At 37.3% G+C, this 71,343-nt stretch overlaps 8 protein-coding genes and 1 pseudogene across 10 annotated transcripts; 5 read left to right on the forward strand and 4 right to left on the reverse strand.

The window, feature by feature from the left end:
• The first annotated feature begins 3,014 nt into the window (after window positions 1-3,014).
• LOC104220212 (B3 domain-containing protein At5g60140-like) lies at window positions 3,015-6,415 on the forward strand. The gene is made up of 4 exons (XM_009771038.2): window positions 3,015-3,411; window positions 4,390-5,026; window positions 5,688-5,830; window positions 5,923-6,415. The coding sequence occupies exons 1-4, from the start codon at window positions 3,340-3,342 to the stop codon at window positions 6,196-6,198; spliced, it is 1,128 nt and encodes a 375-aa protein (XP_009769340.1). The 5' UTR covers window positions 3,015-3,339; the 3' UTR covers window positions 6,199-6,415.
• An 868-nt stretch (window positions 6,416-7,283) lies between these two features.
• Window positions 7,284-8,037, forward strand: LOC104220206 (uncharacterized). Its single transcript, XM_009771031.2, has 2 exons — window positions 7,284-7,427; window positions 7,507-8,037. The coding sequence occupies exon 2, from the start codon at window positions 7,525-7,527 to the stop codon at window positions 7,888-7,890; it is 366 nt and encodes a 121-aa protein (XP_009769333.1). The 5' UTR covers window positions 7,284-7,427; window positions 7,507-7,524; the 3' UTR covers window positions 7,891-8,037.
• A 285-nt stretch (window positions 8,038-8,322) lies between these two features.
• LOC104220211 (uncharacterized) lies at window positions 8,323-9,725 on the reverse strand (annotated as a pseudogene).
• Window positions 9,726-11,738: 2,013 nt separating this feature from the next.
• Window positions 11,739-14,498, reverse strand: LOC104220207 (pentatricopeptide repeat-containing protein At2g15630, mitochondrial-like). The gene has a single exon (XM_009771032.2). The coding sequence runs from the start codon at window positions 14,415-14,417 to the stop codon at window positions 12,942-12,944; it is 1,476 nt and encodes a 491-aa protein (XP_009769334.2). The 5' UTR covers window positions 14,418-14,498; the 3' UTR covers window positions 11,739-12,941.
• A 1,169-nt stretch (window positions 14,499-15,667) lies between these two features.
• On the forward strand, window positions 15,668-17,537 carry LOC104220209 (diphthamide biosynthesis protein 3). 2 transcript variants are annotated; one of them, XM_009771035.2, is made up of 3 exons: window positions 15,668-15,830; window positions 16,132-16,348; window positions 17,055-17,537. In XM_009771035.2, exon 3 carries the CDS (start codon window positions 17,101-17,103, stop codon window positions 17,344-17,346), a length of 246 nt encoding a protein of 81 aa, XP_009769337.1. In that variant the 5' UTR covers window positions 15,668-15,830; window positions 16,132-16,348; window positions 17,055-17,100; the 3' UTR covers window positions 17,347-17,537. The 2 variants fall into 2 exon arrangements, with proteins under 2 accessions (XP_009769337.1, XP_009769335.1); XM_009771033.2 differs by lacking the exon at window positions 16,132-16,348 and having other exon boundaries at window positions 15,670-15,830.
• A 660-nt stretch (window positions 17,538-18,197) lies between these two features.
• On the reverse strand, window positions 18,198-19,752 carry LOC104220210 (uncharacterized). Its single transcript, XM_070171648.1, has one exon. It carries the CDS (start codon window positions 19,665-19,667, stop codon window positions 18,360-18,362), a length of 1,308 nt encoding a protein of 435 aa, XP_070027749.1. The 5' UTR covers window positions 19,668-19,752; the 3' UTR covers window positions 18,198-18,359.
• Window positions 19,753-22,436: 2,684 nt separating this feature from the next.
• Window positions 22,437-25,162, reverse strand: LOC104220205 (pentatricopeptide repeat-containing protein At2g15630, mitochondrial-like). The gene has a single exon (XM_009771030.2). The coding sequence runs from the start codon at window positions 25,079-25,081 to the stop codon at window positions 23,192-23,194; it is 1,890 nt and encodes a 629-aa protein (XP_009769332.1). The 5' UTR covers window positions 25,082-25,162; the 3' UTR covers window positions 22,437-23,191.
• Window positions 25,163-26,331: 1,169 nt separating this feature from the next.
• On the forward strand, window positions 26,332-28,201 carry LOC138889092 (diphthamide biosynthesis protein 3-like). 2 transcript variants are annotated; one of them, XM_070171655.1, is made up of 3 exons: window positions 26,332-26,494; window positions 26,796-27,012; window positions 27,719-28,201. In XM_070171655.1, exon 3 carries the CDS (start codon window positions 27,765-27,767, stop codon window positions 28,008-28,010), a length of 246 nt encoding a protein of 81 aa, XP_070027756.1. In that variant the 5' UTR covers window positions 26,332-26,494; window positions 26,796-27,012; window positions 27,719-27,764; the 3' UTR covers window positions 28,011-28,201. The 2 variants fall into 2 exon arrangements, with proteins under 2 accessions (XP_070027756.1, XP_070027753.1); XM_070171652.1 differs by lacking the exon at window positions 26,796-27,012 and having other exon boundaries at window positions 26,334-26,494.
• A 27,711-nt stretch (window positions 28,202-55,912) lies between these two features.
• Window positions 55,913-56,140, forward strand: LOC104240466 (diphthamide biosynthesis protein 3-like). Its single transcript, XM_009795315.2, has one exon. It carries the CDS (start codon window positions 55,913-55,915, stop codon window positions 56,138-56,140), a length of 228 nt encoding a protein of 75 aa, XP_009793617.1.
• Window positions 56,141-71,343: the final 15,203 nt, after the last annotated feature.

Genomic DNA, 71,343 nt, shown 5'->3' on the forward strand with positions numbered 1-71,343 from the left:
GTCCTCTCTCTCGTCTTAGCAAGTCGGAATAACTTCTTCTCCCCACCTTTGTTCCTTAGTTCCTCATTCAGACGAGCAAAAGCTATCGTCTTAGCCTCCGTCACTGCCATCTTCGCCTCCTTCCTAGCTACCTTATACCTTTGATTGTTCTCTCTCTTCTCCTCCTCGTCAGTGCTCCCTACTAACCGCAGGTAAGCCGCCTTCTTTGCTTCCACTTTACCTTGGACAACTGCATTCCACCACCAATCTCCTTTGTGGCCACCATTGTGGCCCGTAGATATCCCTAACACCTCTCTCGCCGTCTTTCTTATACAGTCCGTCGTCTTCGACCACATTGTGTTTGCGTCCCCACTACTTCTCCAAGCTCTCATTGCCGATAACCTTCCTTCCAACTCCTTAGCTTTATCCTTAGTTAAGGCGCCCCACCTAATCCTGGGGCGTCCTTATACTGACCTCTTCTTCTTCCTTATCCTAATACAAATGTCCATCACCAAAAGCCTATGATGCGTTGAGAAGATCTCACCTGGGATAACCTTGCAGTCCTCGCACAACCTTCTGTCGCATCTCCTGAGGAGGAGATAGTCAATCTGAGTCTTCGCCACCAAACTTTGGTAAGTAACCAAATGTTCATCCCGGTTCGTAAAACTCGAGTTCGCAATGACTAGATCGAAAGCCTTGGAAAAGTCCAATAGCGAAATGCCCCCTCCGTTCCGCTCCCCGAAACCAAAGCCGCCATGCACCTCAGTGTACCCAGCTGCAGATGACCCAATATGACCATTGAAATCTCCTCCTATGAATAACCTCTCAGAAGGTGGTATACTACGAACAATCTCATCCAACCCCTCCCAAAAGCGCCTCTTAATATCCTCATCCAAGCCTGTTTGCGGTGCGTACGCGCTAACGACATTTAAAGTACCCTCACCCACCACCAACTTAATAGTGGTTAGTCTATCATTCACCCGTCTGACCTCTACCACGGACACTCTAAGATGGATATCTACCAGGATACCCACTCCATTCTTACCCCTCAGGACACCAGAGTACCACAACTTATACCCATCCACGTTTTTCGCTCTCGATCCGACCCACCTAGTCTCCTGGACACACGCTATATTAATCTTCCTCTTCTGCAAAATTTTCGCCAACTCTATGGATTTACTCGTTAGTGAACCTATGTTCCATGACCCGATTCTCAACCTATAGACTCCCTTGCCCCATCTACCTCCCCTGCTACTCGACCCACCCCCTGGCCCCAACCCCACACTCTGCCCCACCCGAGGACATGCCCTTATTCTATCATCCCAGACTGCAGCCACTACACCTACAACAATCTAGAGAAGACTCGTTAGTGCACAACGAACAACAAATCAAACTAGAAGGAAACAAGTGGTAACTAGTATCCTAGTTGAAAGGTTTAACTATTGCGAAGTAAAGTAACAGTAATTTAGCTAACACCAAAAGGGAAACAGTAAAACAGGAGGTACCAGCTCCTGATAACAAAACCTATGGCTGATTTGCTGTACTCGATGTAGTTGTACACTCACGCACCACTTCCCACTGCCCTTTGCTAACACTCGCCCAGGTTGCTCTCCTTTGCTTGTATCCAATACTCCGAGAATTCCTGAAAACACAGAAAATACCACGACCCAAAACCAGAAGGAGCTATCACCACTACCACTGGTATAGCCCCAACAATATAAAATGTACCAAGAAAGGAGAAGAAGAAAACGATAATATAAGGGGGTGGGGGCAGATTTGGGACGCAAAAGGACAAAACCAATAAACCTACAAGGAATGTTAAAAATAAAAGAACAAAACAAAAGGAGAAACAACAATGTACGACTAGACTGTGGAGTAGAGAAAAAAAGGTAAAATCTAACAAGAAAAGAGAAACAGTAAAATCAAACTATCAGTGCAAGGCAAAACCCCAAGATCGAAAAAAACACAGTAAAAAAATAGCTAGATCTAACAAAACCGTAAAAGCTAAACTAACACATAAACAGTAAAATCATACACCTCAAAACCGCCGCCGGGATACCAACCACCACGGTGCCCCCTAAAGCAATTTTCTCAAACTGAAGAAAGTGAGGGAAAATAAACGGTAGAAAAGCACCGTAAATAAACATATGAATAACGATAAAGCACACACAAAAAAATTAATATCATGAACCGTAAATAAGCAGATCAAAAACAAAAAATAGACCAAAAAATGATCAGATATTAGAGAAAAGCACCGGCTAACATGAACCACGACTATCCACCTGAAAAATTACAACAGAATCACGAAAACCAAATGGGGGAAGGGGGGTTGTCACCACCGAACCTCGTAACCCACTAACCTGATTTCGAAGTAATTTATAAAAATGAATAATTTCCAAAGGTATAAAAGGGCAGCCCGATGCACTAAGTTTCCGCTATGCGCGGGGTCCAGGGAAGGGATGGACCACAAGAGTCCACAGTACGCAACCTTACCCTGCATTCCTGCAAGAGACTGTTTCCACGGCTCGAACCCGTGACTTCCCGATTACATGATACCAATTTTACTAATTACGCCAAGGCTCCCTTCCAATTTCCGAAGGTATGTTAGTCAAAAATGAGTCAGATGCAAATATGCTCTCTTTTTTTCTTCTTTTAATGGGCGAGTCTTTTTGACGATAATGGCCAAAAAAGAATCTTGCTACAAATGTAATCCACCTACCATGATATTCAGAAAACGTTTTCCTATAAACTGATAAAAGCTAAACAGAGTTTTTACTAATTACAAAAGCAATAACTCTACCCTTCTGCATCAAACACTGGAGTTGTGATCAAGATAGTCTTGAGCTTCTGAAAGCTCTTATCACACTCATCCGATCACATGAAGGAACACCCTTTTAAGTCAACTTGGTCAAAGGCGATGCCATAAATGAGAGTCACTAACGACTTTTGAAAAGACGATAGTTACTTGTTACACTTCTTGAATTACTAACGTGAAAAGGATTGGCATTGTCGCATTGACTGAATTATTGCAATACAGTGAAAAAAATAATGGAGTTCCATTTTTTGCAATGCTGCAGGAAAAAAACTAGCTGAATTTTTCAATCCAAAATGGGAAAATCCCAGCTCATACACAATAATTCCTCACATTTCTCCATTGATATCATTTTCTACATTTATTACTTGAGAAAATGCTCTCTGACAATCTAAAAATTTATGTAATCACTATTCAGATTACAAAAATCTTTACTTGTCCACAAGGTTTTAATTTTCTAGCCTAGTTACAAGGTTAAGGTAAACTTTGAAAAAAAAGAAGAAAAAAAAAAAGCAATTTTGTTCTATAGAGAAAAAAAAGAGGGTAAGATGGATGATGCTAAGAAGATGGAGAAGGGCTTCTTCAAGTTATTCTACCCAGAGAACAGCTCCCAGAAGCTGGTAACTATAATTCCCTCTCATCGTTTTTTTTCTCCTGCTATTTTCAAGTATTTGGTCAAGGGTTTTTGCCACTCTTTTTCAGAAATCTTTTTGTTTTCTAATTTTTTTTATTGGAGATGTAGGCCGTGAATAGGGGAACGTGAAGTAAAAAGAGTAAAAAGACGTATTCAGGATTTGAACCGTATGATTTCAGCTTATCGCCGATTTGAGTTATTGGGTTAGAGATCTATTATTTATTATACTTATTTAGTAAGTTTTGTAATAAATATACATGATTGGAGCGTAAACTATTGAGTTCGGACAAACCCATAGCTTACACGATAGATCCGCCTTTATGAATAAGATATAAATCAGCATTAAATACGGATAAAGTTATAAAGCTGTAACTTTAGTATCACTTATTATATTTTTCTTAACGCTGAGTTAATTTTAGAGTATTTTTTATAGTTAAACCAGTTCAGTGCATAACCCCTTTCCTAAATCAACATTTTGGAGTTTAACCATAGTATATGATTGGACTACGTAATAGATGTCACAGATTTGCAATGTTACATTAAACTCGGTCCTTAAATGTCATAAGTTGCTGATTGCAATAGCAAATGACAAGGGAAGTTACTTTGGGAAAATGACAATGTATAGTCGCTCTCAAAATAATAATATATATATTATGTATGTTATTATACTTTTCGGTCATCGAATATAAATAATTTCTGGTTCGAGCTAAAAGTGAAAAACAAAAACAAGTTACTTTGCAGTAAAACTACAGAGTGCCCCTGATTTAATTTGTTATTTAGTAAAACCAAGTTACTTTGCAGTTACTTGATTTATAACCTCAAAATTTTCAAACTTGAGTTTACTTGAAATATTTTTCCGCCTGATATTGGCTGCTTTTATGTATGATAAATATGGACAATCTGATTTTAAGAATTTGATAATCTGTACTTTTCGTAAAAATGAACCTTTTTTGTTTTCATACAGAAAATCCCCACGGCTTTTACAGAGTATAAGAATGGTAAGCTACCTAAAAGGGTTTCACTTAGGGATAGATTTGGGAATGTATGGCCAATTGGAATGGCGAAAAAAGGCAGATACCTTTATTTCCAAGATGGATGGGTGAAATTCATTGAGGACAACAGTTTGGAGTTTGGAGATTTTTTGATTTTTGACTATGATGGGAATGGTGTATTTGATTTCAAATTACTTGGAAAAACTGCATGTGAAAAGAAAGGAGCTGGAGTCGCTGTGAAAGTGGAGGAGGAAGAAATGATCAATATTGCACATCAAAAGAGTGAAGGGCAAAAAGGGAAGAAACATTTGGCCAGTGATAGCAGTAGTTCTAGTTCTTCTTTTGATGGCGATGAGGATGAGGAGTACATGGAAGAAGAAGAAGAAGACGAGGACGAGGAATATGAAGAAGAAGAAGAAGAAACAAAAGAAAAGGCAATAGTAATATGCAAGAAAAAGGCGCCATGTTCAAAAGGTAGTTACGTGGAAGAGGAAAAAGATGACGATGAGGAGGCAGAGGAATCTGTCGAGAAGGAGGAGGAGGAGGAAGAAGAAGAAGAAAAGAATGAAAAGGCAAAAATGTTCAAGAAAAAGGCCCCATGTTCAAAAGGTAGACACAATTAAAGACCCTCTACAATTCCTCTTTTTCATTTTAATGCATTTCAATTCTTTACTTATTAGTACATTATTAGAGTTTAAGTTATTTGCATTGACATTATAAAACGAACAGTAAAATAACATCGAATTTTATACTAGTGGATTATTTTCATAATCTCGGTAATTGAACAGGCCTAATGATACTTTGGCATGTATTAAAAGTTTTCTTTCTTTCTTAAACTCTATTTTCAAACAAATGTAGCCGTATAAAAATAAAATGCAGGGATTATCTCTAAGTATTCATGAATAACCTGTTGTCCTTGACTGTAGCACCACACTCTTTAAACAGAGTCTCACATCGACAAAACACAAGAGAGATGCTGAGTATATAAGTTAACAAGCCTTAGACCCTAATGATGCGTTTTAATCCCGTGAAAGCCTAGGCCCAGAGCGGACAATATCACTAACGGGCTGATCTGTTACAGATGGTATTAGAGTCACTCTCCATGTGGTGGGATGTAACACCCCCACTCTTTAGACAGAGTCTCACATCAACAAAACACAAGAGAGATGCTGGATATATAAGTTAACAAGCCTTAGACCGTCCTAAATATTCTAGCGGTTACATTGACATTTCTGTTTGTGAACCTGACCAATTAGCTTTCTTGATTTAGGTGTATTCAAAAGAGCCACTACTATCAAGAAGAGGGATGTCCCTGATCAATATGGTGCAGAGATTTTCAGAAGTGGACGTGCGACTCAGCCTAAAAATCCTTACTTTGTTGCGAAAATACGAGCAAAAAGAAGAGATCAACTGGTAATTAAAAGCCTTACAACTGTACCAGTGAACAATTCTATAGTTCAACCTTATAGCATTCTCATTAAACAAGTCTTTGTTCCAAATTGCAGTACGTCCCAGTTGATGTGGTGAGAGACTACAATCTTGAACTCCCTCCAAAAATGTTCTTTCGCGATTCTGAGGGCAGAAAATTTGAAACAGAGGTTAATATTTGGAAGGATGGTAGGATATGGCTCAAAAAAGGATGGCGCAAAATATGTAGATGGAATCTTGTTGAAAAAGAAGACAGGTGCATTTGTGAGTTTATGAGAGGAAAATCCAATGAAATCCTTTATTTACAGGTTACTGTTGTCAAAGCAGGAGGAGTTTCCCATCCCAGCAAATAGCAATTCTAGTTTGCATGGCCTTACTTGAGTACTGTTATTTATTGACTAGTTTTGAAGACCTCTTTACTAGTTTGTTAAGTACTGCATTCTGTTGACAAAATTTGAAGACTGTGCTTGTCTGTATTAATAGCTTTGGCTTTTAAGCCAGTTGACTGGTATTAAGACTAAATTCTTGTTGATTTAAATTGGGATATTCAATTATTATCTGGTTTACTTATGTTGGAAATGCTCATGTGGCCAAAGTTTGGCCAAAATGCTTATATTGTTTGTGAGTTGTTTTGTTCATCACATCATTCTTCAGCTTTTGAGAAATATTCCATGAAGATTTTGCTTTGGAATGTTAGAGTAATTTCACTTAACCCCCTTAACTTTTTAGGTTTAGGAAATAATACCATTTTACGCTTTAAATGGGATAATGAACCTCCTTAAGAATGAGCTGATCATTACAAGTATTTTCGAAATTTTCAAGAATGACCTTATGATAGACTATATTACGTTTTCCTCAATAACGAAAAAATTACCCAACAAATAAAAATGAGTAAATTTTCATCTAACTACCAAAATATTTTTGGGGGAAGTACCTGAATAGTCATTCTTAGGGCTGCTATTTAGAGATTAGTCGGTACTTATTTTGTCCTGAAAATTTGAACAAAAATCTACTTTCCGTCCTGAAAAGCTGAAATTTAGAACACGTTGGTTAATTCCTAAATAGCAGCCCTCTAGAATGACTATCTGCTATCATTTTTACAATATTTTGAGGTCAGAAAGCTTTACGTTATTCATCTTTTACATGAAACAAAAGACTCCTGTGAATTAACATTTTCAGGTAATTGTCGAAATTTTGAAATTGGTACAAACTAAGGAGAAATGTATTCATAAGCTAGGAAAAGAACATTAACCAATCAAATACTATCCAATTTTTCTGTAATCTGAACTATACTTTATGTAATTTCTTTAAAAGGAAAAGAAAGGACAAATAAGTCAATTATGCTGCTTCTTTATCTAAATTAGGACAAAAGGTCCATACCCCACCAAATTTCCTGGCCAGTATTACAAGTTCATGAGCTATAAGATACCTCATCCATTTTTCCTTGTCAGCCAACCATCTCAACACCCCCCTTATCCATTGCTCTCATATTCACCTCACAAAAAACAATATCCAATGTTCACCCTTTTATTATCTCTCTACTTTGGCAAACTTAGAGCACTCCACAAACCATCACAACCAGGTAAAACCTCAATCTTTAGTTCTTCCTTTTCCAAGATTTTGTATAAACTTTGTTAACAACTTCACTTGTTTTTGTATAGGTTGGGGGTCAGAAAACAATGGCAACAATGACAACATTCTCTGCAGCAACAGTAAGTTCACCAGCCATTCTAGGTACAAGGATGTCTTCCCAGAAAAGAACCAAAGTGAACTACATTAATGGATTGAACTCATTTGGAGGACTAAAGGCAAATAACAATGTTGCCTCATTAGGCCTCCCTATGTGCACTGAGCAATCTTTTGCAAAGATTGTTAGCTCATTGAAAACCCCATCACAAGCTAAAGGTGGAGCTTTGTCTTCAACCTGCAGTGTTGCTGGTGAGATTTTCAGGATTGCTTCCATTATCCCTGGCTTGGTTCTCGTTGGAGTTGCTGTTGGTTTTGTCCTCCTCCGGATTGAATCTACTGTAGAGGAAGCTGATTGAAACTTTGGTCTGTTTAACAATTACTTTTTCCTGCATCAAGATTCACTCTCTGTTTTATCTGTTTAATTCTCTGTTTTGATGTAGAATTTGATTTGTTTTGGAAATATATATAAGTTAAACTAATAAACTATGGGTTCCCTCTAGAAACTTTGACCCTCTTAATGTACAATCATCTTCTTTTTAAGTGTTATCTATTTTGTCTGACAAGGCTTTACCTATGGTGCTCTGGACAATATTCAGAATACCATATATCTTGCTAGCTAACTCATTATAAGAATGGAATTGAATTCCTTGTTATGGGATGAAACTCTACTCTTCCTTTAAGATTGAGGAAGATTGGGCAAAATCATTTTTAAAAGTTCACCAATTTCAAGTTGGTGGGGTTTTTTAGTTTTGGTTGCCTTTGTCCCAAAAATAATGCAGTAATGCTAGTTCCAGCAAGGTAACAAGTTATTCTAGTAAACAACTTGTATCAGTACACATACTTCTTAAAAGACTAGTAAACTTGCTCTATGATGAGAATAACCACTGTTTCAGAAGAAAAATATAAAGCATACTTCTAAGCTACACTTTTAAGAAGCTTCCATCTTTTATGCCAAAAGATAGATACTCTTTGTCGCCGACTGCTAGCTTCTTCTTCCACAGTTAAAGGAAGCCATACATACCTAGACTCACTCAAGTCGTCTGGATTCCATCGATCAGCCATGAAAATAAACGAACCAGGAGAAATGGGGGAGTACATATGTGCTCTGAGCAAAGAATGTAGTGACTTGAAAAACTTTGTTTGCACCAATACAAGGGTTGCCTATAGTCACCCATGGTCCCATAATTGATTCAGCCACGTGAGCCAGTGCCTCATTTGGTGCCCAGCCACTGCACCCTGATGTGATCATGTAGTAAGTTCCTTTGTGCTTGAACAAAGCCGGAGACTCCCTATACTGTCCCACAAGAACCCTTGACATAACATTAGTAACATCAACGCAATCTTGATCAAGAAGACCAATATGAAGCTCCCTGTTATGCGCAGAGGAGTAGATAACATATGCCTTTCCATCATCATCTTTGAACAAAGTCATATCCCTGCTTTCAAAACCATGAGGCCTTTTACTATATAGATATCGAAAAGGACCAGTAGGGGAATTGTTTATAGCAATGCCAACAGAGGCTTTGGTATAGCTAGCATCATCAATATGCATCCACATTACATATTTACCTGTCTTCTCATTGTATATCACTTTAGGCCTCTCTAATACCTTAGACTTGTGAAGGTCATGAGTCTCATCCTTTTCCTCCGCGGCTAATACAATACCCTCATTCTTCCAAGTCCATAAATCTTTAGAAGAGTAGCAGCCAACACCAATTATGTCTACTCGAGCTACATTCTTCTGGGGAGCTCGATAAGTGGGACCATCTTTATACTCACCATACCAATAGTACATTCTTGATCTTTCGTCATAAAGAATTCCACCACCATGAGCTTGAATAGGATGTCCATCAGTATCTAGCCAAATTCTCCTGGGATAATAGTAAAAGCTGTCATCTTTGGTATTCTTTCGAGGGTCTATGCTAGTTCTCTTGTCAGGAAAGAAATTGTGCCTGAGTTTAGAAGACTTATCAAGGAATTCATCAATTAGGGCATTGGCTTCTGAAGATTGGCTTCCTCTTTGCTGAGGAATTTTGATCTCCTCCAACTCTTCATATTCATGAATCTTCTCGAATCTGGCCATCTTGAGAACCTCTGTAACTACCCAAGGATGAGAAATGAAGCAGAATTAAGAAACCCACCAAGCTACAAACCAGTAAAGGGTATGAGCATCTGCTTCTTGACGAGAATCGAGTCATGGGTTAAGCAAAGCTTTGCTAAAGGGACTGCAGTTGGTGGTCAGAAGTTGTTCTATCAGATTAGTCTTAACATATAGCTCCTTTCAGGCCCCAAAAAGAGAAAAGGAGACCCATTGGAGTAAAGATGAGGTTAAAAGAAGTGTAACTTGTTTATAGTATTTCCTGGATCTCGAGACAAAAACAACTTTGAAAACTAAGAATCTATTGATTCTGCTACCTTTGAGCCATGTATACAGCTTTTCCTCTGCAGAGCTAGAGTAAGACTATTTGGTCAAAAGGAGGCTTCCAAACTACATAATTGCCCCCTTTCGATGCCTTTATGACCTTTTTTTGGGTTTCATTTGCCTTTTTCTTAAGATAAAGTTTGGCTGGGAAGCAACTCTGACTTTCTTGAGTAACGTCGATAGCCAGCCAACAAAGCCAACTTGCCATATATTACTTATTTTATCAGTGGGTTGTAAATTGTAACACGCTCAATATAAGAGTACTGCACGTGCGTTGTCGAAAAAAATAATACGGAGTACTAGTAAGTAGTAATCCGACCTTAGGTAGAGCGCTTTGATTTTATATCATATTCACCAACCACTACCACCCCTGGCACAAAGCAAACTGCATACCAGTAAGATACAAACAACCTTCTGCATCTGGAATCCCAGGTCTTCGAATGTTAATTATACAAAACAGTTTACAAGAATGGTGCTCCTGCAACGTGTAGATCTTTTATAATTGGTATAGCTTAAATACCACCTTGGCGTTCAAGACTCAAACAGCTTTGTATTTGTCTGTAATCTGATGAATTATGAAGTTACTTTTTACTGGTCAAACAACTCAGGTGTCAAAGGGAACCGATAGTGAGATAGTAAATGAGAGTAACAATCAGTGGAATATGATGCTTCCAAGAATTAAAGCACGCAAGACCAACTGATTTAACTAACGTGCTTATAAGAATTGCACACTCAAACAGTTCGATGACTTCAACCTTCGGGCCAGCAACCATTAGCAAGTTGGTAATGGCTCAGAAGCAAGGACTGGTGATAAGTGCTACCCTGGACTAGTACTGAAATATATAGCTAACATGTATTTCCACAAGCAATATGAACATAAAGTGTCAATCCAAGGAAGCACAGCCCTTCAGGAATTAAGAGTAAAAGACAAAAGATAAAGGTGGCAAGGCGACATAAGAAATGGCATTTGATGAATATTAATCTCATTGAAAGACAATAAGTTTATACAGATGGTCAGTTTCTTTTGCATGAAATAAAGCCTCAGTAACCTGAAGCAAAAAAAGGAGTGTTTCTATGAGACTAAACATAGAAAGGATATTATCCCACTACATACTGTACTATTAGTTGTGACAAACTAGCAGTCCCCCTTGTTCCAGAGACACAAAATTCTTGGGATATTTACCATTCATTAAACATGAAATTGGAGAGTAAGCTTAAAGAGCTTCCAAGTCTTCTTTCCTGAAGATGTGGAAAAATTGTTTCCCAGACTGCAATGTTCAAAATCTACGGAAGTCTTTATCAGTGACAGAGAAGACAAAAAAAGGGTAGATTTTACAAAGGATGTAAAAGGTGAAGATGTGGTAAACCTATAGGCTACATACTTAACTTACCGATATTACATATAACCAGACTTAAGCAACATCCCGATTCTATGGTATCCTTGTAAAACCAGCTAATCCTGTGAAGTAGGTCATAACCTATTGCATTTAAAAAATTTAAAGGAAAAGAGCTTATCATTCACAGCATCTTGCATATATGTTTCTGAGAAACATAAGAGTAAACAGTTGAGGTGTAACCAGCGCCTCAGCTTGTAGCCTTGTACAAACTGCAGGTAGAAATATGACGTATTTTCAGAATTTAAGCCCAATTAAGCAGCCTACTTATCCTGATAGAGAGAGAGAGAGAAAAGAACTTCAACCATAGTTATGAGTATAATATAGACAAAAATGTTGAAAATTGGAGACTGCAAAAGCGAAATTATGATTGGGGCTCATCAAGTAATATCAGCTAGCTCTCAGAATTGTGAATTAGTTGGCCAATATAAGATTGCTTTTGGATGTACTATATTTTACAAGCCAATATCAGCGTGAAACTTACAGTGCATGCAACTAGCAGAGCCGATTTTCTAATCTCGTTTACTACACATACCTCCAATACTCTTCAACATCTATGAATGTGCTATAGAAGCATCTCACAGAGTGAAAACCTAGTCCAAAGTCCATTCAAGTACATTTAACTCCTCGGGAAACAAATTTGAGATAAAAATTATTGCTTCAAGAATTCCTGATATGAATATGTTCGCCACTCCAGAAACTCAGTTACTGGTCTTAAATATCACATTTCCTGTCCCTTCATTTGACAGGTCTGGACCATATATTCTGGACACTTTTTCCCTTTTTCTGTAATAAGGAAGCTTCTTGGCATGGTTTTCCCCCAACACTAATCTTTTCTTCAGGAGGACGATGAAATAGCGTTCCATCTTCAATACAGAGAAGTAGCTCTGGCCTGTGGCTGTATGCACGAGTAAAATATTTGCAACATACACATGGAATATACAGAGATGGTCCCTTTCTGGCCAAACACTAAGGGGAAATGAAGCAGAGCATATCTGGCTATGTAGTTGGACTGTTATGTCAATCTGATTAGAAAAATGTGAAAATGCAAGCGACTAGGGAAGGATGAACTGTGTGGACGTTTCAGTTCCAGCAAGTATTTCAACTCAATCGAGTCAGTTCTATCCAACGAATCACCAAGGAGTTGTAAGCTGCAAACAGGAACCTGACAAGTTACCTTATGATGGATCTTTTCTCTCCAAGAAACTATCAACATCACCAATCCCTTCAATCAAAGCAAGATAAGTGCTATCATCAGGAGTAATGCCTTTACTAACCATTTCTTTGAGAAGTTCCTCGGCAAGTACACCTTCCTGTTTTTTGCATAAACCTTGTATGAGAGCATTGTAAGTGAGAAGAGTAGGGTTAAAACCTGCACTTAACATGTCATCACGAACTTTGAATGCATCATCCATGTCACCTCTCTTACTGTACCCACTGATTAGTGTGTTATAGCTGATATGATCAGGTTTAATTCCTCTTCCCTTCATCTCCTTGAGAAGGGCACAAGCTTCTTCAACTTTACTCTCCCAACAATACCCTTGCATCAGACAGTTGTAGGTAACTTCATCAGGCTGAACGTTCATTTTATTCATTCCTTCAGTATATCAAAAGCACGCACAACGTTACCATTGGCACAATGGCCATCAATCAATGCATTGAACATAATTAGATCTGGGAATAGCCCTTTCCGCAATATTTCAACAACCAAATCATCTGCTTCTTTCATCCGATTCCGTTTGCCCAAGACTTTGATAAGTGATGTATAAGTGACAATCGTTGGTTGGAGACCCTTACTCAACATTTCATCATAGAACTTAAATGCCTTCTTTGGATTTCCCGCCCTGCAATAGCCATTGATCAATATGTTATATGTAATACTATCAGGAAGTACTCTCTTCACTGCCATCTCTTTCACCAGATCATCAGTTTCCGCCATTCTGCCATCAAGAAACAATGCATGGATCAACAAGTTATAGGTAGTAACGCTCGGCGCAACCCCAATCTTAACCATCTCATCCCTATAAAAGAATGCCTTTTCTAAGTCCCCTTTATTGCAGCATGAATCTATCAGAGTATTGTAAGTCACAGCTGTAGGGATCAACCCGAACGACTTCATTTTCTCTGACAATGAAGACACCTCCTTTTCCCTCCCCTCCTTCACCATCCCGCTGATTAGAGAATTAAACGTATACAAATCAGGCGCAATTCCTTTTACTGTCATCGTCTCGAAAAACTTATTTGCTCCTTCAACATCCCCCTTCGAACAATAACCATGAATCACAGTATTATACGATATTAAATTTGGCTTAACCCCTAAACACTGCATGTTTTCAATGAACTCCTTTGCCTTCTTCAACTTGCCTTCTTTACATAGAACATTGATCATTATATTAAACGTGCATACAGTCGAACTAATCTTCATCCTAAACATTTCAGCATACACAATCCAGGCCAAATGGGTCCTATTCAATTTATTAAAAAGACTCAATAAATCATTACAAGTTTCAATCTTGGGCAAAATTCCCTTCTGTTTCAATAAATAAAAACACTTTAACGCCTCCTCGCCTTTCTTCAATTCACAATACGCCCTTACGAGCAAATCCAACACAATTGAGCTCTTTATTTCCAGCTTCTCCCGAGCACTCACAAGCCCATCAAAAAACTCCTTATGCGTTACAACGCGTGCACTGATCACTTGCTTGAGAAGCTGCGTGGCCTCTTTAGGCGAGGGAAGACGAGAGAGTATGCAAATAACGAGGCTATAACAGGTAATGTCTAAGCAATTAGGGCTGATATTTTCGATGAAAGTGAGTACACGGTCCGGAGATGAACGAAGGTTTGGGAGGGCGTTGGAAATTAAGGTGGGGTTTAGTTCGCCTGAAATGTGTTTGATGAATTGCCACTGAGAAGAAGTGACTGAATCTCGTAGGGCATTCGCAGTGATGGGAAGTGGGGGAGGAGGAGAAGGGGCAGATTTTTTGGATTTGGAGAGTGTAAGTGTAGAGAAATGGCGGAGTGGGAGTGAAGAAAGCTTGGAGCTTCTGAGAGCTTTGACACCTCTCATCTCGCTGCTGCAGTCTGTACTCTGTAGGACAGAGAAGCTTTGCTCTTTAGCCAAATAAGGCCTAGAAGAGTTTTTGGGCAATTTGCAGTCCTATTGCATCAATTTTAATTTGTACTTCATTCTTTTATATTCTTTAAATAATGTAATTTTTTTACCTTATTCAATTTATTATAAATCATAATAAAAATTATTGATTTATATAACTCCCTTTGTTTTTTTAGGGTGTTCATGTTGCCGGACTCAAGTCCAAATAAATAAGAACGATTTAGTAAGTTACAATAAACATAAAATTTGTCATTTCATGATAATATAAATTTCACTGTGATGTGCTCAACTAGGCATGTATTTTAACGATATTTGAAATTGAAGCTTAGTTACTATTGTTTGTTGGAAAAGAATTACCAAAAAATAGAAACAATATACCCTAGTTTACACTTTAAAGTAACACTATCCTCCCAATTAATGTCGTTTGATAAATGTTACATGCTGCTCTGCTACACAAGAATTCATTGGATTTTTATGCATTAAAACATTAATCTAAAATAAATAAATATTAGAGCATGCTTACAAATAAAGGTTTAACATATTTTACTAGGGCACTTAAGGAATTTCAAAAGACTCCATTTAGAAAAGAACATAATACTATATTTTGGGGCTAAACATTTATTGATTTAAAAATTATACTTGTAAAAGTAATTTTAGCCAAATGAAGGAGTAGATAGAAATAAATTTTTGTTTTCACCTGTGGTATGATAGTTTGTTAATCCCCGCCGCCTTAAGTCCCCGAACATGCTGTATTGAAGTTGTAATTTACTAAAGCTCAGGGTCATATTACATTTCTCTAAGTTATTAAGGCCTCATTTGTTTGCAGGGTGTGATGGTAAGCAACCTCCACTTCCAACCAAGAGTTTGTGAGTTCGAGTCTCCCCAAGAGCAAGGTGAGAAGTTTTTGGAGAGAAGGATGTTGGGGTTTTATTTGAAAATAGCCTCTTTATCCTATGATAGGGATAAGGTCTGCGTATATACTATCCTTTCCAGACCTCACTAAATGGGATTATATCTCCCATACCCAACTAAGTGAAATTATACCTTGTACTAAATGGGATTATAATTTGTTGCTGTTTTTGTGTTAGTTGCAGGGTTTGAATCTGAATGAATCATAGTCCATTAAGTATATATTTGTTTTTTATTTTTAAAAAGTCTGGATAGGTCTGATTCGGTCAGACCTTTAATTGAGTCTTAATTCCGTCCAGAGGTTAAAAATCCCGAAAATACACGCCTCTTTTTTCGGTGCTCCTTTGCTCTCTCTTGACATCAGGCTATTTCTTCTAAGCCCAAAACAAATTTCAATCCTTCACACATCTCTCTCTTCATTCAAGGATCAAGCAGCCGCGCCGCCGAATCTTTTTCTGGGTAAGATTTTGAAAATTATACTTGGAATTCTCCATCTTGTTTCTTTTCTAATGGTAAATTTCAGTTTCGAGTTTAGGGTTTAAAAAACCCCTTTTAAAATACGACTGAGAAGGGGCTAAACTAGAAGGTTTTGCTTGCCTCTTATTTGTGTCTTGTTCTCACTTTTGGATATTATATTTTGATTGAATCTCTGAATTTTCTGTAATTTTTCTTGATTTTGTTGACATCCTGATTCTCTAAATCGTAAATCTTAACTGGGACGTGTTCTAAATTGTTAGCAATGTTTTTTTCTCTTTTGCAGATTCACATAGTCCCTTTTGAACGTTCTTTTGTTTTCTTCAAGAATTGCATATTAGTGACTGAAATTCAATTTCTCTAGTTGAAATATAAACCGTGAAGCTCGTCCAAAATTAAGAAACTTTGCTATGGCTAGAATTCGGATAATGAAGTTCTGTGTTGTTGAAATTAGAGCCGCTATAGTTTCATATTTGGCTAGAATTCGGATAATGTATACATAAGTAAGATTTATATTTCAGTGCTTTCTGAATATTTATGTGCTATTGCTCTTGAATTATTCGTCATACGTTACAAGTCCATGTAAAAAAGATTTTGAAAAAACAAAGAATATTTACTTTTTAACATAAGAAATATTCTAGAACTTTGAATTAAACTACTCAAATCTTTGTATTAGCAAATAAAGTTTTTACATCAAGATCTAAGGTAATGCATTGCAAACATATGGCTAACATCTTACTAATTTGAATTAACACTTGATAATATAAATAATAATATTACTAAATGAAGCTAAAAGTTATATATCTTGTATGAATACTTTACGTTCAAAATATTTTTTTGGTTACATTTCGTTACTACAATTGTTGTTATTATATATAATTTTTATTTATAGTTCAGATAGTTTAACAATGGGATCTTACATAAATATTAAATTATATCTTATAATATTTCAATTTATCTCAAATAATAACTTTTTTTGTTCAAGTTAATATTTTCACTAATTGATATAATATTTAATCACTTTATTTATATATATATATATTCAAATTTATAATCATTCAGTGTTCAGATCTGCATACCACATCTTAATATTCACGTTACTTAAAAACAACAAACGAGTCCTAAAAGGACGTCAGATGCAATTTTCCCGATCTTTAAAAACCCAATCAACTTCGACGGACCTTATAACCTTTATCAAATTCCGAACAGGAAAACCCTAATCTCTGTGAAAAACGAAGAACAAAAGCAGCGAGGGATGTCGTACGATGACGTGGAGATTGAGGACATGGAGTGGAACAACGAGCTCCAAGCTTTCACATATCCTTGTCCGTGCGGTGACCTGTTCCAAATCACAAAGGAAGATCTGAAGCTAGGTGAAGAGATCGCCCGATGCCCTAGTTGTTCCCTTTATATCACCGTTATCTATAATATGGAAGATTTCATCGGAGATTCCAAGAAACACGTTGAGCCTTCGAAACAACAGCCTATTGCTGTCGCTTGAGAACCTCGGAGTTTCGATTTATTTTATTTTTTTGGGTCCAATTGAAGATTTTGGTAATCATATTGTAATACATAGTAGTTCGAATTGGCATTAACTGCCTGAAATTTTGATGTATTGAGAAAGAAAAGTTGGTGGTTTTGTTTGACGTTTGCCCACTCTTTGGATTATGAATTTTATTGGGATTGCAATAATTATACGTACTATTTGATTGCTTGTGCAGAGTTAATAATTATGTTAAGACTTATTATTGTGATGCTGCTCTCTTGAGGTGCTGTAAATTGGTGTAACTTGTAGGATCGAAGCTTGAACTTATACTGTATTATTTTGTTACCTGATGCTGTAAGTTGAAGCTATAGCAGTGGTAATTCTAGCTGTGTTTTGAATGTGGAAAGTACTAAATAACTAACCTTAAGAATCACAATAGGATATCTTAGTCGAGGGATATGGGTTCACGTGAACCCATACTTGTCTCCCTAAACCATGTATAACAATATTATATTGCTTCAAAATTACTTAAATATGTGTGCGTGAACCCATGTGCAAAGACTATTATGGTGCAATTTATTATTGGGTACACCTCTACAAGTGAAATTGGCGGTTTCAATCCCAATGGTCTTGTTTTCGGCACGCAGTATAGATATATATATGTGAAAATGACTAAAATTTCAAAAAGAATATAATTTTGAATCTATAATTTTAAAAGTGTAGTGGGCCAAGGTAAGAGATTAAAATTAAACCAATCAAATATAAATTCCAGATTCGCCTCTTCACAATAGTGCACCCATCCTTTTGAAATCCTCGATCTGCCTCTATTAACAAGGCATGAGAAGCTGCAATCATACATCTTGATATATATGGATTAAAGCTGTGTGTAATTCTAGTTCCAACAAGGTAACAAGTTATTTTGATAAACAGCTTGTATCACTTCACATTGTACATACTTCATAAAAGGCTAGTAAACTACTCTATGATGAGAATAACCACTGTTTCAGAAGAAAATTATAAGCTTACTTCTAAACAAGACTTTTAAGAAGCTTCCATCTTTTATGCCAAAAGATAGATACTCTTTGTCGCCGACTGCTAGCTTCTTCCTCCACAGTTAAAGGAAGCCATACATACCTAGACTCACCCAAATCATCTGAATTCCATCGATCAGCCATGAAAATAAACGAACCAGGAGAAATAGGGAGCACATATGTGCTCTGAGCAAAGAATGTAGTGACTTGAAAAACTTTGTTTGCACCTATACATGGGTTGCCTATACTTACCCATGGTCCCATAATTGATTCAGCCATATGAGCCAGCACCTCATTTGGTGCCCAACCACTGCACCCTGATGTGATCATGTAGTAAGTTCCTTTGTGCTTGAACAAGGCCGGTGCCTCCCTATACTGACCTACAAGAACCCTTGACATAACATTTGCAACATCGACATAATCTTGATCAAGAAGACCAATATGAAGCTCCCTGTTGTGAACAGAGGAGTAAATGACATATGCCTTTCCATCATCATCTTTGAACAAAGTCATGTCCCTGCTTTCAAAATCATGAGGCCTTTTACTATATAGATATCGAAAAGGACCAGTAGGGGAATTGCTTATGGCAATTCCAACAGAGGCTTTAGTATAATTAGCATCATCGATATGCATCCACATTACATATTTACCTGTCTTCTCATTGTAGATCACTTTAGGCCTCTCTAACACTTTAGACTTGTGAAGGTCATGAGCCTCATCCATTTCCTCCGCGGCTAATACAATACCCTCATTCTTCCAAGTCCATAAATCTTTAGAAGAGTAGCAGCCAACACCAATTATGTCTACTCGAGCTATGTTCTTCCCAGGGGCTCGATAAGTAGGACCATTCTTGTACTCGCCATACCAATAATACATTCTTGATCTTTTATCATAAAGAATTCCACCACCATGAGCTTGAATTGGATGTCCATCAGTATCTAACCAAATTCTCCCGGGGTAATAGTAAAAGCTGTCATCTTTAGTATTCTTTCGAGGGTCTATGCTAGTTCTCCGGTCAGGAAAGAAATTGTGCCTGAGTTTAGAAGACTTGTCAAGGAATTCATCAATTAGGACATTGGCTTCTGAAGATTGGCTTCCTCTTTGCTGAGGAATTTTGATGTCCTCCAACTCTTCATATTCATGAATAAAGGACTGAAGATTTGCATTCACCCCTTCTCGGATCTGGCCATCCTGAGAACCTCTGTAACTACCCAAGGATGAGAAATGAAGCAGAATAAAGAACCCCACCAAGCTACAAACCAGTAAAGGGTATGAACATCTGCTTCTTGACGAGAATCGAGTCATGGGTTAACCAAAGCTTTGCTTAAGGAAATGCAGCTAGTGGTACGAAGTTCTATCAGAATAGTCTTATGTGTAGCTCATTTCAGCCCCCCCCCCCCCTAAAAAAAAAGGAGACCCAGTGGAGTAAAGATGAGGTTAAAAGAAGTGAACTTGTTTATAGTATTTCCTGGATCTCGAGACAAAAACAACTTTGAAACATAAGATTCTTTTGATTCTGCTATCTTTGCGCCATGTATGCAGCTTTTACTCTATAGAACTAGAGTTAGACTATTTGGTCAAAAGAAGGGGGCTTCCAAACTACGTAATTGCCTCCTTTGGATGCCTTTATTACCTTTTTTTTGGGTTTCCCTGCCTTTTTCTTAAGATAAAGTTTGGCCGGGAAGCAACTCTGACTTTCTTCAGTAACGTCGACCGCCGGCCAACAAAGACAACTTGCTAAATAGAGTATTATACTTATTTATTTTATCAGTGGGTTGTAAATTGTAATGCACTATTCCTCTCAATAACAAGTCTCGTTTATTCCGATATTTTTTGGTTTTCTGACTTTTATAGTGAATGACTATTATACATTTATAATAACATTTGACGTTTAAATATTTTTTGGCTGTTATAAATAAAAATTATCCAAAAACTACTTATTTTAAATTTTTTATGTTACATATAAAAGATAAGAAAAAAATTCAAATTTAAAATCTCAAAAATTATGCATATTTCACTAGTTAAATATCGAAGAAAGCTAATATATTATTAATAAAATTCATAGCTAAATGTATAAAGATTTAAACTCTAAGGAAGACATTTTAAAGATACCTAGAAAAATAAATTCTTTCAAGATTGATAGAAGAACTTTGTATTTGTAGCTTTTTAGTAGATTTTATTCTATTACTAGCAACATAACGCTTGAATTGGCACATGTCCAAATTTTCAGTAAAAAGGTATCCAATAGCTTTCCTTTGAAAATAATCTAAGAGCTTAACAGTTAAATTTTCTATACATACATATTTTGGAATTTATCAAATGGAAAAGATATCATGTGCAAATCTTCAAATTTTATATCTATAGAAACTTTGTTAATCTTAATAATATGGCTATTATAGAGAGGTAATTTTACAAAGAGTGTTCTGCTATAAACATGGTTGTTGCTGTTATAGGTAAAAAGTTGTTATAGAGAGGTAAAATATAACTTAAAAAATCAGTTCTGAGGAAAAAAAAATTGTTATAGAGAGATTTGACTGTACGCCCAATAAAAAAATACTACACGTGTTGTCGAAAAATAATAATATGGAACGCTAGTAAGTAGTAATGCGACCGTAGGTAGAGCGCTTTAATTTTATACTATATTCACCAACCAGCACCACACCTGGCACAAACAAACTGCATACCAGTAAGATACACATAACCCTTTGCATCTGGAATCCCAGGTCGTCGAATGTTAATTATACAAAACAGTTTACAAGAATGGTGCTCCTGCAACGTGTAGATCTTTTATAATTGGTTTAGCTTAAATACCACCTTGGCGTTCTAGACTCAAACAGCTTAGCTTTGTATTTGTCTGTAATCTGATGAATTATGAAGTTACTTTTTACTGGTCAAACAACTCAGGTGTTAAAGGGAACCGATAGTGAGATAGTAATTGAGAGTAATAATCAGTAATGTATGATGCTTCCAACAATTAAAATACGCAAGACCAACTGATTTAACTAACGTGCTTATAAGAATTGCACCCTTAAACAATTTGATGGCTTCAACCTTTGGTCGCAGGGTTGCAGCAACCATTAGCAAGTTGCTAATGGCTCAGAAGCAAGGACTGGTGCTCAGTGCTACCCCGGACTAGCACTGAAACAGTTAACATGTATTTCCACAAGCAACATGGACATAAAGTGTCAATCCATCAATGCGCAGCCTTACAGGATCATTAAGAGTAAAAGACAAAAGATAAAGGTGACAAGGTGACATAAGAAATGGCATTTGATGAATATTAATCTCATTGAAAGACAATAAGTTTATACAGATGGTCAGTTTCTTTTGCATGAAAATAAATCCTCAGTAACCTGAAGGAAAAAAGGAGTGCTTCTATGAGATTAAACATAGAAAGGATACTATCCCAATATCTTGTACTACTAAATTTGACAAACTAGCAATCCCCCTTGTTCCAGACACAAATTTCTTGCGATACTTACCATTTATTAAACATGAAATTGGAGAGTAAGGTTAAAGAGCTTCCAACTTTTCTTTCCTGAAGATGTGGAAAATTGTTTCCAGACTGGCAGACTGCAATGTTCAAAATCTACGAAATTCTTTATCAGTGACAGAGAAGACAAAGAAAAAAGGGTAGATTTTACAAAGCATGTAACAGGTGAATATGTGGTAAACCTATAGATTACATATTTAACTTACCGACATTACATATAACCAGGCTATAACCCCGATTCTGTGATATTCTTAAAACCAGCTAATCCTGCCAAGTAGGTCATAGCCTCTTGCATTTAAAACACTTAAATGAGAAGAGCTTACAATTCACAGCATCTAGCACATATATCGGAGAAACATAAACAGAGTAAACAGTTGAGGTGTAATCAAGTGACTCAGCTTATACAAACTGCAGGCTAGAAATATGATGTATTTTCAGAAATTAAGCCCAATTAAGCAGCTCTACTTACCCCGATAATGAGAGAAAGAAAAAGAACTTCAACCAATCCATGAGTATAATATAAACAAATATGTTGAAGATTGGAGACTGCAAAAGCAAAACAATGATTGGGGCTCATCAAGTAATATCAGCTAGTTGTGAATCATTGGCCAATGTAAGGTTGCTATGGATGTACAATACTTTACAAGCCAATATCAGCTTGAAACTTACAGTGCATGCAACTAGCAGAGCCCATTCTCTAACCTCGTTTACTACGCATACCTCCACTGCTTTTACAGCTCTCCACAGAGTGAAAACCTAGTCTAGAGTCCATTCAAGTACATTTAACTCCTTGGCAAACAAATTTGAGATAAATATTATTGCTTCAAGAAATCCTGATATAAATATTTTCACAGCTACTGGTCTTAAACAAAATAATTATCACATTTCCTGTCCTCTTCATTTGACAGGTCTGGACCATTTATTCTGGAAGCTTTTCTCTTTTCTCTAATAAGGGAAGCTTCTTGGCATGGTTTTCCCCCAATACTCAGTTTTTCTTCAGGAGGAGGATGAAATGGCGTTCCATCGTCAGTACAGAGAAGTAGCTTTGGCTAGTGGGCTATATCCAAGAGTAACATGTTTGCAAAATACACATGGGTACACCGAGATGGACCCTTTCTGGCCAAACCCTAAGGGGCGATGACGCAGAGCATGTCTGGCTATGTAGTTGGACTGTCATGTCAATCTGATGAGAAAAATGTGAAAATGCAAGCGACTTGGGAAGGATGAGCTTTGTGGATGTTTCAGTTCCACCAAGTACTCCAAATCAATCGAGTCGGTTATATCCAAACAATCACCAAGGAGTTGCCAGCGGCAAACAGGAACCTGACAAGTTACCTTATGATGGATCGTTTCTCCCCAAGAAACCATCAACATCACCAATCCCTTCAATCAAAGCAAGATAAGTGCTGTCATCGGGAGTAATGCCTTTACTAACCATTTCTTTGAGAAGTTCCTCAGCAAGTACACCTTCCTGTTTTTTGCATAAACCTTGTATGAGAGCATTGTAAGTGAGAAGAGTAGGGTTAAAACCTGCACTTAACATGTCATCACGAACTTTGAATGCATTATCCATGTCACCTCTCTTACTATACCCACTGATTAGAGTGTTATAGCTGATATGATCAGGTTTAATTCCTCTTCCCTTCATCTCCTCGAGAAGCGCACAAGCTTCTTCAACTTTACTCTCCCTACAATACCCTTGCATTAGACAATTGTAGGTAACTTCATCAGGCTGAACGTTCATTTTATTCATCTCTTTCAGTATATCAAAAGCACGCACAATGTTACCATTGGCACAATGGCCATCAATCAATGCATTGAACATAATTAGATCTGGGAATATCCCTTTCCGTAATATTTCAACAACCAAATCATCTGCTTCTTTCATCCGATTTCTTTTGCCCAAGACTTTGATAAGTGATGTATAAGTGACAATCGTTGGTCGAAGACCCCTACTCAACATTTCATCATAAAACTTAAATGCCTTCTTTGCATTCCCCGCCCTGCAATAGCCATTGATCAATATGTTATACGTAATAACATCATGGAGTACTCTCTTCTCTGCCATCTCTTTCACCAAATCATCAGTTTCCGCCATTCTGCCATCAAGAAACAATGCATGGATCAACAAGTTATAGGTAGTAACACTCGGCACAACCCCAATCTTAACCATCTCATCCCTATAAAAGAATGCCTTTTCTAAGTCCCCTTTATTGCAGCATGAATCTATCAGAGTATTGTAAGTCACAGCTGTGGGGATCAACCCGAACGACTTCATTTTCTCTAACAACGAAGACACCTCCTTTTCCCTCCCCTCCTTCACCATCCCGCTGATTAGAGAATTAAACGTGTACGAATCAGGTTCAATTCCTTTTACTATCATCGTCTCAAAAAACTTATTTGCTCCTTCAAAATCTCCCTTCAAACAATAACCATGAATCACAGTATTATACGATATTAAATTTGGCTTAACCCCTAAACACTGCATGTTTTCAATGAACTCCTTTGCCTTCTTCAACTTGCCTTCTTTACATAGAACATTGATCATTATATTAAACGTGCATACAGTCGAACTAATCTTCATCCTAAACATTTCAGCATACACAATCCAGGCCAAATGGGTCCTATTCAATTTATTAAAAAGACTCAATAAATCATTACAAGTTTCAATCTTGGGCAAAATTCCCTTCTGTTTCAATAAATAAAAACACTTTAACGCCTCCTCGCCTTTCTTCAATTCACAATACGCCCTTACGAGCAAATCCAACACAATTGAGCTCTTTATTTCCAGCTTCTCCCGAGCACTCACAAGCCCATCAAAAAACTCCTTATGCGTTACAACGCGTGCACTGATCACTTGCTTGAGAAGCTGCGTGGCCTCTTTAGGCGAGGGAAGACGAGAGAGTATGCAAATAACGAGGCTATAACAGGTAATGTCTAAGCAATTAGGGCTGATATTTTCGATGAAAGTGAGTACACGGTCCGGAGATGAACGAAGGTTTGGGAGGGCGTTGGAAATTAAGGTGGGGTTTAGTTCGCCTGAAATGTGTTTGATGAATTGCCACTGAGAAGAAGTGACTGAATCTCGTAGGGCATTCGCAGTGATGGGAAGTGGGGGAGGAGGAGAAGGGGCAGATTTTTTGGATTTGGAGAGTGTAAGTGTAGAGAAATGGCGGAGTGGGAGTGAAGAAAGCTTGGAGCTTCTGAGAGCTTTGACACCTCTCATCTCGCTGCTGCAGTCTGTACTCTGTAGGACAGAGAAGCTTTGCTCTTTAGCCAAATAAGGCCTAGAAGAGTTTTTGGGCAATTTGCAGTCCTATTGCATCAATTTTAATTTGTACTTCATTCTTTTATATTCTTTAAATAATGTAATTTTTTTACCTTATTCAATTTATTATAAATCATAATAAAAATTATTGATTTATATAACTCCCTTTGTTTTTTTAGGGTGTTCATGTTGCCGGACTCAAGTCCAAATAAATAAGAACGATTTAGTAAGTTACAATAAACATAAAATTTGTCATTTCATGATAATATAAATTTCACTGTGATGTGCTCAACTAGGCATGTATTTTAACGATATTTGAAATTGAAGCTTAGTTACTATTGTTTGTTGGAAAAGAATTACCAAAAAATAGAAACAATATACCCTAGTTTACACTTTAAAGTAACACTATCCTCCCAATTAATGTCGTTTGATAAATGTTACATGCTGCTCTGCTACACAAGAATTCATTGGATTTTTATGCATTAAAACATTAATCTAAAATAAATAAATATTAGAGCATGCTTACAAATAAAGGTTTAACATATTTTACTAGGGCACTTAAGGAATTTCAAAAGACTCCATTTAGAAAAGAACATAATACTATATTTTGGGGCTAAACATTTATTGATTTAAAAATTATACTTGTAAAAGTAATTTTAGCCAAATGAAGGAGTAGATAGAAATAAATTTTTGTTTTCACCTGTGGTATGATAGTTTGTTAATCCCCGCCGCCTTAAGTCCCCGAACATGCTGTATTGAAGTTGTAATTTACTAAAGCTCAGGGTCATATTACATTTCTCTAAGTTATTAAGGCCTCATTTGTTTGCAGGGTGTGATGGTAAGCAACCTCCACTTCCAACCAAGAGTTTGTGAGTTCGAGTCTCCCCAAGAGCAAGGTGAGAAGTTTTTGGAGAGAAGGATGTTGGGGTTTTATTTGAAAATAGCCTCTTTATCCTATGATAGGGATAAGGTCTGCGTATATACTATCCTTTCCAGACCTCACTAAATGGGATTATATCTCCCATACCCAACTAAGTGAAATTATACCTTGTACTAAATGGGATTATAATTTGTTGCTGTTTTTGTGTTAGTTGCAGGGTTTGAATCTGAATGAATCATAGTCCATTAAGTATATATTTGTTTTTTATTTTTAAAAAGTCTGGATAGGTCTGATTCGGTCAGACCTTTAATTGAGTCTTAATTCCGTCCAGAGGTTAAAAATCCCGAAAATACACGCCTCTTTTTTCGGTGCTCCTTTGCTCTCTCTTGACATCAGGCTATTTCTTCTAAGCCCAAAACAAATTTCAATCCTTCACACATCTCTCTCTTCATTCAAGGATCAAGCAGCCGCGCCGCCGAATCTTTTTCTGGGTAAGATTTTGAAAATTATACTTGGAATTCTCCATCTTGTTTCTTTTCTAATGGTAAATTTCAGTTTCGAGTTTAGGGTTTAAAAAACCCCTTTTAAAATACGACTGAGAAGGGGCTAAACTAGAAGGTTTTGCTTGCCTCTTATTTGTGTCTTGTTCTCACTTTTGGATATTATATTTTGATTGAATCTCTGAATTTTCTGTAATTTTTCTTGATTTTGTTGACATCCTGATTCTCTAAATCGTAAATCTTAACTGGGACGTGTTCTAAATTGTTAGCAATGTTTTTTTCTCTTTTGCAGATTCACATAGTCCCTTTTGAACGTTCTTTTGTTTTCTTCAAGAATTGCATATTAGTGACTGAAATTCAATTTCTCTAGTTGAAATATAAACCGTGAAGCTCGTCCAAAATTAAGAAACTTTGCTATGGCTAGAATTCGGATAATGAAGTTCTGTGTTGTTGAAATTAGAGCCGCTATAGTTTCATATTTGGCTAGAATTCGGATAATGTATACATAAGTAAGATTTATATTTCAGTGCTTTCTGAATATTTATGTGCTATTGCTCTTGAATTATTCGTCATACGTTACAAGTCCATGTAAAAAAGATTTTGAAAAAACAAAGAATATTTACTTTTTAACATAAGAAATATTCTAGAACTTTGAATTAAACTACTCAAATCTTTGTATTAGCAAATAAAGTTTTTACATCAAGATCTAAGGTAATGCATTGCAAACATATGGCTAACATCTTACTAATTTGAATTAACACTTGATAATATAAATAATAATATTACTAAATGAAGCTAAAAGTTATATATCTTGTATGAATACTTTACGTTCAAAATATTTTTTTGGTTACATTTCGTTACTACAATTGTTGTTATTATATATAATTTTTATTTATAGTTCAGATAGTTTAACAATGGGATCTTACATAAATATTAAATTATATCTTATAATATTTCAATTTATCTCAAATAATAACTTTTTTTGTTCAAGTTAATATTTTCACTAATTGATATAATATTTAATCACTTTATTTATATATATATATATTCAAATTTATAATCATTCAGTGTTCAGATCTGCATACCACATCTTAATATTCACGTTACTTAAAAACAACAAACGAGTCCTAAAAGGACGTCAGATGCAATTTTCCCGATCTTTAAAAACCCAATCAACTTCGACGGACCTTATAACCTTTATCAAATTCCGAACAGGAAAACCCTAATCTCTGTGAAAAACGAAGAACAAAAGCAGCGAGGGATGTCGTACGATGACGTGGAGATTGAGGACATGGAGTGGAACAACGAGCTCCAAGCTTTCACATATCCTTGTCCGTGCGGTGACCTGTTCCAAATCACAAAGGAAGATCTGAAGCTAGGTGAAGAGATCGCCCGATGCCCTAGTTGTTCCCTTTATATCACCGTTATCTATAATATGGAAGATTTCATCGGAGATTCCAAGAAACACGTTGAGCCTTCGAAACAACAGCCTATTGCTGTCGCTTGAGAACCTCGGAGTTTCGATTTATTTTATTTTTTTGGGTCCAATTGAAGATTTTGGTAATCATATTGTAATACATAGTAGTTCGAATTGGCATTAACTGCCTGAAATTTTGATGTATTGAGAAAGAAAAGTTGGTGGTTTTGTTTGACGTTTGCCCACTCTTTGGATTATGAATTTTATTGGGATTGCAATAATTATACGTACTATTTGATTGCTTGTGCAGAGTTAATAATTATGTTAAGACTTATTATTGTGATGCTGCTCTCTTGAGGTGCTGTAAATTGGTGTAACTTGTAGGATCGAAGTTGGTGTTATACGTACTCTTGCTGTAAATTGGTGTTAAATACTTGTGTTATGTCCGTAAGTGTTTACATTGTCATAATAAAATGAAAAAATAAAATAAAATACATATTGCATGCATATAGGATTTAATTATACATTTAAGAGATAATTTAAATAAAATCACAAAAATATGCATTGGTTCTATTTTAAATGTTTCACTATGTGATTGATGTTTTGTCTATGTGTTAAATAATTGTTATAGAGTAATTAATATATTTTTGTGAAGTTAAAATTATTTTATAATTACAATTAGAAATTTAAATTAGAAAAAATGAAAAAATATATATATATATATACAAAATCGGACCTGGATTTAAATCCAGGCCCAAATCAAATTACCCCCACAGCCCAATCCAGGCAGCCCAAGTCTGGTCCAGTCCAAAGCCAAGACCAAACGACGACGTTTGGCCACATTTATCAAGGACCATTGGATCAAATCCAACCAACCGACACGATTTCATCACCTTTACCCGTAACCCGTAACCCGATCCAGTGACCCGACTCAGTCCGACCCCAACTTTAAACCAAACGACGTCGTTTGGTTTAATGAATTAATCCTGGCCCTTCATCTTACTTGATCGGACGGACGATATCAATCCACCCCACCCCTATATAAGTCCCAAGCCCTTACCCCGGCCCCTAACTGAACACCCCCCTCCTACACTGTTCATCATCGTCCCCCAAACCCCCACTCCTAACCCTAGCCGCCCTAGGATTCCACCGCCTGAAACCCGGCGGCATCAACGTCGCCGGTCACCAAAATAACACCCTAGAACCCCCTGAACCTCCTCTATCCAAATATGTTAGCCGTTGGGCTCGAATCTTCCTGAAGGTTCTCGAATCTTCATTTGAAGATTCGAGCCGAGTTTAGATCTAAACCAAACAACCCCTAGTTAACACCATAGTACCCCCTAGCATGCCTTGTTATGGATCTGAAGTTAGTTTGGCTCGAATCAGTTCTGAACTTCTCGAATCTTCTTTTGAAGATTCGGACCAAACAAGAACAAACTCAGATCCGTTTCAAACTAACACCAAATGACCCCTAGGCTACCCTCACCCTTGTATCATGTTTGGTTCCCTTCGAATCTGCCCGGAAATGTTCGGATTTAAGATCCAAGAACCTGAAACCCTAAAAAAATTCCAATCTTGGAATTTTTCCGATTCGAGTAAAGGGTTGAGGTCTAAGAGACTTTAATCGAGGTATTCTCAACTGAGAATACTTCGAATAAAGTCTGTTTGATTTCAAACAAAATACGAATCCAAGTTGAATCCAAGTCGGAATGTATTTGAAAGGTCAGAGGTATTTTTTCTATTTCTCATATGTATTCTACGTGTATTGTATGTTTGTTTTCATTAGTCTGTTTAATTTTTCATAATTTTTTTAGTCAATTTTGTTATATTATCCCCTACCCGTCTATTTGATTCCTAAAGTGAAATGTTTCTGTTGGTTATGTTTGTTTACAATGTGTGTAATCGACTCGATTAAGTTCGTCGATTAGTTACATTATGAATCCCCGTTTATGATAATACATTGTAATAAGCTGCTCACCTGTTTTGATTGACTATTATCATGTTGTTGTAATCAGTTAGTTAGTCCTTGCTAATTAGTTGGTTCTTGTTTAATAAGTCAGAAAGTTTATCAAACATTTGAGTATTAATTTCTGGGCAGTTGGTTTCAGGCAGTGTCAGTATACTGACCATGCCCCTGCATTCATACATGTTTCAAATTCAGTTTGAATTGTTCTGTTGAATTCTGATATTAGGTAAAATCAATTTCACAATTGTTGGGTAGATACAACTGTGTTAGGAACTTAAGAGAATTGGTATTAGCTGTTTTAAATCAGATTGATAATTAGGTTTGAACAGATTTTAAATCTGTTTCATAATAGATTTTGATCTTGTATTAATGAGCAGTAATAACAGTAGGATTTCAGGGCATTTCTGGGAATGAAACAGTAAAAAACAGTGTTAGTGCTAGTGTATTATAATGTAATGTTAGTGGCTATAGTTTAAGATACTAATGGGAAACAAGGGATAATGGGGCTGCTGAAAAATAGGATAAATAGCACTTAGTTTTAAAATATTCAAAAGTAGTTTTAATGGAAAAACTTTCTGATTTTTAAAGGGATAAAGGGTCCATCCAGCATGAAAAGGGTGCAACCAGCCCTGTATAAATACAGGAGCTGGACAGACTTTAGAAGGCAGATTTTAGGAGATTGGAAGAGGAAATTGAGAAAAAAAAATCTGATTTTTAAGGCATTAGGGAATATACACACAGAGATACATATATACAGAAAGCTTTTCAGAGAGAGGGCAGATTTTAGGAGAAGAGAGTTTTCCAGAAAACTTGAAGAGAGTTTAAGAGTTCTTTCTTAAGAGATTGAGGAAGAAAGAAAAAGGGAGAAAAAAAATCAGTTTTCAGCCAGAAACTTTAGAGTTCAGTTTTCAGAGAGATTTTTGGAAGAAGAAAAAAAAAGAAAAAAAAAAGACAGAAAACAGACTTTAGGAGTATTTTTCAGAAAGAGAAATCCGGACAGAAATTAATAGAAGAAAAAAACATACAGAAGCTGAAACAGAGAATAGAAAAGGAAAAGAAAATCTGAAGCATTGTTTTTCTGGAATCTGTCCGGGTCTGTTGTTGATACTGTTTGGTTTTAAAATCTGAAATTCTTCGAGAAGCTTTGCTCCTGTGTATCTGGGTTCCTCGGGTCCTGTTATTGTTGCTCGAATCTGTGAATGATACTGGCATTTTCTGCTGTTTTTTTGTTACTGCTGCAACTGCTGAAAACTTACTTCTTCTACCTTCATTTCAGGTATTTATCTCTTAAATTATGTTGAAAAGAGATTCAACATGACAAATAAATAGAGTTTGAATTGTAATACTGTCTTCTACTCATTTGAGTTCTTTAGTTGAAAATTTCAGCTTTAGTTTCATGTTGGTTAACCAGTAGTGAGTTCGACTCGATGGCTACAAGTTAATTGTCTTATTTTGAAATTCATATAAAACTTTGTAATAATGTTATCCATGTCAAATTTCATTAGTTTAGTTATCTATGAGTTGTGTAAATAGGAAGCATGGCAGAAAGTTGGCTTTTATTTACACTTTATGGTATTGTTAGATAGGTATAGCATAATATGACATTATCAAAGAAAATATGCTATTAGTTTATTTTGTTAGTTAATTAGTTGTTGTTTAAAGCTAGATGATGATTGGTTGCAATTTGCTATCTTTTGGCATAACATTGGTTGTGTTCATAATTTATAGTTGAAAGATGCGTTAGTATAATCCGTATGTTCAAAATGTCAAATATGGTAAGTAATATTGTATGCAATATCATTTTATTAAGTCAACAAGACTTGTTCTCTTTCTTAATAATAAAGGGCTTAGGAACTTATACAATGTGAAAATTAATAGTTAGTAATAATTCACATAGATTGAGAATCAAATTGGTTTGATTATATCTATATCTATCCTAACTCAATCATAGGCATAATTAATTAAATTAATTTCGTCTATTAAGATTAAAACGAGTATATGAGAATAAGTTGAGATGTATATGCACAAATTGCAACACTTTAAATCAATGGTAATTAGAAATAGAATTTGCATTAAGTAAATAATGAAAATTCTTGGAAAATATTTCCTTCCTTTATGAATCATTCATTTTCAGTTTCATATGCAATTTATTCTTTGGCATATATAAATATGTCATATTTGTTTTAAAAATAGTATTAATCATATTTTTATTCTGTCCTTTGAATTTGAATAGTTGGAATGAATATAACTTATATTCAGAAATTATAATCAACGGGCAACATTCAATAAATTGTGAATTCTTTTTCAAGAATTAAAGGGTATCTTAAATGAAGATTTCTCATAATATAATAAACAATTTGTAGAAAAATCCCTGATATCATTACAAATATTTTGTGCAATTAGGGATACGTTCGCGTACCCTGATTATATTTTTAAATGCAAAAATTCGGATTATGCGTACGCGCAATTTCGAGCGAATATTTAATAAAAGGATTTTTCCAAAGGCGTTAAATCAATTTCATAAAAACCCGAGATGTACGGTTCACTATTCAAAAAAAAAACAAATATTTTTGATTCGACACAATTTCAAAAAATGATTGTTTAATAAATATATTACCAAAAGTTATCGTGTACACGTACGCGTGACACAATTCCGCATTTTTTAAAAAAATAAATAAAAAATTTATAACACGAATATACGTACGCGTAATTCGATTCAAAGAAGGGTCCTCAATCACAGTAAGTATAAGCGGTAGCAAAAATCATGTAACATCAATATATTTAATAAAATCAAGATAATTAAGCCAGTAATAAAAACAGTTAAGCGACCGTGCTAGAACCACGGAATTCGGAAGTGCCTAACACCTTCTTCCGGATTAACAGAATTCCTTACTCAGGATTTCTGGTTCGCAGAATAATAAACAGAGTCATATTCTCCTCGATCCAGGGATTGAAATTGGTGACTTGGGACGCCTTGAAATTCCCAGGTGGCGACTCTTAAATAATTAAATAAATCCCGTTTCGACTGTCCTTCAATTGGAGAAAACTCCCCACGCGCCCCCGCGGGCGCGGTAAATAGGAGGTGCGACAGCTCTGGCGACTCTGCTGGGGACAAAAGTGTTGTTGTAACCCAGAACCATTGGTTCAGGGTTTAAAGAATTCGAGCTTAAATATCTGTGTTAATTGGCTTTATTTACTATATGATTTTCAACTGTTTATATGCTAATATGCTAAATGTTTTTTTTACCGCTTTAATATTATTTGAATTGTGAATATATACAATTGCCACGAAACCCCATTCTTCCTGAGTCTTCTGAATTTATGGTGTACACGTGCGCGTGACCCACCTTTCTGTTAAAGTCATACCAAATAAGACGGAGTTGGGACAAGTAACTAGGCCGGACAGACTTTCGTGCTCCCGGTACGTTGCCCCCGCTTCGGCTCAAACTGTCCGTTTGGGTAAGCCAGGTTTAGAACAATCAACCTAAGGTTTTACACTTAGAATAACTCAGCCATGTACCGGATCCCTAGTAGGAACGTCTATTCGCATCATACACATTTGGCCTTGGAGACTCAACACAGTGGTTGGGTCTGTCTAGGATAGGTGAACCCAAAATTAAAAGACCATCATGATGCATCCTACTTGTTATTTGTGCATTCATTTGCCTCGAACATGCTTGTTGACCAGTTTAAATAAAATCATGGTAAGAAGAAGGGAATAAAATGGGTTGTTTTTTTTTTCGAAAAATATAGTTTTTAATTTTGAAATAAAGGTATTTAATTAAAAAAAAAATTCGAAAATGATTTTTTTTTTAGTATAAATTTTCCGAAATGAATTTTGACTTTATTAAAATTAAATTTCAGATACAAAATTAGCACCACACAAAGCCCCTCATCCACAAGTACGGAAGAATTCAGCTTCAAATGTGGTGGTATGATTTAGGCGAAGACGGTCAAAAATGGGTCGTCAAGCATTTGGGAAATCTCACGGACATTATGAAAGTTAAACCCCGTGATGATCTGATTGCGGCGTTAGTAACTTTTTGGGACCCTGCTCACAATGTTTTTCGTTTCTCTGACTTCGAGCTTACTCCTACATTAGAGGAGATAGCTGGATATGCTGGTTTTGACGGAAGTTTAAGAAATCAAAGCTTGATATTCACAAAGGCTCCTTCGGTACATCGATTCTTCGGTCTTCTGAACATCAGCAGTCAAATCAGGAAAAGCAATGTCATCAATGGATGTTGTTCCTTCAACTTTTTGTATTCAAGGTTCGGAAAGTCAGATGGGTTCGAAATTCATGAGAAAGGCCTTACTAATAAGCAAAACAAAGACACTTGGCAGATGCACCGTCGATTTGCTTTCATGGTGGCTTTTCTAGGAGTCATGGTCTTCCCAAATAAAGAGCGAACAATTGATATTCGCACCGCAAAAGTTGTGCAAATCCTCACCACTAAAGAAAATCACACCCTTGTCCCCATCATTCTATCAGATATTTATCGGGCTTTGACTTTATGCAAATCAGGAGCAAAAGTCTTCGAAGGATGCAAAATTTTGTTGCAAATGTGGGTGATTGAACATCTCCAACAACAGCCCAAGATCATACAGTATGGGTCAAACAAAGCTAATTGCATTGAGAGCTATGAGGAAAGAACAAAAAATTATCAAGCTCCAGAAGGGATAGAAGCATGGGTATCTCATCTAAAGGCTTTAACGGCAAATCAAATTGAATGGACTCTGGGATGGCTCTCGATGAGAGAAGCAATACATATGTCAACCTCAAATAGTTATCTACTACTATTGGGATTGAGAAGCATTCAGCCGTATGCACCACTAAGAGTCCTAAGGCAACTAGGGAGATATCAAATAGTTCCTGATGATGAAGATTTGAGTATGCAAGTAATCGAATTACACCCAGAAGCCACTATTCCCGAAGCTCTACTTCAGCAGATGTGGAATGGGTGCCGATACTTGAAAAGCGATACTCAAGTCCTAGACGCTACAAAGGGTGAGATAAATCCTGGATATGCAAGGTGGTTCGAAAAACGGTCTCGCGTGGATGATGTACCAGAACCTGAGCTAAAAAGGCCAACAAAAAGACCCCATGTTCAAAACTTCAATGATAAAATCCAAGAGCGGTTGATCTGGGGAGAAAAAGAAAAAGGGTACAAAGCAACTATCCATGCCCTAAAAGAAAATCTAAGAAGCCTCAGTTTGGAGAAAGATTTGCAAGCACAAGAAGCCGAAGGCGAGAAAAAGAGTCTAGCTTGTGAGAATGAAAATCTTCATGCTCGATTCCAAAAAATGAAAAGAGTTTCTGAAACGCCAAAGAGGAGCTGGAAGGATCAAAAAACCATCGCCAATCTCTTTGAAAGAATGCAAGATTATGATTCCATTCTTGCGGAAAACGAAAGGGCATTGAGCAAAGCAAAAGAAAGGATCCAACAATTAAACGAAGAAGCCAGATCTAACAAGGAACGCCAAGATAGGCAATCCGAAAAAGACAAGGCACAATTCAAGAAGGAAAAAGACTATTGGATGCGATCAGAAGACCAGCTTCGTGCACAACTAGAAGAGGCAAGAAGATGCAACAGAGAATATCAACAAGCAGACCTCGACAGGGAAAGATCGCAAGCAAGATTAGAGCAAGCCAGACTCCGAGCTCTATTAGAATCAGCTCTAGATCGTGAAAACCGGGTCAGAGATATAGCCACCACTCGTCAGCAGCAATTGCAAGACCAAGACCAACGTCTCCAAGGTTTCAGGGCACAAATCCACGACCTGGCAGTCTTCACATCTCAAAGTTATGTAAACTGCCAAGGAATGGATTATGAAAGGTTTACAGAGCATGCGCCCACTTTTGCTCGTCATCTAGCAATGGAGTTGGAAAGGATGTATCGTACGCTGGGAGGCCATCCAGGTCAAGCCCCACATTGAGCAGATAATCCAATATTTGACAACAAAAGTGGAAAGTGGGGCACGTTGTGAGATGTTAAGAATTGTATCTTTTATTTTGATTTAAGTGTGTGTGTTTTCAAGCCATTTTCTTAAAGTTTTCAAATGTAATTCCATCTTTGTGTAATGAATAAAAGTGATTGCCTTTGGTCCGAACTACGCAAGGTCTAATTCATGTAAGAGCATGATACGTAGGCAATCTCTCAGATTCGACCACCACGATAAAAGATATATATATAAATAAAAATGAATAACAATAAAAATTTCAAGAAGGCTGGGACGACACAAGCAGCCGAGCAAATGCATAATAGAAAGGGATTATTTGTCTAGGAGAATTGCATCTCAACGTGTGATTATATATGTGTTAAACTCTCAAAACTAACAAATTTGCTCATTTTCAGAATTCAAGCAGTTAGTTTCTCTAAAGAGTATACTGGCATATTATCACTATCACACAAGATCAAAAGGACCAATACCCGAAAGTATGTCTATCCCAGATGTTGACACAGGTATGGAGATAGAAGAGATGGATGTCGGGAAAATGAAAGAAGAGATGTTTAAGCTCAAGCAGCAAATGGCTGAGATGTACCAAGCTTGGTCTACAGGACAGTTACCCCCATCTTACCCAAATAACCCTGCTCCATCAATGACCCAAACTCAGGATAATATCACCACTGAATTATCCCCAAGTTTCCCCATTTATCAGCACTACCGAGGCACCACCTCTCAGACACCACAGTCTCCACCTCCAAAACCAGTTCCGTACTTTCCTCCACCTATGACTCCTGTTTTCGTAGCACCTCCCCCTGCTACATTTCACAAATCTCCTAGTGAGCCTACATTTCAGGCCCAAGACAACCAATATTACCCCCGGAGCCCACCTTCAAAGCCTCCGAAATCAATTCAACTGCTCCTCGGTTTGATCTCCCAACCGAAATTGACAAGCCAGCCAGAAATGCTGAACAAGAAGAGATGTTCAGGAAAGTCAAAAGTCTAGAACAATCGTTCCGAGACATGCGGGGATTAGGTGGGCAAGTCAGTGTAGCATACAAAGATTTATGCTTATTCCCTAATGTACAATTGCCAGTTGGCTTCAAGATGCCCAAATTTGACCTATACAGCGGGCACGACGACCCAGTAGCCCACTTAAGGGGTTTCTGTAGCAAGATGCGAGGAGCTGGGGGAAAGGATGAATTATTGATGGCTTACTTCAGTCAAAGTCTAAGCGGATCAGCTTTGGAGTGGTATACACGCCAGGACCATGGAAGATGGTACACCTGGGATGACCTGGCACAGGCATTCGCATACCATTTCCAATACAATCTGGAAATCATCCCAGATCGATTATCTTTGACCAAATTTGAGAAGAAACACAATGAAAGTTTCAGAGAGTATGGTTTTCGGTGGAGAGAACAGGCAGCAAGAGTGGATCCTCCTATGAAGGAGAGCGAAATGGTAGACTACTTCCTCCAAGCCTTGGAACCGACTTACTATGCCCATTTGGTTTCAGCGGTTGGGAAATCATTCAACGAAGTAGTGAAGATGGGAGGTATGGTGGAAGAAGGCCTCAAGACAAATAAAATCATGAGCTATTCAGCAATTAAGGCAACTACTCAAGCTATTCAAGGCGGGGTAGGAGGAATCGGAAGAAAGAAGAGGGAGGAAACAGCAGTAGTTGATTCAGGAATTTGGCCGGGACCTAGAGGGTCACCGCTTTACTATAATCAACAACGACCTCGCCCATCAGCTTACCACCATGATTCATCCCAACACTACTATCACCCTTCAGAGCCTCATTTTTCCATTAACCATGCTCAAGCATACAATCAGCCACCTGTTCACACCAATTGGCGTGCTCCTGTCACACCAAATACTTACCCACGAGCCTATCCCGGACCAGGTTTCAGGCCTAGGCCAGCATTCAGGGGAGAAAGGGAACAGAAAAAGAAAACTTACACTCCATTGGGAGAGTCTTACACTAGTCTGTTCCACAGGCTGAGACAGCTAGACATGCTGAGACCAATACAATCCAAGCTACCCAATCCTCCTCCAAAGAATCTGGATTACACCATTAGCTGTGAATATTGCTCCGGTGCACCAGGCCATGATACGGAGAAATGTTGGCATTTGAAAAATGCAATACAAGAGCTGATTGATACTAATAAAATCGAGGTTCAAACCCCCGATGCCCCAAATATCAATAGAAATCCAATGCCAGCCCATCAAGAGGCTAACATGATAGAAATCATACAAGCTGATGGAGAGACAAAGAAGTCGTCACAAACTATCATGATGATCAAGACTCATGAAACCAAGCCAGATAAGCAGTTAATGAAGGAGAAGCCGGTACCTAAGCAGAACAGAAATGGTGATGGACCATCTATGATAATCGAGGAGGGATCATCGAGCAAAGTTGCCGCAAAACAAGAAAGGCCGAAAGTGATAGTACCAGGGGTTGCTAACAAACCCATTGTATTCGTGGAAGGAGCCCGTACAGATCGGGTTATTATTGCACCTGTAATCCAGCTGCCGGTCATCAACAACAAAGCCATCCCATGGAACTATGAACGGGTGACTGTAATGTACAAGGGCAAAGAAATCAAGGAAGAAGTGTGTGAGGTGCAAGGCTTGACACGTTCGGGAAGATGTTTTACTCCCGAAGAGTTGAGAAAAACTAAAAACAATCCAATGCCAACAAAGAGAGCTGTGACGGAAGAAGAGGCGGAGGAGTTTTTAAGAAAAATGAAACTCCATGATTATTCTGTTGTGGATCAATTAAAGAAGACCCCCGCTCAAATTTCATTGTTGTCATTACTGATCCATTCAGAGGAACACCGTCTGGCGTTGATGAAAATCCTGAATGAAGCTCATGTTCCTGAAAAGATCTCTGTAAATCATTTGGGAAAAATAGCCAACAGAATCTTTGAGACAAACAGAATTACGTTTGCTGATGATGAATTACCTGTGGAAGGTACCGAGCACAACAGAGCTCTTTACCTCACCGTAAAATGTGAAAACTCCATAGTAACCCGGGTATTGGTTGACAATGGGTCAAGTGCAAACATATGCCCTCTCTCCACTTTAAACAAATTAAAGATTAAAGAGGAGAGGATCCAGAAGAATAGTATCTGCGTACGAGGGTTTGACGGTGGAAGCAGAGATTCATTTGGCGACATAGTATTGGAACTAACAATAGGGCCAGTTGAATTCACAATGGAATTCCAAGTGTTGGACATAACTGTTTCTTACAACTTGTTGTTGGGTCGACCATGGATCCACGCTGCTAAAGCAGTTCCGTCAACACTACATCAGGCTGTCAAGTTTGAATGGGATCATCAAGAAGTAGTCGTGTATGGAGAAGAAAGTTTACATGCTCACAGCAGTACCATTGTACCAGTCGAGGGAACAGAAAATGACCAAGGACTATGGGTATACCAAGTGACCGACACAGTGTCGATAGAGAAAATTCCAGAGGGGAAATACCTTCCAAATCCAAAGATATCCTCTGCATCAGTCATGGTAGCTTATGAAATGTTAAAGAATGGCTTTATACCCGGCAAAGGTCTGGGTTTATCTTTGCAAGGAATTATACAACCAGTATCTCTCCCCGAGAACTGGGGAACATTCGGTTTGGGGTTCATACCCACTGCCAATGACGTGATAAGGGCTAGGAAGCTGAAACACCAAGCATGGGTTCTTCCAAAACCAGTCCCACATCTGTCAAAGTCTTTTGTCAAGACCGGTGCTAAAAATCGCCCGATAACAACAATTCCTAAATCCCGGGTCAATCCTGAGAAGGAATTAATTGAAAGGTTCGAGAAATTGTTTAGTGATGTGAATATGTTGGAAAGCGGAGAAGGGTGTAGCAACGCAGAAGTTCAATTCGTTGGGCCAGAAACAAAGCTCAATAATTGGAAAGCCACTCCTCTCCCAATTCGAAAGGAGTCTTGGTAGTTTATTTTGATTTTCTTTCAGTTTGTTTGGGTTATTTCAAGGTTGTAATCCCAAAGTTTATCTTACAGTTGGTTTGAAGTGTGCAAAACCTTGTTATCTTTCATTATCCAATAAAAAGCAGTTTCCTTTTTTATTATCATTCCTAATAGCTTTCTTTTCTTTTTCTTCTTTTCTGTACAGTTCCTTTTACGCTGGCTCTAGTGATATGGCATGCATGAGGAATCTTCAGCCCAGTCTTAAAAATCAATCTGGTTCCGAAATATTAATTCAAGAAATATATTGTGATTATGAATCAGAATACGATGAAGATGAGGTTTTTGAAGAGATTAGTAAAGAGTTAATTCACTTTGAGGAAAAAATCAAACCTAACTTGAGTGATACCGAGGACGTCAATATAGGGGACACGAGTAATGTCCGGGAAACTAAAATAAGTGTCCATCTCGAACCAAAGATCCGAGAGGAGTTAATTAAAGCACTCATAGAATTCAAAGATGTTTTTGCATGGTCGTATGACGACATGCCGGGCTTGAGCACTGATTTAGTGGTCCACAAATTGCCCACCGATCCAACAGTGCCTCCTGTCAAGCAGAGGCTGAGAAAATTCAAGCCTGACATGAGTGTGAGAATTAAGGAAGAAATCACCAAACAATTGGAAGCAAAGGTCATTCGAGTCACTCGATATCCTGTTTGGTTAGCTAATGTCGTTCCTGTGCCAAAGAAAGATGGCAAAATTAGAGTATGCGTCGACTATCGCAATCTCAACAAAGCAAGTCCAAAGGATAATTTCCCATTACCCAATATCCATATTTTGATCGACAATTGTGCCAAGCATGATATAGGGTCTTTCGTGGATTGTTATGCCGGGTATCATCAAATTCTAATGGATGAAGAAGATGCAGAAAAGACGGCATTCATCACACCATGGGGAACTTATTGCTACCGGGTAATGCCATTCGGTTTAAAGAACGCCGGAGCAACCTATATGAGAGCAATGACCACAGTGTTTCATGATATGATACACAAGGAAATTGAGGTATACGTGGATGATGTGATCATAAAATCAAAGCATCAGGCCAACCACGTTGGGGATTTGAGGAAGTTCTTCTTAAGACTTCGCAGGTACAACCTCAAGCTTAACCCTGCCAAGTGCGCATTTGGAGTTCCGTCCGGAAAGTTGCTGGGATTCATAGTCAGTCGACGAGGCATCGAACTAGACCCATCAAAAATTAAAGCCATCCAAGAACTGCCACCTCCAAAAACAAAACTGAAGTAATGAGTTTGTTGGGGAGGTTAAATTATATCAGCAGGTTTATTGCTCAGCTCACAACAACCTGTGAGCCAATTTTCAAATTGTTAAAAAAGGATGTTGTAGTCAAATGGACCGATGAGTGTCAAGAAGCGTTCGATAAAATAAAAGGGTACTTATCAAACCCACCCGTGTTGGTCCCGCCAGAGCCAGGAAGACCTTTGATTCTTTACTTGACGGTTTTGGAAAATTCATTTGGTTGTGTATTGGGGCAGCATGACCTCACTGGCAGAAAAGAACAGGCCATCTACTACCTTAGCAAGAAGTTCACAGCTTATGAGGTTAAGTATACTCATCTGGAAAAGACATGTTGCGCCCTAACATGGGTAGCTCAAAAATTGAAACACTATTTGTCATCCTACACTACTTACCTCATTTCTCGGTTGGATCCATTGAAATACATTTTTCAAAAGCCTATGCCAACAGGAAGACTTGCAAAGTGGCAGATATTGCTCACAGAATTCGACATCATCTATGTGACTCGAACTGCAATGAAGGCTCAAGCACTGGCCGATCATTTAGCCGAAAACCCGGTCGATGAGGAATATGAGCCATTGAAGACTTATTTTCCTGATGAAGAAACAATGCATATCGACGAGGCGGAACAAATTGAAAAACCTGGCTGGAAACTTTTCTTTGATGGAGCCGTTAACATGAAAGGAGTCGGGATAGGAGCTGTAATCATTTCTGAAACAGGGCATCACTATCCTGTTACGGCTCAATTACGATTTTATTGCACCAATAATATGGCTGAATATGAAGCTTGCATTTTGGGATTAAGGCTAGCTGCAGACATGGGTATCCGAGAAATCTTAGTCATGGGAGATTCGGATCTTTTGGTACATCAAATTCAAGGAGAATGGGAAACCCGAGACTTGAAGCTCATACCATACCGACAATGTCTACATGATCTTTGTCAGCGGTTTCAATCAGTGGAATTCCAACATATTCCAAGAATCCATAATGAGGTTGCCGATGCATTGGCTACCCTGGCATCAATGTTGCACCATCCGGACAAAGCTTATGTAGATCCAATACATATTCAAGTCCACGATCAGCACGCTTATTGCAATATGGTTGAAGAAGAATTTGATGGTGAACCATGGTTCCACGACATCAAGGAGTATATCAGGATGGGGATATATCCCGCACAAGCCACAGGAGATCAAAAGAGGACCATTAGGCGATTAGCAAATGGATTCTTCTTAAGCGGAGGAGTTTTGTATAAAAGAACACCAGATCTTGGATTATTAAGATGCATAGATGCCAGACAAGCTACAGCTGTCATGTCTGAAGTACATTCAGGAGTTTGCGGACCCCACATGAGTGGATATGTATTGGCAAAGAAAATCCTCCGAGCCGGTTACTATTGGCTTACCATGGAGCGAGATTGTATCAGTTTTGTGCGCAAGTGTCATCAATGCCAAATACACGGAGATTTGATTCATTCTCCACCATCCGAGTTGCACACAATGTCGGCACCATGGCCCTTCGTTGCCTGGGGCATGGATGTAATTGGACCAATTGAGCCGGCAGCATCCAATGGGCACAGGTTCATTCTGGTAGCTATTGATTATTTTACCAAATGGGTTGAGGCCAAGACATTCAAATCAGTGACCAAGAAAGCTGTGGTCGATTTTGTCCACTCAAATATCATATGTCGATTCGGAATCCCGAAGGTGATCATCACAGATAACGGTGCTAATCTTAACAGCAACTTAATGAAGGAAGTATGTCAACAGTTTAAGATTACACATCGCAACTCTACCCCATATCGGCCCAAGGCGAATGGAGCAGTAGAAGCAGCCAACAAAAACATAAAGAAGATACTTCGGAAAATGATAGAAGGTTCAAAACAATGGCATGAAAAATTACCATTTGCATTATTGGGATACCGCACTACTGTTCGCACTTCAGTAGGAGCAACTCCTTATTTGTTGGTATATGGCACTGAAGCAGTAATTCCTGCAGAAGTTGAGATTCCTTCCCTTCGGATCATCGCCGAAGCAAAGATTGATGATGATGAATGGGTCAAAACCCGTCTGGAACAGTTAAACTTGATTGATGAAAAACGATTGACCGCAGTATGCCATGGTCAATTATATCAAAGAAGAATAGAAAGAGCATACAACAAAAAGGTGCGTCCTCGGAAGTTTGAAGTAGGTCAGCATGTGCTGAAACGTATTCTTCCACATCAGGTTGAAGCAAAGGGCAAATTTGCCCTGAATTGGCAAGGACCATTCATTGTGACCAGAGTATTATCGAATGGTGCACTATGTTTAACAGATATTGAAGGCAAATGCATAGATATGGCGATCAATTCTGACGCGGTAAAGAGATATTATGCATAAATTTTTGAATGTTTGTATTTAGCACTATTTCGAAGATTGGAATGACAAAGGCAATTTATTCTGCTATCCAAACACTATACCATTTGCTTCCCCTTTGAGCCATACTTGTTTCTTTCCTACCCTCTCTTGGAATCAATTAAAAAAAAATCACTATTATTTGGTGAACTACGTTTGACCTGATTCCTCAAAGAAGGATACGTAGGCGCCTCACGGCTCGGTCATAGGGTGCACAATATACATAAAATGTGCACAAAAAGAAACATCAAGCGACCCCAATCAAGGAACTGGGGCAAGAATTGTATTGGAAATAAGAAAAAGATTCCAAGAGTTGTAATTTTAAACACATACCAAAACTGTTTAGCTTTTAATACCTTTTCCATTTCTAACCCCATACCAGAAAGACCTTTCGACCAATCTTAGAAAAATGCTGAGTCAAGCAAATGAAGATGGTTCATAATACTCTGGTACAAACAAGAAAAGAAAGTAAAAATGAGAGAGTCTTATAGGTGAAAACCCACACGGGCACCATAAGGCGACGGAAGTTGAGAGAAAAGTAAAAGGAGAGAGTCTTATTGGTGAAAACCTTCATAGGCACCCTAAGGCGAAAAGGAAGTGAGAAATGAACAAATGAGGAAAGTTTATCGGTAAAAACTCTTTGAGACGTTGCAAGTCCAACAGGTCTGTGAAATGAAAAATGAAGTTGGGTTATGGAAATTTTGGCAAAAACAAAAATGAGACAATTGAAAGGAGATTGATCAAAAGACTGGGTTGATTAATCCAAAATGCATACCCTGATCATTGGTGCCAGTAATTCCAATCAGATAAGTCCTTTATTCCTTTTCCAACAATCATCCAAATTTGGATTTTTCTTTTCATTCTATGATTGTCGAAATCAGCGTATTTCGTTACTAATAATCTTACTTTCTAAAAAGCTTTGAGATAAGTTTTATTCCAAACAAATAAGAAGGAATGTCAAGGTATACTACCAAGATTCAAGGTTACAAAATACAGCCACGAAAGGTAGGAGATAAAAGATATGAGTGTAAGAAAGGTGAAATCAAAAGTGGATCAGCAAAGTCAGAAGGGACATATGATTACAGTTAAAAGGGTTCGAAGGAAAACATACAGAGGAGAACCCTATAGTCAAGGATCAATTACAAAGACAAAACAGTCTTTTCAACCATTCTAAGGCAATAAAGAGAGACGAAGAAAAGCATCACCATCTGCAAGAATACCACAACCAACCACCCTGCTTTAAACTAACAAAGTTTTCTTTGATTTAAAACAGGGGCAAATACAATATCAGTGTCAGGAAATACCTGAAAAAGAAGTCAGGCGTCCACCTGGAGAATGAGGATAAAGAATTAAAGAAGTCAGGCGTCCACCTGGAGAATGAGGATGAGAATTGAAGAAGTCAAGCGTCCACCTGGAGAATGAGGATGAGAAAAGAAGAAGTCAGGCGTCCACCTGGAGAATGAGGATAAAGAATTGAAGAAGTCAGGCGTCCACCTGGAGAATGAGGATGAGAAAAGAAGAAGTCAGGCGTCCACCTGGATAATGAGGATGAGAATTAAAGAATTCAGGCGTCCACCTGGATAATGAGGATGAGAATTGAAGAAGTTAGGCGTCCACCTGGAGAATGAGGATGAGAAAGAGAAGTCAGGCGTCCACCTGGAGAATGAGGATGAGAAAGAGAAGTCAGGCGTCCACCTGGAGAATAAGGATGAGAATTAAAGAAGTCAGGCGTCCACCTGGAGAATAAGGATGAGAATTAAAGAAGTCAGGCGTCCACCTGGAGAATGAGGATGAGAATTAAAGAAGTCAGGCGTCCACCTGGAGAATGAGGATAAGAATTAAAGAAGTCAGGCGTCCACCTGGAGAATGAGGATGAGAATTGAAGAAGTCAGGCGTCCACCTGGAGAATAAGGATGAGAATTGAAGAAGTCAGGCGTCCACCTGGAGAATGAGGATGAGAATTGAAGAAGTCAGGCGTCCACCTGGAGAATGAGGATGAAGAAGTTAAGAAGAAGTCAGGCGTCCACCTGGAGAATGAGGATGAGAATTAAAGAAGTCAGGCGTCCACCTGGAGAATGAGGATGAAGAATTGAAGAAATCAGGCGTCCACCTGGAGAATGAGGATGAGAATTAAAGAAGTCAGGCGTCCACCTGGAGAATGAGGATGAAGAATTAAAGAAGTCAGGCGTCCACCTGGAGAATGAGGATGAAGAATTGAAAAGAAGCAGTCAAGGCACCCACCTGAAGAACGAGGGAATGAAATTGAAGTGTTGAAATCAAAAGCCCGCTCATATGAAAAAGGAGCACACTTAGAATCAATAAAGCAGAGGAGTCCAACAGAATCCCCAGCAAGAAACAACAAGAGTTCCAAAAGGAATACGGAATAAGCCAAGTGCCCAAGAGTCACCAAGATATCAAGACAACAAGAAACACAAGGGCATGATCTAGATAAGATTTTTATAATTCCTGTACCATAATCTAGTTTAATTTTTGTATTACCTTTGAAGTAAGGTGTAATAAGGAGGTCAGCAAGCAGTAAAAACAACACGAAGCAGCAGTAACATCACAGTCCCACGGTAGTCCCAGCTACCCAAAATTCCCGAACTACATTGACCTGATTCCTTTATAGCCAAGGATATGTAGGAAACCTTTGAAGCAGAGGTTCGGTCAAATATTTCTAAAAATGCTTCCCACGGAGTATTCGAACGGGCAAAAATCGCTCGTATCCGCTCACTTTATCTTTGTACGAAAACTCTTCGATTTTCCGCACAAAGAGGGGCAGCTGTGAGCACGTGATTTTTGCCTTACGAAAAACTACTCCAAAATAAATCAAAAAATAAAATAAATTTCTTTTACTGTGTAATTTTTGAATTTGCGTGGTGTTAAATACTTGTGTTATGTCCGTAAGTGTTTACATTGTCATAATAAAATGAAAAAATAAAATAAAATACATATTGCATGCATATAGGATTTAATTATACATTTAAGAGATAATTTAAATAAAATCACAAAAATATGCATTGGTTCTATTTTAAATGTTTCACTATGTGATTGATGTTTTGTCTATGTGTTAAATAATTGTTATAGAGTAACTAATATATTTTTGTGAAGTTAAAATTGTTTTATAATTACAATTAGAAATTTAAATTAGAAAATATATATATATATATATATATATATATATATATATATATATATATATATATATATATATATACAAAATCGGACCTGGATTTAAATCCAGGCCCAAATCAAATTACCCCCACAGCCCAATCCAGGCAGCCCAAGTCTGGTCCAGTCCAAAGCCAAGACCAAAGACGACGTTTGGCCACATTTATCAAGGACCATTGGATCAAATCCAACTAACGGACACGATTTCATCACCTTTACCCGTAACCCGTAACCCGATCCAGTGACCCGACTCAGTCGGACCCTTCATCTTACTTGATCGGACGGACGATATCAATCCACCCCACCCCTATATAAGTCCCAAGCCCTTACCCCGGCCCCTAACTGAACACCCCCCTCCTACACTGTTCATCATCGTCCCCCAAACCCCCACTCCTAACCCTAGCCGCCCTAGGATTCCACCGCCTGAAACCCGGCGGCATCAACGCCGCCGGTCACCAAAATAACACCCTAGAACCCCCTGAACCTCCTCTATCCAAATATGTTAGCCGTTGGGCTCGAATCTTCCTGAAGGTTCTCGAATCTTCATTTGAAGATTCGAGCCGAGTTTAGATCTAAACCAAACAACCCCTAGTTAACACCATAGTACCCCCTAGCATGCCTTGTTATGGATCTGAAGTTAGTTTGGCTCGAATCAGTTCTGAACTTCTCGAATCTTCTTTTGAAGATTCGGACCAAACAAGAACAAACTCAGATCCGTTTCAAACTAACACCAAATGACCCCTAGGCTACCCTCACCCTTGTATCATGTTTGGTTCCCTTCGAATCTGCCCGGAAATGTTCGGATTTAAGATCCAAGAACCTGAAACCCTAAAAAAATTCCAATCTTGGAATTTTTCCGATTCGAGTAAAGGGTTGAGGTCTAAGAGACTTTAATCGAGGTATTCTCAACTGAGAATACTTCGAATAAAGTCTGTTTGATTTCAAACAAAATACGAATCCAAGTTGAATCCAAGTCGGAATGTATTTGAAAGGTCAGAGGTATTTTTTCTATTTCGCATATGTATTCTACGTGTATTGTATGTTTGTTTTCATTAGTCTGTTTAATTTTTCATAATTTTTTTAGTCAATTTTGTTATATTATCCCCTACCCGTCTATTTGATTCCTAAAGTGAAATGTTTCTGTTGGTTATGTTTGTTTACAATGTGTGTCATCGACTCGATTAAGTTCGTCGATTAGTTACATTATGAATCCCCGTTTATGATAATACATTGTAATAAGCTGCTCACCTGTTTTGATTGACTATTATCATGTTGTTGTAATCAGTTAGTTAGTCCTTGCTAATTAGTTGGTTCTTGTTTAATAAGTCAGAAAGTTTATCAAACATTTGAGTATTAATTTCTGGGCAGTTGGTTTCAGGCAGTGTTAGTATACTGACCATGCCCCTGCATTCATACATGTTTCAAATTCAGTTTGAATTGTTCTGTTGAATTCTGATATTAGGTAAAATCAATTTCACAATTGTTGGGTAGATACAACTGTGTTAGGAACTTAAGAGAATTGGTATTAGCTGTTTTAAATCAGATTGATAATTAGGTTTGAACAGATTTTAAATCTGTTTCATAATAGATTTTGATCTTGTATTAATGAGCAGTAATAACAGTAGGATTTCAGGGCATTTCTGGGAATGAAACAGTAAAAAACAGTGTTAGTGCTAGTGTATTATAATGTAATGTTAGTGGCTATAGTTTAAGATACTAATGGGAAACAAGGGATAATGGGGCTGCTGAAAAATAGGATAAATAGCACTTAGTTTTAAAATATTCAAAAGTAGTTTTAATGGAAAAACTTTCTGATTTTTAAAGGGATAAAGGGTCCATCCAGCATGAAAAGGGTGCAACCAGCCCTGTATAAATACAGGAGCTGGACAGACTTTAGAAGGCAGATTTTAGGAGATTGGAAGAGGAAATTAAGAAAAAAAAATCTGATTTTTAAGGCATTAGGGAATATACACACAGAGATACATATATACAGAAAGCTTTTCAGAGAGAGGGCAGATTTTAGGAGAAGAGAGTTTTCCAGAAAACTTGAAGAGAGTTTAAGAGTTCTTTCTTAAGAGATTGAGGAAGAAAGAAAAAGGGAGAAAAAAAATCAGTTTTCAGCCAGAAACTTTAGAGTTCAGTTTTCAGAGAGATTTTTGGAAGAAGAAAAATAAAAAGAAAAAAAAAGGACAGAAAACAGACTTTAGGAGTATTTTTCAGAAAGAGAAATCCGGACAGAAATTAATAGAAGAAAAAAACATACAGAAGCTGAAACAGAGAATAGAAAAGGAAAAGAAAATCTGAAGCATTGTTTTTCTGGAATCTGTCCGGGTCTGTTGTTGATACTGTTTGGTTTTAAAATCTGAAATTCTTCGAGAAGCTTTGCTCCTGTGTATCTGGGTTCCTCGGGTCCTGTTATTGTTGCTCGAATCTGTGAATGATACTGGCATTTTCTGCTGTTTTTTTGTTACTGCTGCAACTGCTGAAAACTTACTTCTTCTACCTTCATTTCAGGTATTTATCTCTTAAATTATGTTGAAAAGAGATTCAACATGACAAATAAATAGAGTTTGAATTGTAATACTGTCTTCTACTCATTTGAGTTCTTTAGTTGAAAATTTCAGCTTTAGTTTCATGTTGGTTAACCAGTAGTGAGTTCGACTCGATGGCTACAAGTTAATTGTCTTATTTTGAAATTCATATAAAACTTTGTAATAATGTTATCCATGTCAAATTTCATTAGTTTAGTTATCTATGAGTTGTGTAAATAGGAAGCATGGCAGAAAGTTGGCTTTTATTTACACTTTATGGTATTGTTAGATAGGTATAGCATAATATGACATTATCAAAGAAAATATGCTATTAGTTTATTTTGTTAGTTAATTAGTTGTTGTTTAAAGCTAGATGATGATTGGTTGCAATTTGCTATCTTTTGGCATAACATTGGTTGTGTTCATAATTTATAGTTGAAAGATGCGTTAGTATAATCCGTATGTTCAAAATGTCAAATATGGTAAGTAATATTGTATGCAATATCATTTTATTAAGTCAACAAGACTTGTTCTCTTTCTTAATAATAAAGGGCTTAGGAACTTATACAATGTGAAAATTAATAGTTAGTAATAATTCACATAGATTGAGAATCAAATTGGTTTGATTATATCTATATCTATCCTAACTCAATCATAGGCATAATTAATTAAATTAATTTCGTCTATTAAGATTAAAACGAGTATATGAGAATAAGTTGAGATGTATATGCACAAATTGCAACACTTTAAATCAATGGTAATTAGAAATAGAATTTGCATTAAGTAAATAATGAAAATTCTTGGAAAATATTTCCTTCCTTTATGAATCATTCATTTTCAGTTTCATATGCAATTTATTCTTTGGCATATATATATATGTCATATTTGTTTTAAAAATAGTATTAATCATATTTTTATTCTGTCCTTTGAATTTGAATAGTTAGAATGAATATAACTTATATTCAGAAATTATAATCAACGGGCAACATTCAATAAATTGTGAATTCTTTTTCAAGAATTAAAGGGTATCTTAAATGAAGATTTCTCATAATATAATAAACAATTTGTAGAAAAATCCCTGATATCATTACAAATATTTTTCGCAATTAGGGATACGTTCGCGTACCCTGATTATATTTTTAAAAGCAAAAATTCGGATTATGCGTACGCGCAATTTCGAGCGAATATTTAATAAAAGGATTTTTCCAAAGGCGTTAAATCAATTTCATAAAAACCCGAGATGTACGGTTCACTATTCAAAAAATAAATAAATATTCTTGATTCGACACAATTTCGAAAAATGATTGTTTAATAAATATATTACCAAAAGTTATCGTGTACACGTACGCGTGACACAATTCCGCATTTTTAAAATTTAAAAAAAATTATAACACGAATATACGTACGCGTAATTCGATTCAAAGAAGGGTCCTCAATCACAGTAAGTATAAGCGGTAGCAAAAATCATGTAACATCAATATATTTAATAAAATCAAGATAATTAAGCCAGTAATAAAAACAGTTAAGCGACCGTGCTAGAACCACGGAATTCGGAAGTGCCTAACACCTTCTTCCGGATTAACAGAATTCCTTACTCAGGATTTTTGGTTCGCAGAATAATAAACAGAGTCATATTCTCCTCGATCCAGGGATTGAAATTGGTGACTTGGGACGCCTTGAAATTCCCAGGTGGCGACTCTTAAATAATTAAATAAATCCCGTTTCGACTATCCTTCAATTGGAGAAAACTCCCCACGCGCCCCCGCGGGCGCGGTAAATAGGAGGTGCGACAAGATCATGTGTGTAGAATAATTCTGGTGAAATGTTCTTCGTTCTATCTCCTTTTATAAATCCTCCCTTTAATAGTGCTATGCATGAAACATTGTCTCCGTATAACATTGTGGGTCTTTTATCACATTCCAACTCACATGTTTCTCGAATGAATCACTGATCTCAATCATATGCACTATCTGCTTGCCGGTTTGAAATCGAGCTTTATGGGTATCGGATAAATAATCTGCATCTGCATTACCAATACAATCTGCATCACTTTTGTTAGCATTAGCAAGATAAATAAGTGCACCATCTACACCGAGATAGAGTATTTCAGGACCAAGGAGCTCCTCATCCTCTTCTAGAGGTTGGAACGGATCCTTATTCACTTCAAGTGATTGAATATTCATTGGTGTACTTAATGGGTACACTTTGTCCATGTAAAAGTATTTTTAAGACCCTCTTGGAGCTCTTCCGGAGTTCCAATAAGATTTATGTCACCAACATAAACAGCAAGTGTAACAAATTTTGATGACATTTTCTTTATAAAAATACATGGACAAATAACATAATTTATGTAACTTTCTTTCAGCAAATATTTACTGAGGCGATTATACCACACGCGCACAGATTGCTTTAAACCGTACAAAGATCTTTATAATTTGATCGAGTACATTTCTCAAGACTTTGAATTATATGCTTCGGGCATTTTCAATCCTTCAAGGATCTTCATATAGATTTAGCCAAATAAGTCATATAGGTTAAGACTTGTATCTAAATGGTATGACATCTTCAAGTGTCTGGACTGCTAGTCCGATCCTCACAATCTTTTACAATATTGTGCACTATATTGTATTAAATATATCGTCGACGATCATTTTGTGTCAGTTCCGAAGCGACATAACTTGTGGAGATCTCATCACTTTCTTTATTTTCAGGTACCTGAACTTTTTCGGGAGTTTCATGAAATGTTATGTCGTGGGCTCTTCTAGAGCTTATTTCCTCCTCATTTTGATCATTAGCTCCTACTATTTTTCAAGGATTGTTACCTTTGGAACCGATTGGTCTACCACGCTTCATGCGTACAGTAAACTCTATCCTTCAGGGACTTTAATTTTAATAGGAGCATTTGCAGCTGAAATATGATATTTAATTTTGGATCAGCAAATGCTTCTGGCATTCGACTTGAATTATCTTCTAAGTGAGGATCATGATAATTCGATTCATATAGCATATTTTTCAACTGTTTATTCCATCCCCCAAATGTTAGAAAAACTAACATATATCCCCAATCATCTTTGGGAAACATATCTTTGTGTATTATGGTAGAGAAATTAATCATATACCACACAACAAAAGATAGTAAAAATATTTGGTTTCTGATCCTAAACCAATTGTGAAGGGAGGACTTATCATATATTGTTGATCTGATGCATACAAGTGCTGCTATATGCAATTTAGAAAATCTTAGACCAACACATGAAGCTTTGTTCTCATAAGCAATGGTTTAGCCATTAATAGGAGGTATTCAATGCTAAACCAGCTTGGATATAAACCAGCATTATCAAGATGAACTGTCTTGATTTCATAATCTGAAAATTATGCTCTTAATCGAGAAAAGCAATTCCAAATGCCAAACTGCAGGTTGACAATAATTACACATGTAATCATCTCATATATGCACCTATAAGTGGTTCACATGATAGGTGAACGAGCTCATATTCACCTTTTATATATTTCAGAATCAGGGGTCTTAGTCCCAACTTTAGCTGGTATAATCAATTCATTATGAGAGCAAGCAACACATGAGAATTCCTGAAGAATCTTCTAGTTCTTTAGTATATGCTTATCTGAATTCTCAAATAGCTCATTTAAAAATGGCAAATGAAAACTTCAAGTTTATCATGTCATGTGCTATCTCTTAGTAAACTTCTGGTTTACTATGGCATAAACTTTTGCTTTAGTAAACTTCTGGTTTACTGTGATACATGATATAGTACAAATTAAAGAATAAGGCGGGTAACTTCTCACATACATATTATTTTACCCCCTATGATTGTGGAAACATGAAGATTATCAATCTTCCAATCATTTGTAGTCTCAATATGATAGCCATTTGTATTAGTAAACTTCAGGTTTACTACAACATATGTTTTGACCATAATCATATAATATGAATGACATATTTGTATATAAGCTCTTCGAGAGCCTTCATTTATTATCCACAATCTAATATTTATCTGGCACTACTGGTGTCATGTATTCTTTAGGCAAACATTTAGCTCTTCAGGAGTTGTTGATACATTTTGTACTATCAAATATTGCTCAGACACTGCTGGTGTCATGAGAGAAAATCACAATCAAATAAACAATGTAAAACAATTGTTTAAGCACACGAAAACTCCTCTTCATAATATTTTTCCACTTCAGGAGGCAATTTCAACTGTGTTACTTCTTCAGGAGCAAATTTAAAATACGAAATATTGAGTATATATTCTCTCAATTATATTACCTCTTCTGAAGGTGAACTGTGATATATTCACATCAAGAGTGCGTTCATATTTACCCGATTTATTAATATTGTCACATTCACTTTAGGGAATGGATTAATATTATCCAAAGTTCTCATCCTTCAGGAAATCGAACATAATTATCTGAATGCGCATTAATCACATCAAATCGTGATGCCTCAATCTCTTTTAAAATATTTACTACTTCAGGAGCAAATCGAGGCGTGCATTTAATATAGAGAATATTTATGTAGCTTATCTTCAATTGTAACCATAGAAAGCCTAAATTATCACTTATAGTGATCATAGACATATACCACTTATGGTGGTTAATTACAATGAGATATATGAAATATAACTACTTCTGGTGGTTGTATATTTCTTGCAAACTCTGCTAGAGTTTAAGTTGATCTAATAATATTATCCATATTCTTCAAAAGGACATAAATAAGATATATTATAGTAAACATCATTATCAAATCATAATTTATTCTTTATGTACAACAATTACATAACCATACTATCTATTACAAACAACAAAAATTAAAATATTTACATTTCTATAGATTCACCACCGATTACATGACTCGTTTCTCCTTCTGGGAGTGCAAGGTAATTAGTTACATCCAAATGCATGAAGTCTAAATTATCTTCAGAAATAAATTTGCTTCAGCATTTTTCTCTGTCTTCTTTAGGGAGGCTTGATAAAGCTCAACCAGGTGCTTTGGCGTACGACAGGTATGTGACCAGTGCCCTTTTTCTCCACATCTATAGCATGCATTTTCTGCATTTGGTGTTTGCACCGCTTCATGCTTTTGTTCCTTCCTTTTCCACTGCTGGTGTTGAGGAGTGTTATTTGGTGCATTATTATTACTATGATTAGAGTTTCTTTCTCGACCACGACTGGGGCCACGACCTTTTCCACGTTTAGCCTGGTGGAAGGACAAGAACCAGTAGGTCGGCTTTCATGATTTTTCATTAATAGCCCATTATGTTGCTTGGCTATAAGAAGATGTGAGATAAGTTCAGAATACTTTTTAAATCTCATCTCTCGATATTGCTGCTGCAGGAGCATATTCGAGGCATGAAAAGTGGTGAAAGTTTTCTCCAACATATCATGATTAGTAATATTATCACCACATAACTTCAATTGGGAAATAATTCTGAACATAGCAGAATTATACTCACTGATAGATTTAAAATCTTGTAGCCTTAGATGATTCCAATCATATCGTGCTTGTGGAAGCACGACCATCCTCAGGTGGTCATATCTATCTTTCAAATTATTCCACAGTAACTGGATCTTTAACAGTAAGATATTCCATTTTCAGGCCCTCATCAAGGTGATGGCGTAGGAATATCATTGCTTTGGCACGGTCTTGGTTTGATGCCTGATTTTTGTCTTTGATGGTGTCTGCCAGACCCATCGCATCAAGATGAATTTCAGCATCAAGCACCCAAGACATGTAGCTTTTGCCCGATATATCCAGGGCTACAAATTCAAGTTTAGAAAGATTTGACATTATTTAGGAAAAGAAAGTTCTTACCTCAGATACTTTCAAAATATTTGCTCGAGATGGCAGAGTTTCGTGCTGATAACATGTTATAAAATAAAGGCTATAAAGTAAAGACAAGTATAGAGAGAAACTGATATATTATTCGAATTCAAACTGATGTACATAATGAACTGAAATCTCTTGTATTTATAGAAGAAAGGAAGTTGTTGTGTAAGCTGCTACGCAAGCTACTGTGTAAGCTGCTACTACAAGCTGCTGTGTAAGTTGCTATTACAAGTTGCTGTGTAAGCTGCTACTACAAGTTGTTGTGTAAGCTGCTACGCAAGCTGCTGTGTAAGCTACTACTACAAGTTGTTGTGTAAGCTGATACTATACCAGATATGGATAATCTTCTACTGAGAGCAATGTTTATCCATAACGGAGTACTGAATGGATAAGCTTATTATACTCGGTATGGATAATCTTCTACTTAGGGTAATGTTTATCCATAACCGGTACCGACAGAAGCTTATTTCCAATAGAGTACTAAATAGATAAATATATTTACGGTGGAGTCACATATGGATAAGCTTCTTCAGGAAAATTATTTACAATGGAGTACTAAATGAACATCCATAATATAATATATTTATAACAAGGACTAAAATTTATCAATATAAACTTACCTGTAAAAGTAATTTTAGCCAAATGAAGGGAGTACATAGAAATAAAATTTGGTTTTTACGTGTGATATGATGGTCCCGCCGTCTTAAGTCTCTAAACATTCTGAAGTGGCAATTTACTAACGTGCACGATCATATTACATTTCTCTATGTAATTAAAAGGACGTCAGATGCAATTTTGTTGATCTTTAAAAAACTCAATCGGATGCGACATTTTTACCAAATTCCCGAACAGGAAAACCCTAATATCTGTGAAGAACGAATAATAAAACCAGTGAGGTATGTCGTACGACGATGTGGAGATTGAGTACATGGAGTGGAACAACGAGCTCCAAGCTTTCACATATCCTTGTCCATGCGGCGACCTGTTCCAAATCACAAAGGAAGATCTGAAGCTAGGCGAAGAGATCGCTCGTTGCCCTAGTTGTTCCCTTTATATCACCGTTATCTATAATATGGAAGATTTTATCGGAGATTCCAAGAAACACGTTGAGCCTCAAATCGCTTGAGAACCTCAAAGTTTCCTTTTTTTGTCCAATTGAAGATTTTGGTATCATATTGTAATACATAGTGATTCCAACGGGCTTAACTGCCTGAAATTTTGATGTGTTCGGGAAGAAGGATTACTGGTGTTTGTTTGAAGTTTGTCTACTCTATGGATTATCAATTTTATTGGGATTGCATTAAATTATACGTAAATACGTACTATTTTTCTGCTATTTGATTGCTTGTGCAGAGTTTAATACTTATGTTGAATCTGTTCATCTTGAGGTGCTGTAAATTCTTACTGTAGTATTTTGTTACCTGATGTCGTAAGTCGAAGCTGTAGCAATGGTAATTGTAATTGTGTTTTGCCAATCAATGTGGAGAGTACGAATTGGTAATATAATTGCCCACATCAGGCGTGTTTACACCTAACTGAATAATTAACCTTAAGAATTAACAAATTAAAGTGAAAATACATATCACTATTATAAGAGCAAGTGTGTTAACTGCTTGGAAAGTTTTATGTGAATTAACACATCAAAGTGAAAATACATACTATTGTTAGAGTATTTGTGTTAACTGCTTGGAAAGTTTTTTGTGCAACTTCTGAACTAATAACCAGGCTTTTGAACTATTTAATACAGGGACAATTTGCACCAGCTTCTGGACAGTCACAAGAATTTACCAGGTAATTAGTCAAATGGTTAAGCCTCTGGCTAAGTCATAGTTCTAATTGTTTGTTACCTACTATTCAATTCCTTTAATATCATGAAATCTATATAATCTTCGTGTCCATATGATAAACAAATGAAGCAAGCATACCCTGTTTGTTTTAAAGGAGTCACCTATGTATCTAAACATGACAGATTGACAGGTAATGAATCAAGTGATTAACACAAATTTGAAGCAGGTATTAAAATAAATCTCAAGACTGCCGGAATAGAACACTCCTTAAAACAAAGGGATAAACAGAGATACACCACTATATCTGATCATTACAGCACTAAGGATGACAATAGGGCGGGTGAGGGAGTCTGTGGGGCGAGACGGGTTCAAATTTTTTTTATTTGAAAAAATCACGCGGGGCAGAGCGACGCGGTTTATTTTTTTGACAAAAACTTAAAGATCTAAAACGCTAAGGGCCCTTCTTCTAAGCTAAAATTAAACCATTATGCAACTGTAATAAGAAAAATGTGAAATTTGAAATTGATTGTCCACAACACAATTATAATTGAAAAAACTTAGAAGTGGTGATCGGTGAGAACCCGTGAATTATTGGTCAAACGAATTGAAAATATCATTTGATTTAATTTTATACTGCTTAGACAAATTTATAGTTATTACTGGAAACTCTGCCAAGAAAGCATTACGTTGCATTTGATCCAATATTTCCATAGGATGCCATGTATTCTACACTTTTGAATCTCGTAAACAGAGAAAAAAAATCTTTTTCTTTGATTTTGCTCTCATTCATGCTACATGTAACATGATTTAGTTAGATATTTTGTAGCATCAACCATGAGTTCAATAATTGGTAGCGGAAAGTCATCTTTCGGACATGCCTTGTTTGGGTCTCGAAAGTCAACACAAACACGTATTTGACCATTTTTTCTTCTTGACATGTACAATATTCAATATACATGATGGGTACTTCACCTCTCGAATAAATCTCGTCTCGATGATCTTGTTGACTTCGACTTTAATTTGTGGTACTAACTCGGGTCGAAACATGTGTTGTGACTGCTTCACAGGGCGTGCTCCACTTTTGATCCCAGATGATGAACGACTACCTTAGGACTAAGACCAGGCATTTCTTTATACGACCAAGCAAAGACATCTTTGTACTCGGTCAATAACTTGGAGTATTCCTCCTCCTCTTGAGACGTAAGAAGCACACTAATGAAGGTGGGGCGTGTATCTTCCAGAGTGCCTAAATTGAGTTCCTTAAGCTCATCTACAGTTAATTTCCTACCATCTTCTAGTTGAGGGGGAGTCTTGTGTACTTCATCATCAATGTCAAGGCATGGGTTATCTTCCACAGTTATGTGATAGGATGTTTTCACAAAGTTTGACTTTTCTCTTTGGCTTCCTTCGATGGTCGGCATGGCTTCTTTCTCTTTCTATGCTTCTTTATGAGGCTGGCAAGTGTAAACAATGGTTCTCCTTTGCACTTTCAGTGGACCATCTGTGGATATTGACAAAATAGAATTCCTCTTCATACGTGATGGAAAAGCACTACAAATTTCTTTGTCAACAACAACTTCAAAATGACCTCGCTCCTCATGTACTTGCTCCTTATGTTTTGACAGTATCTTTTCATATGGTGACTTCCTCACGGTTCTCAGGCAGCAAAAGACGGGGATGTTTCAGTTAGTGGAAACTTTCTTTAGATGTTTGGAAGATACACGTTCACCTTTGTGACTTAGCCTTTCAAATACCGAGACCCGAAGGATTGAGCCTCCAATGCGATCAAACAATGAAGTCCGTTGTTTTATTTTTTTGCCCTTAACTTCTTTCATCTCCTCTATTGAGGTGTGTTGTAATGAAGCTATCTCTTTGCTTCTCTTAGATGAAATTCAAAGAGGCTCTGCCAAACTGAATCCCAACCTAAACTTTGGAGCGGCGACGTAGTGCGCTTGCTTTCTCAACCTCATTTGGGACTCAGTAAGCCCATGTATCTTTTCACCAATGACTTCATCTTTGAGTTCTCCTAGTCTTGATGTGTTAGTTTATATGAGTCCACCAAATGATAGAGTACTTGGTCCTCTATGAGACTGATACGTAGAATGTAGTAAAGACTGAATTTAAAGAAGACAAGAGATTTTCTACGTGAAAAAATCCAACACAGGGGGATCGAAAAATCACGACCTACTCTTATAGGCTTTTAACTCTACTAACTTGTAATCTACCTATTACAAACCACTTTGCAAAGACTTCAAACTAACTTGTGATGCAACCACCACAAGTCACTCTATAACTCTCCTAGTTACAAAGGTTTTAACTTATGACTATCTCTAGTCACAACATAAACTCTGAAGTTTACGAATTTGGTTTGTTCCTAAGACAATGCTTCTGAGAAAGCAAACTAGGAATTACAATGATGAACAAATAACAAGATTACAACTCAACTATGGATGTACATAAAACTCGTTTAGAAACTGATCCTTAGTGGAGTTGTCTTCTTGTTCTTGACACACCAGTGACTTCAATGCCGGATGAATGCTTTTTCGTTTTGAGAGAATATCACTGAATGTACAAGTGATGGTGTGTCTTGCACCAGGTTGTTTTATCACAAAAAATATCACAATGGATAGTGATGTCAACTCTTGGTGTACTTCTTCCCAGTGAGAAGTGATTGTTGCACTGTCTGCATAGTTACTTCTTGGCAGTTGCATTCCAGCTGGATAGTGGACTTTGTACTTTTGTCAGGACACACCAACAGACCAGGTCCTAGTTGTGTTCCCCTTCTGTAACAGTAGCTAGATGGTCACTTTCTTCTGCTACGTTCCAGCTGTGCACTTGACTTGTACTTCTGTCAGAGAACCCTAAAGGAGCAAGTCCCTGTTGTGTTTCTCTTTATATTGATTGCGTACAGTCACTAACTTGTGCTTTTGTCAGAGAAACCTAAGGGACCAGGGCATCGGGTCTCTGTTGTGTTCCTCCCTGTGGTCGTTCATCCATTCGCTGAGATGTGTATCATGTGGGACAAGGTTCTTCACGACAAGTTTGTTAGATCATCAAAACATAAGAAACATACGGTTAAAACATCTAAAACCCATCAATTTCCCCCTTTTTAATGATGATAAACTTAGGCATGGACAATATTTGTTTAGAGCAGAAGTAATCAGATGAGATGCCAGAACTACACGAAGTTCCCCCTTAATCGCGGACTTGATTTTTTCTTAACCACATACACAAGTATATTCATATTCCCACTCACTCTCACCTACACAAGCATTCTCACCTACCTCTAACAAACCTTCCCCTTTTGGCATCATTAAAAAGAAGAGCTATTAAGAAGAGCACAGGTAGGTAATAAGCATAAAGAAGTCTAACACAACTAGCTCATGCCACATATGTACACACAACATGACAGAAAATAGAAGCCAGAGGAGCACAGTATTGTACAAGCAAAGAAAGGGGAGCTATTTTATTAATGTTTACATTGGACTGAGTAAGTCAGGATCAGTAATGGTGTCGCGCCCCCTTTTTCTCGCGAAATCGGGTTTATTACATTTGGGAGACAACTCGTTCCCGTTCGGGAATTGAGTTTTGAATTGAAGAGTCGCCACCTAATGATTAAAGTGAATTAGGACACTAGGAGGGGTTTGTTTTGAGTAACCAGAGATTGGGTAAGGGCTTAAAATTATCCCAAGGGGAAGGTATTAGGCACCCCTCAGGATCCACTAGTGTGGTTCCCGGCCAAACTATTGTTATGACATAAGTGCAAATAACACATAGGCAAATAAAGGCTTCAAATAATAGGGGATTTTCACGTAATGATTACAAATAAACAAAAGTAAGAAAAGGGAACTAAAAAGAGTTGATTTTCTTAAAAGAAATGGTTTAAAAAAATTTAAAAGAAATAAAGAAAACAAAGGAAAGGGGGGCCCTGGGTTTATTTATACTATGGATCACCCCACACAATATCCGGCAATCACTCCTCAGTGAGGGGCTACACGTGATGTTATCGCGTGGTCATCATATCCATGTCTACCCTTTCCCACCCCGTTAAGGTATTAAAGCACAGAATGGTCTCGTTTACTTATTGGATGCTATTACCCGCCCCAATCATATCAGCCCCGGAGGCACTTGGGATTACTAATCCTAGAGGGAGGAGGTATTGGGCTTATTTGTGGTTTTAAAAGGTAAAACACTAAGACGACAAACAAAACAAGTTTGGGGAAGCATATAAACAAATAAAAGGGCTCAAACAGACCTCCTTTAAACCAAAGAAAGCACATAACGTAGCATGACTTGCATGTACTGTTTAGGGTCTGATTAAAACTTAAACGGTGGAGGTAGATTGATTTATTACATAGTTCAAATAAGAAGCCCGAATCAGGCCTGCCTGCTAGTTGTAGCTGATAAAAGTCTGATTTAGTTCATAAAAAAGCATACAAGAGCATAGTATAGAAAGTACAGTAGAAGAACATACAAGAACGGAACATAGAAAGCACAGTAGAAGAACATACATGGTAGAAGGAAAACAGAACATAGTAGAGGCAAATACACACGAAAGAAAAGGAAAGGAAAGTCAGAGAAACACTTAAGCATTTTCAGAAAACCCTAAATCGTGAAAGAAAGACTTTGAAAAGTAATTTTCGAAAGAAAAGTTAAGGAGATTGTTTGAAAACTCAAAGAGAGCACAAATACACAACGGATCTAAAGAGATCGGAGAAAACCTCGAAGGGTTAGGGTTTTAGAAGAACCCTAGAAATGAGAAAGGCTTTGAAAAGGCCATCGATCTGAGTTGGAGAGGTCAAAACCAGGCTCAAAACACCATGGTAGGCCGGAGCAAGGCTGGCAATGACTCTGGAACCTTGAATCGGTAGAGGTCTGGGTGCAAACCTTCGAGGCCAGGCCTTGAATCTTCAGAGATCAGGCATGTAAGTGCAACAGGAGGTAGGTATAAAACTCCCATAGCCCTAGAAGCCATGGATTCCGGTGGCTTTTAGGGTGGAAGCAGTGAGAGGCGGCTAGGGTTCTGAGAAGACTCGAGAGAGTTTGCGAGAGTGCAGGGTTTCAGAGGCGGCTGGGGTTGTGAAATGGTTAGGGTTAGGGGGTAGGTTGGGATTAAAAAGGAAAGGGTATTTGGTGGTCGTTGATAATTTTGATCAACGACCTGAATTAATTAAGTAGGTGGGGCGGCTTAACAAGGTTGGGTTTGGGTTGATTCAAATAGGGATTGGGTCAGGGTAATTGGGTTTAAAATTGGGTTCAATTGGAGGTTCAAATAAGGCTGAAATTGAAATAAATGGGGCTAACATTTAAATATCCTTTTTCCCTTATTTATTTTATAAAAAAATAGCAAAATAATTTTTGAAAATAAATTAAGGGTACTAATATGATTAATAATACGTAATTATCAAATTAAAAATATTGGAGTCAATTTTATAATTATGAAAATAATTAAATCTTAACATAGGCTAATATCGCAATTATACACAATTTAGCTTTAAAATACTAAACAAATTTATAAAAATATGAAAAAATTATGCCAGATATATTTTAATATAAAATATGAGAATCCAATAAGTGAATCACCCAAAATTATAATTTTGGGGATAATTATTGGGTTTTTCTTGATATAATAGGGCAATAAATAGATTTAAAAATCTATAAAAATTAAGAAAAAAATAGTAAAACTTGGGACATACTTATATGTGCATATACCTGCTATTTTTGAAAGTGATTTGCATATAAAAATGTACAGAAAAAAATTGGGTATCAACAAATGGTTAAGTTCAACATGTCATCACAAAAACAAGTAAACAAAAGTAAAACAGCAGCCACGGGTTGGAGCAAAAATAGTTTGACACTAAGAGGATCCTAGGGAGCGCTAAAGGAAGGAGGCTTGGAGGAAGAGACAACAATGGTTTTGAGAACCAGGTCCAGTCTAGCATTTGCAGCCAGTTGTTCTTCAAGTAATTGAGCCTGAAGTCTCTTGTTTTCCTTTCTCAGTCGGGCAACCTCCTCATGTACCGAATCAGGTCCCTTAGCTGCTTGGCTAAACTAAGTTTGCAGTATGGCATTTCGAGCCCTCAGCCTTCTTATTTCCTCAGAGGATACATTTTGAGCGTTTATCAGTTGATAAATGGTCAAGATGTTTCCACCAACTTTTTTCTATACATTCACATTCTTCTAAAGTGGTCGTAGAGATGGTCTACTTGCGTTTTCCCACTCTGGGATTTCCCAATGGGACCTTATAGAATCTGAACACCTAAGTAAGGAGAAATCCATAAGGTAACCCATGATTTTCACCCTTAAAATTTGTCACCTTCTGCATATGGTCTATCATGATTGCTGGCAAATTGATTGGTACAAACTCATCAAGCGCTTCCATCAGGACCAAATCCGATTTTGTAGCAATGGAACGTCTCTCAACTCGAGGTAAGAGTACTTTATTAACTAGTTCAAAGAGAAGCTAGTACTCAGGAAGCAATACCTTCTTATGGACCTGTTCCCCCTGTTGAATAGCTTGTTCTTTCATGATAGCTCTCCGAAAGTTTATTCCACAGACATCCTTAACTGAGGACACACCTTCACACGAAATTTTGAGAACCTTTCCCAATGTTGAAGTGTCGAGTACAATATCCTCTCCATTTACAAGTGCACAGATGTGATCCCTCTCAATAGTGAAAAGAGATGCGTAGAAGGTTTGCACTGCATCTTCGTACACCAGAGGCATGCTCCCTTCAAACAGGTGTTCCCATTGTTGAAATTCCACAATCTCCAGAATTTGTCTCATGCATGCTATCTTCTAAATTGCTGGATCAAATGTTCGGCCCCACAACACTTTTTGAGTTCTTAATCTATGCTGCCACAGAACATCATCACAGGTCATGGACCTTGTTGAACCATGTTCCTTAAAGGTTTTCCCTTTTTGTTTGCTAGACCCTTCGACATACTTTCCTTTCCAGCTTGCTGCCCCCCACAGTATTGTCCTCAAACATAGCTAGCTCAGTTTCACTCCATTTAGACTTGTTGTTGTACTTCACAGATGACCCTTTCTGTTCCTCAACAGTTTCCTTAATTATCATAGACTGTTGCAATAAGAAACCAGATTTCCTAGAAGCATATTTGTCTGTCTGGTTTACTGACACACTCTTGATGAAATCCTTTGGATTCATTTTGTTCTTTTTCCTTGTCTTGACACTCCTTTTACTTTTCTGCAATGTGGATTCAAAATTCTCTTGCTGTAGTGACCTGGTGATGGATGATTTGGAGGGAGACTCCAAGAGCTTGGAATGAACAGGAGGTGCAAGAGCGAGTTTGCATGGAAGTGAATCAGGTTCATTAGAAGGCTTTTTTGAGAATATTTCATGAGCCAAGGACTCGAGGAGTGATGTGGTTCTTACATATCCTAAGAATGGAATTTCTTCCCCCTGATATTCAGAAGAGAGATATGCTCCTGCATTCATCAGACTCTCAGCAGCTATAGCAATGATGTTATGAGGTGCTTCCTTTTTTGGTGACTCCTTGAGAGTCACTGAGTCCAACATGGAGGAGTTCAGATACTGGTCAGGATCATCCTCAGGGGCTTCTGATACTCGAGAAGTAAAACCTCTTGTGTGGTCTTTGATGAGATCATAGGATTGACTAGACATAGGATTCTCAAAATAGTGGTAAACAGGGTTTATCAGAAATGGAAAAACTGTAGGAGTGGAGGAGGAACCAGAGGTGGTCAAGGTGGTAGAGGGCGTGAAATAATGATGCTCTAGGGATGATTTCAAGGATAATGACGAAGTGGGAGCAGTGTTAATGGCGGGGAAATGATATTATTGTTCGATCGCCATTAGATGAGTACTTAATAGATGAGTAGAGCGATAAAGAGAGAGATGGGGAGAAGATCCTAGCTATACAAAGGAGATGAAGGTTCATGACTTGCCGTGAGAGAGAAAAAAGGTTTTATTGGAAGAAGAGCTAATGATGAGTGGAGAGCGAAACAGGTTCTAAATAGTCTTGAAAACGGTGATAGGTTTGTGGGGAAGTGTTACTGTGCAAAGGGGATAAAAGGATTTGAAAGACAAGGCATGACACACAGACATTGAAAAGTCGGATGATGTGGCAGTTGATTTACAAAATATATTTATTTTTTTTGTTTAGAGAGGGCATGCAGAATTAAGCACATTACTACTAACCTGAGATGCAGGAGCCTGATGCCAGAGCAATCTTTTGAACACAATTTTAGCAGCTCCCCTCTCGAAGTTCATAGCCGTTCCTTTAGCTTCTATGATCGTCATGCGTGTTTACCTACAATGGTATTGATGTGAGTTAGGCTTGGTCAGAAAATACTTTAGCTACCTTTACCTAATGGTGTCTTACACAACCAGCAGATGAAGGAACCGGTTCTTCATTAGTTTCTTGCGACTCCATCTTCACCTTGATTTATCCGGAATATTCTCTACTTGAGGCTTTGATGCAAATATCTGGAGTTTGGTCTTCTGTTCTGCAATACTTTCCACCGATCAATCCCTTCTTCATATTGACCCTCAAAAGATGATCTCACCCTTCAATATGTTTGAAATTTCTCTCCAGTTATTGATGAGGTCATTCCGTTTTACTTCCTTGTCTCCTAGAAGATGAGTCATGAATTATGACAGGTGCATTTTGGTTTTCCAATTTGAGACAGAAGTTGATTGAAGAGAGAGATATGGGAGTTAATTTGATTTCCCCATACTTTATGTTTTGTTGCTTGTGTAGTGCCATGAGCTGCATCTTTATTCTTCCTTCAGCTTTAGTGGTAGTAGGTGACGTACCAGGTTCTTTGTGAGACGTGGAGAATGACGTTGCGTTGTATTTCGCCAGTCTCCTTTATCTTGCTCACTTTATCATACTCCCTATTTAAAGCCTCAGATATTTCCAAGAGACAGGATTGATTCATCATATTGATCCTCACCGTTTTTTTCTTGGCAAGGGAGAGTGTCTTGTTGAATACCCACATGAGCATCTCCTACCATTTAGTGCTCTCTTTGTTGGAGACTTGTGACCTTGTTTTGTGGATTGTACCCCAGAAGGGTTCCTTCGCTCGTCTTTTTGCATTGAACTTCCCAAGCTGATCCTTCCTATTGTCAAAAACAAGGAATTTTCTTCCAATTGTAGCTCCTGGTGAATTTTGATTTAGGAGGGACCTGGTCCGACACCTGTTCTTAAGGTAGACAGCAGTATTCATTCCTTTTGCCCAGAATTTCTTGGCGATTCCATAGGCGATGAGCACGGTCCATGCAACATTTTCCAATTCCGTTCTTTCTTTCATCTATGCCATTTTGCTATGGAATCCTTGGTGCTGAGAAATTGTGTGTGATCCCTTCTCCCCCTCCTCCATCATTTTGTGAACTCATGTCCAGGTGACACTTGAGTTTGGCAAACCACAGACCAGGTCCGGCTGAGTTAATTTATTCGGAGGTGAGAAGTTTGCATATACCAATCCTGCATGCCATGGTTGTGATTTCACTAATCTCATACCGCCAGCTTGAGGAGATTAACGATTAGCAAGAGTGACTGTTCTTGTTTCCTTTGTTCACTGAGACTACTTGGCGAGTTATCAGATTGGTGACTGCACTTTTTAGGTCATTCACACAGTGCTCGTTCCCAGTCGAGTGCCAAAGGAACCTTTCTGCTTTTCATTCACTGAGAATGTACCCTTTACTTTCTTCTCAAGGATACATTCCCTTCCTGCAGGGCTTTCAGTGAAAAGAAATTCATGATATTTTTTCAGCTGCGTGCTTTAAGCATCCACTGTCCATAGTCCATTGCAGTCCGCTTCCTCTCATTACTCCCTGCTCATGCACATCAAGGGTTAGATTTAGGAACCCAAACTAGTTTAGGTCCCTTGTTACTATAAAAAGGATGAATGAGGGATTTCCTAGTCCACGCAGGCAACATCTGCTTTTTGCGAGTGGTACCTGGTCCTTTGCTAGTAGTCACTCTATCAGTAAACGCTTTGTTCTTCTAAGCAGACTGAAACCTGGCCTGACAATTTTCTTTAAAATTCCCATTGTTTCCATAGTGGGTACATAGCCAATTATTAGGTACAGTAACTGTAGACATGTAATTTTTGACCCTCCTCAAAATTTTACACATTTTAGCATAAATATTTAGTTTAGGTTTAGTATTGCTCTCTTTACTTTATTTTATCGCAAAAATAAAAATTCAAAAATATTTTTTCTCTTATTATCTAGTTACTTTTAATTTTTTTACCTTACATAAAATACAAAAATTCAAAAAATAGTTTCAGGAATATTATCTTGATTTTACAATGATTTTTCTATTTTTTATCTTTTAGTATGATATTTAAAAAAAATACCAAAAATAGGTTTGTTTTAACGAATAGTTTTATTTGAATAATTATTTTACTCAAGTATGATTAATTAATAAATGGTGCAGTATTTTGGTCTTGTTTTAGAAAAAAAAGTATGAAAATTTGGGGCTAATTTTGTTTGGTCTTAATTGAAAAGGCCCAATTTGGGATAGCCCAAAACATGGAGCCCATACCCACTCCCCATTTGACCTAACCTAATTCCTACCCCCTATAAAATAATGCCTAAATCCTAGACCTAGACTCTTGAAGACCTACACCAGAAATGCCCCACCGCTTAAGGAACTAGGCGCCAACAAAGACCTGACAAGATCTCTGTTTCCAAATCTCATTTTAGACCCGAAAAACAAATATAAAACAAAACTCTTAGTTTTGGGGGAATAGAATATTGTGCTTGATATGTCCAACAAGTAGGTGATGCACAAGAGACTCTTAAAGACTTAATTGAACTCCATCCAAGCTCAATTTCAATTTGGTCGATTCTCGTTGAAATTCTAGCCGCTTCATCACTCAAACGGTCAGGGATGTCGACGCCAACGGGGAAAAGATTGAAGAGGGATGTCGATTCTCGTTGAAATAAGGCTGCTTATAGAAAGCTTGCTCTCAAACAATCCATTCCAAGTTCGAGCTTTTCGGTGTCGATTCGAGGTTTCGGTTTGTAATTGCGGGGTTTCGGTCCAAGGATTGTTGTTTGTTTAGCCCGATTGATTTACAATTTTCAACTTGGTTCATTAATAAAAGGTTCATTTCTCAATTTTCGTTCTCATTTTATTGTGTTATGATAGCTCGGTGCGCGGGTTGGTTGATTTGTGATTAGCATATCTTAGTTTTCATTTAAATTGTTTTAATTAGCTTTTATTTCGATTGTGATACATGTCGTCTTGGATTCTTGAATAAATTTTTTTAATCGGGTTCATGAAAAAATTGGAGTTGTTTCTTTCTTGGCAATGAATAAGAATGGGCCATGAGATAGGCCTTGGACCATAAGGAATCTGGTCAAGTAATAGATTATGTTAGCTAGCTTATTTGCTCCCCAATAATATCTTGTCCACAAATTTGGCATCACAACAATCTCAAACTTAGGAAATGACTTGTGAACATCGTAGCTTGCTTTAGGCGCGATAAATAATAAAATTATCATAGCTACGAGTATTGTTCCCATGACGTAGTTGTGATACTTAATTTCAAATTAGTTTTAAATATGAATATCCGTAGTTCACTTAGTTGAATGACTTCTCCTTTAATAAAAATTGAGGTGTGTCATACAATCATCTAGTCTATGGCCTCACATCGATATCTTAATTAGTGAAGAAAATGCCTTCAAATCTCGCTGTCACACCTCCTTTTTCCTACACCCGCAAGGGCGTAAGGGAGTAAGAGAGTTTTTCCAATTAAAGGACAATCGAAACGAGATTTTTATTTAAAGATTCAGAGTCGCCACTTGGGAGATTTATGGTGTCCCAAGTCACCGGTTGAATCCCAAATCGAGGAAAAGAATGACTCTGTATTACAATCCGCACACCAGAAATCTGGATAAGGAATTCTATTAACCTGGGAGAAGGTGTTAGGCATTCACGGGTTACGTGGTTCTAGCACGTCGCTCGACTGTCATATTCGACTTATTTATCTGATTTTATACATGCAGAACCTATGTGCGAATTTTAACTTTTTACCGTTTTTATTACTATTATTTTAAAAGAGAATTGCAACATCGTGAAAATGCGTCTCAAACTGCGCCACATAAATGCACCCGTCGTTTTTGACACATTCCGAATTTGTTGAGATTTGGATTTGGGGTCACATAAATGTGCACCCGAGTTCAGGGAGGTAACATTATTAAAATACGCGCCTAAAGAGAATAACGCGTTATTATTTTGGGGAAGGCCGTGAAATTAGCTAAATGGCCCGTCCCGAAATCTAAGTGTTTTAAGATATACATTTAACGAGGGCCCCGCAAATTGGCTCATCTCATTTATTGTTTAGAAGGCCAGCCTAGAAGCGACTATGATTTCCTATTTTTGCTTGTCTCTAAAAATAAAACAAAGATCCTAATTAATTGTTATTAAGTAATCCCATAGTCTATCAGTTAAATACTAGCTGACCAAATGCCATTTCAACTTTTGGGCTCAAAGAAACCCAATCCAGGCGATGGACAAGAGTTCTTATTAAATGCATGGTATTGGGCCTAGGACAGGCCCAAAGCTAGATGGGGCGGAATCAGCCGCACAGGCGGGGCTAAGGGGGCGAACCCTTGCAGCCGGGCAAGCCATGAAACGGCTCACAAATGTGCTCATCATTTAATCAGACATATTTAAACGGTGGATTCGTTTTGCTTTGTAATTTATACTTTCTTCCTTCAGCTTCCAGTTATTAGAGCAGATATGAAATGTGGTACTCAAAATCCCTTTTGGTGGCTAATTGAAAAGAAAGGTAACTACTAAAGATTTATATTATTGTTGGCTTACTTTTTCAAACATATTTACAACACAAGATAATAGGCAACTAGCTGAAGCTAACCCAACTTATTCTACCAATTTAAATGAACATAATTACAACTAACACTTAAACCGCAGAAGAAAACCCATATACATTTGAGACAAAACGATTAACATTCCATGCTAATACAAACAATTTTTAGTTTATTGCGACATAAACAGTTTCGATCCAACTAGTACAACTTCAAGAAAAGGTCGTAATAACATTAAAAAGTCAAGCATTTTGATACATAAACCAGAAAACTAAATCAAATGATCTCATGCTTCAATTACAGGTTCATTCTTCGCATTTTAGTTCACAATTACCCAAGATCAAGCTGTGTACCTGGAAATCAGTTACAATGGAAGAAGAAGAGGTCAGCCACATCAATGCAATAGTAACAACAACAAACAATAACACCAGCAGGTTGACAATCAACAGCAACAAACAGGGTCAAACTCAAGACCAAACCACAGTCACAAAACCCAGGAAGAAAGAAGCTTAACCAAAATACTGAATCTACTAGAAATTAGACTAGGCAGTCATAGGACACCTTTCAGCAATCAGATAATACCCAGCACCCTCAAGTAAATCACCAAATATCTTCAAATGCCCTGAACATCCAAGCACAGAACAGAAACATAGAGATTTGAACTATTTCTGCTCTTGAAATCAATGTAACAGTGTGAACTGATTGTCTAAAGCACTCTCTCAAACTCTTAAGGTTTCAAAGTGTAGAAAAATTCAGCTTTAAAAGCTCTCAAGAAAACTGATCCTCAAATATCTCTATGAGTTCTAGTTCTCATAAACTGATTCCAGAAGGAAGACTCTCTCAAAGACTGAAAAAAGACCCCCCTTCTCTCCCAAAACTTCACTCTTTATATCCAAACACTGACCCTGCTAGCTCGTAAGAACACTCAGGCAGAATTAAGAAACTAATTCTGCCCATAATATTCTTTAGAGCTCCACTAGAGTATGTTTTGTTCCTCATTAACCCTTATCTTTCCTTTATTTAAAGTTCAAGCAGGTATGGGAAACATATTTTAATCAATTCCTTTTTAGCCTCCCTATATCATTATGTTTTGTTCCCCACTAATTATTAAACAAATGCATTATTTTAATGGTACACTAGTGCTTAGTGGACAGAACACTTAGACTACCCATTTCTTCAAGTTTTCAATTCCCAAATTACCCCCTGGAACCCCTGTGATTACTATCCTAACTTAACTCCCTTTAATCGGTGCTACATCTTTCAGCTATAACCAATTCTTAAAGAAGAACCTAATCACTGATTAACTAAAGCTGAATTTAACCACAAATTCAAATCCATTGGACTCCAAACTCAAACAGAACCACAGTCAGATTCAAACCACTAAACTCTCACAACAATTGAACTCATATCAGAACAAACAGTATCGCAACCAAGATGAAGGGTTTAAGTATTCAGGGAATAGACTAACACAATTCTACACTAAACCTAAATACAAGCAGATGAAACTATAAATACATTGAATGCACAACTAAATTCATATGCCAAGTCATGTCACAGAGTAGGGGACCAAACATCACATAAAAATGAAACAATTTGGCGTAACAACAAATGATTTGACCATAACTATTGAACTACAATTAAACCGAACTAATCGACGAAACTATTTAACCATATGTTGACTGATAGAAGAAAACTGGACCAAGAAAAAGTCCGAAGGA

This window comes from Nicotiana sylvestris, chromosome 1 (genome assembly GCF_000393655.2).
Source record: "Nicotiana sylvestris chromosome 1, ASM39365v2, whole genome shotgun sequence".
NCBI lineage: Eukaryota > Viridiplantae > Streptophyta > Magnoliopsida > Solanales > Solanaceae > Nicotiana > Nicotiana sylvestris.

Bases quoted from the DNA above. Each gene is read 5' to 3' on its own strand.
- LOC104220212 (XM_009771038.2), top strand. From the start codon at position 3,340: ATGGATGATGCTAAGAAGATGGAGAAGGGCTTCTTCAAGTTATTCTAC. The intron at 3,412-4,389 runs GTAACTATAATT...GTTTTCATACAG, and splicing joins AGAACAGCTCCCAGAAGCTG to AAAATCCCCACGGCTTTTAC. The intron at 5,027-5,687 runs GTAGACACAATT...TTCTTGATTTAG, and splicing joins AAAGGCCCCATGTTCAAAAG to GTGTATTCAAAAGAGCCACT.
- LOC104220206 (XM_009771031.2), top strand. From the start codon at position 7,525: ATGGCAACAATGACAACATTCTCTGCAGCAACAGTAAGTTCACCAGCC.
- LOC104220207 (XM_009771032.2), bottom strand. From the start codon at position 14,417: ATGAGAGGTGTCAAAGCTCTCAGAAGCTCCAAGCTTTCTTCACTCCCA.
- LOC104220209 (XM_009771035.2), top strand. From the start codon at position 17,101: ATGTCGTACGATGACGTGGAGATTGAGGACATGGAGTGGAACAACGAG.
- LOC104220210 (XM_070171648.1), bottom strand. From the start codon at position 19,667: ATGACTCGATTCTCGTCAAGAAGCAGATGTTCATACCCTTTACTGGTT.
- LOC104220205 (XM_009771030.2), bottom strand. From the start codon at position 25,081: ATGAGAGGTGTCAAAGCTCTCAGAAGCTCCAAGCTTTCTTCACTCCCA.
- LOC138889092 (XM_070171655.1), top strand. From the start codon at position 27,765: ATGTCGTACGATGACGTGGAGATTGAGGACATGGAGTGGAACAACGAG.
- LOC104240466 (XM_009795315.2), top strand. From the start codon at position 55,913: ATGTCGTACGACGATGTGGAGATTGAGTACATGGAGTGGAACAACGAG.